This window comes from Wolffia australiana, chromosome 18, assembly GCF_029677425.1.
Source record: "Wolffia australiana isolate 7733 chromosome 18, ASM2967742v1".
NCBI classification, from domain to species: Eukaryota; Viridiplantae; Streptophyta; class Magnoliopsida; order Alismatales; family Araceae; genus Wolffia; species Wolffia australiana.
In genome coordinates, this window is record NC_135852.1 from 6,758,479 (window position 1) to 6,829,427 (window position 70,949).

Consider the following 70,949-nt stretch of genomic DNA (forward strand, 5'->3'; position numbering starts at 1 on the left):
CCAAGCCTTCCTCAAATCCACCTGATAAAGCAAAAATGGTGTGTATTAATGTCGTTGTTATTACTCTCACTTCAATCAAATAATTTTTAATTAGTAATCTCACTCAAAGACATATAGCAGAGAGTAAGGTCATCTCCTTAGGGATTGGATCTTAGAGATAGAATTAAATAGTGAGTTCGGAGGTAGGGATGAGAGATTCCGCGATGATAATACTAATAAGAAATTTTATTATTTATTGTATAAATTCCAAATAGTAAAATATGGATGGATTCTCTGAACATGTTAGGTGGAATATAAGAATAAATTTAGGGAGTAAAAATAAGAGAGAGATGATTAAAATCAAGGAAGCAATTGGAGAAGATAGCAAACACCACTAGGTTTTTGTTTAAATGACTTGTAGAAATCACTTATTTATGTTTTTACAAAGAGAATTTTGTCGTTTGATTTTATTTTCAGCTCAAAAATTGTATATTGAAATTAAATATAAATTGGAGAATTTAGGTAATTTTTATAAAAAATTTCGGAGTTTATTTATGGTTAAAAATTCAAAGTGAATGTTTGAAAAGTGTATGTACATGAAGTGTTTGATGAAATGCCTTACTGAAGGAGTGTAGTGATATAATGCTTATCATGCCGAACGAATATGATTTCTCAGTTTTAATATCTAGTAAATTGATAGAATGAGATGTATAACTGATAACATGCATGTTTAGTGCTTTAATATGGTCATATTTACATGTATATTTGCATTAAATCACTCATATTTGCATGTTATCAAGCTTAAAATGATTAAAACTATTTCTAGAATGATTTTCTGAATTTTTTACATTTTTTGGGATTTTTCTAACAAAAGATTCTAAAATAATATAATTTTTGAGACAGAATATGATTTTCTTGGAATTTTTTTACATTAAATTTGGAAAGATAAGATTTTTCTAAGTTAAAATATATAAATTTATACGTGTTTTTTGGGCTTTTATTTTATTTAAAATGAATTTTTTAAGTATTTTTGGTTTTTTGGTGCAGGGTGATGTGGCGCACTCACGTCCACTCACTTAAAACAAAAAAAAGAAGAAACAGGGTGACGTGGTGTGCTGACGCGCCGCCACGTCAGCCTCGAGAAATAACTGTTTTAATCTTTTTTTCTCTTTTTTTCTGTCTTTTGTCTTTTTCTTCTTCCTAGGTACACATGGCACGTAATACGAAAAGCATCCAAGGGAAAACGAAAAGCCTAGAATACAGAGCGGTTTGACTTCTCAACGGGCACAGAAAATGATGATTATGATGAGGAGAGAGAAAATTTCATGGACTAGGATTTCTTCAACTTGAAATGGCCATAACTTTTGATCTACAACTCTGATTGTGCTGAAATTTTCAGCACTGCTTCGTCTTCCCCTCCTCTTTCCATCCATTATGAAATTCATCTTGAACTTGCTTCCTACTTGTGTAGGCTGATTGAAAGATAGTGAGTATTGAGATCCATCAAGAGTATTCTTGGTGTCCTGGGTGTGTGGGAGAAGCATTGGAGAAGAGGGAGAGCTTACCGGCACTAGTAAATTGCCGTTATCCTGGCAGAAAATAAGGATCTGAGGTAAGTGTCTTCGGCTTACGTTGTCTCGTTCCCGACACCATAAGTTGACGTAATTAGGGTTTATCATCGTATGTTCACTTATATTTCACTCTTTTCTCTCTTCTCTCTATCCTTGCCATCGTAATACTCCACACCCTACCACTATTCTCGCTCATACCGTCGTTCATCACCATGTACATCACATTCACTTACTCTCTTCTTTATGTTAAATTAATATATAACTTACGTATTTTTTTAATCGATATCACTAGCTCATCTCCTCGAATCTGGTCTTCATCTATCCTCTCGCTCATCATCATTAGCATACAAAATTAATCCCTTAATCATTGTTCCCTGTGAAGACAATCCGTACTCATCACTACCTAAGTATTTTAAAGTACAGTTAAATATAATCTTTATTGAATAATCTCAATTACCAACGACAAATTAAAACCCCAAAATTTGAGATTATCAATAACCTCCTATATTTTATTAAGTATTGCTAATAATTTTAATTGGATTCAAAATGATTAAGAAAAATCAATTAAATATGTTTGGGCAGCAACACAGATCAAATGGTTGATGAAATCCACAAGAGAAGAAAGTGCATATTTTTTGTACAACTTTTTTAGTTGATGTTTTCATATTCCCTCATTTTCATTCAAGAAATTGTAAGGTATATGGATAAATGTTGCCGCGTACCAGATCTGGATGTCGAATGGTTGGTTTCCATTGGCTCTGGACCTCCAAGATCGGTTGCGTCTTCTTCCATGTTAGCCACTTAATTCTTCTCTTCTTCTAACACTCTCTTCAAATCACAGCCCTTATCACCACCAATGACTAAGAGAATCGAAAGAAAATAAAAAGAAGAAGAATGATCTTCCCGTCCCTCATTTTTATTTTCAATGTTCAGATTTGAATGCAGTGAGAAAGATTCTATTCCAGGTAGGAAGGTGGGAGTTTTATAGGTGAGAAGGGCTCCGAGAAGCTTCATCATCCATGTGGGACCATTCCCCACTTTTTTCCGGCAGCGATCGAGTTGAGATGTGCTTTCTCGTCGTCAAAAATTGGTCGCCGGCAACAAAAATGACGACCAGAGGTAGAAGAAGATGTCCTTGCCCCTATGGTCGACATCCTAGTCAGCCAAGTCCACGTCAGCTCCGATCTCTACTTGGTCTTCCTTCATTGGTCCATGTTGGTGCGCGTCGTTGATCTGTCACCTATAAGAAAGAGAAAATTATTGTAATGCGTAGATTGAATCTGGATCATTTCATCTTACGAAAGAAGATCAATAGTTTGGATAAAAAGATTGCTTTTTAAGAAAGCCCATGATGCCAGAGGCTTGGTCCTAGGCCGTGTGAAGCCCAAAATTCCATTCTCTCTATGATTTATGCTTGCGACCGCCCACGGGCTTAGCTAACATTTTATATATTTTCTAGCCCGACCTGTATTCCTCTGAATGTTCCAGTTATTATAATCCCATATTGAAAGATTTAAAATTTCTCAAAAGTATATAAATGTCACAACAATATAATAATTGAAATATAAGAAAGAGAGAACTTACCTTGCGAGCGCGCACAGGGAAAGACCTTTGGGAACTTGGGGTACTGGTGTGTGAGATTGTGGCTGAGGTTTTCACTTGCAGCTGTGGTCCTTAGTGGACCGTATTAATCAGGCTGCAGCTGCACCCATAGCTCTTGGTGTGCCTCCTCGGGCCACAGTCTTTTTATTTTATTTTTTTATTTTTATTGTAACAAAATTTTACTTATTATGTTATATTAATGCTAAATTAATTAGAAATATGAAATTTACATAATGTATGAATAAATGCATGAAATGGATTTTATTTATCCTATATCATGAAATCTGAATGCTAATTCCATCATATAAGCAACATATGACCTTCTAATTAATAAATTGCAAGCATGAATTTGGATACGTCAAATAACCCCTTACCTAAATATTGCTAGTCCCTTAGTAATGGCACACATAGATATGACACAAAATCCTAAAATGTTTTATGAAGTTTTTTTTTAGCACTTAGGAAATTCACCATGATTGAATCTATGATTTATGTGAAATGTAGTCTAGTGTCTTGGAAATTCAACTGTCAAGGTATTCCCCTAAGTATTTACTTCAGTTCACTTCATGATCCTAAACAGACATCTCAGTAATCCACTTACTTATATGTAAACATATTTTATAGGTAAATAGTAATTTCACTTGAACTCAAGCACAAGTCAATACCCACCTCCCACTACTAAGGATTGTGCATGGTGTAGAAAAGGTGTCAATCCTCTAGGTTATAGGAGGTTATTCAATAAATATATAAACATGTACTAAGTAATTTTTAGCTATTGATGAGTATGGATCATCTCCATAGGGAACGATGACTCTGGACTTGATACTCTTACTATGGTGATTATCGAGATGAGAAGAGGTAATTCTTAATACGAAGTCAAGTGACGAGGAAATACTAAGAGAGTTAGTGATATCGAGTTAAGGAGAGTAGACAGTGATAATTCAAGTTTGAAACGATCAATTGAAAGCAAGAATGAAATTATGATAATGTGAGGCTAATAAAAGCAAATTACGTAAGTAATTTTTGTATCATTGTAATTGTAATTTGCCTAAATCAAATAATTGTTTTAAAATATAGAATACTCTCTCAGATGTATAGTTAGAGCAAGGTCATCTCCACAGGGACTGGCCTTTAGATGTGTATTTAAGAATTGAATTTTAGTTAAGGAAGAGTGATAATAGGAATAAAGATAGTTAGTAAATGATAAGTAGTTAGTGAGGAATAATAAGAGGATGAAATAACTAGATATGAGAGAACATCAGATATTATTTATATATTTTTATAGATACTAGAAATAATAAAGCAATAAGAAATGGATTAATAGTTACTGGTGATGTTAATATAGGTAGTGAAGAAGGAGATAAGATTAATAAGATAGATAGACAGGTAAAATACTCTTAATATGAGCTAGGAGGTTAATTATTTGATTAGTAGTAAGCTATGTGGAAAATAGAAAGTGGATATAAGAATAATGATATTATGATTTTAGTTAGATAGGGAATAAGATGTTATAGTTATAAGATGTAAGTAGTTAGTTTATAGAGGTATTTAATTTATTAAGAGGAAGAAAGAATAATAAAAGGGAAAGAAGAAGTATTATCAATATAAGGGAAATAAGGACTTATGTCCTAAGAGAAACTCTTTTATATATCCTAAGAGTTTAAGCTCAAGTGAATTTGGTAAGAGAATAGGGGTTATCGAGTTTATAACATGATTAAACGACTAGGTAGATAGAGAGCGAGATTAAAAGAGGATAGAGGCACTAATAAGATTAATTAAGAATGATTGTATATGATTAATAAGGTGATTATAGTAGTAGGCTACGACTTATACAGAGTACAAGATTCAACATTGTCAAAAAGAAAAGTTCTGATTACGCCAATCACGGTGAAGTATTTGCTAATCATGGAGAAAATACTACTGGAGATTGATCGACAGAATTTTCAAAATCACAGAATGCCCTGACTCAAAGAGCATCAATGAGGAGCGCCGACTGCCATCCCCCGAACTTCGGTGTGCTTAGCTTGCCCTTCTCCTCTGTCCTTGTACGATTCTATAAGCTCTTCTCCTTCTTAACCTTATTCAACATCCATAAAGCTGGTAGAGGCATGCCACAGCACCTCTTCAAGCTCCTAGGCCATCTTCAAGGATCCTTGTCATCTCCCCTTTTCCTTCGATGAAGATGCAGTTAGAACCTTCAAATTTTCTCTTTAAGGGGTGGTGACAGGTTCTCTCGACCCTCCAAGGGATCAGACTTGATCCAACGGCTCTCTAGGGGCCATTGGATCGGCCTGTGGTCCCCTCGTCGGCAGCCTCCGCCAGCCAGCCAAGGGGAGGAGAAGGATGGGATTACCCCTCAGGCTTCTGATCCCCCTTTGAATGGGTTCAACGGCTGCGATTAAATTGCAACTATGGACCCATTCTTACGGTGTGCCCCTTCTTTTTCCATGTCATAACCTCGTCATCAGCCCATTCATCTTGCCCTTCAGCATCCACATGTATGATTTTCTTGTAGATGGGCCCCCCTTCCTAATCACTCACCACAGCCAATCGAAGAGCCTAAAAAAGAAATAATAAAAAAATGATTAGATATTACAAACAGATCTCACCGTCCAATCTTCCTTAAGAAGATCGGACGGTTGAGATCATGTCCATCTACTTTATATGACCCGAAATGACACAAGCTTTCGGCCAGGTCAGCTCGAAGCCCGGTCACAATTTCTTCTGTTATTTCTTAAGATTATGCCCCATTGGGGCGAGATCGCTTGGTTGCTTCATGGCCCAGTCTGATACAGATTTAAAACTTAGAAAGGCCAATCTACTCCCATATCAAAAAATTATAAGAAAAATCATGCTATAAAAATTGTGCACGATATTATAGATCGAAAATAAAAGACTTCCCTGTAGCATACATGCCAATCTCTCTATGGGGCATCTGTGAGCCTTCAGTTGGGCCTCTATGCGACCCCTTTGTGTGGGCCTCTCTGTGTGCTTGTGTGTGCTAGCAATTGGACTCCTTGTGCGGCAGTGCTCTGGCTAGCTTGAGTGTAGTGCGCTCGCTAGCTGGTGGCTGGCTTGAGTGCCTTCGACTCCTCCTTCAGCTGGCCACCTAAACAAAATTCTCGTCTTTTTTTATCTTATTTTCCTCTCTTTCTTCTTTATTGAATCCACTTAAAGTTTAATCACATAGTACTTTCAAAATATTTACTAAATGAGATAAAGAAGGCCTTCGAGCACTAGATAGAATTGAAGTGAGAAAAAATGGTCATGTTGAAGACTTTTCAAGGATTAATGAGTGGAAAGGGAATTTTTTGTAAAATAAAGATAAAAATTAATAAAATGATGCAAAAAATGATTCAAAGATGTGTATATTTTTAATAATTAAAATTCCTTTAATAGAGGTGTGATGGCAGTAGGGTAAAGAACGAGTCGAATACGATGATTAGCAAGTGAATAGTACAACGATGGTAAGACATGATTTTGAAGATGTATGGACGTGGTGTGATGATGAGACATGATTGTGTGAATAGAATTATGCTACCGATAATGTCAAGAAAGAACAATGTAACGCAAAGATGATTACCATAGATCCTTATGTTCTGCTAGAATTACTGCAATTTTTTAGTGTAGGTAATATCCCCCTCTTCGTTGATGCTTCTTTCCACACACCAAAGGCACCAAGAACACACTAGATAGATTTCAAAAACTCACTATCTTTAAATCGACCCACATGAGTAGGAAGCAAGTTCATGGATAATTTTGACACTACTCTGCACTCTATTTATAGCTCAGATAATATGGATGGAAAGAGGAGGGAGAGACAACGCAACCCTAAAACTTTCAGCTCAATCAGACTTGTGGATCATAAGATATCGCATTTTGAATCAGGGGCAATCGTAGCCCTTCATTTTTCTCTCTCCTCATCATCGACATTGACGCTTCCACTTTTTTTGTTTGCAATGTCCAATCATCAAATATTCCTAATGATTTTGAGCACCTCATTTTCTATGTTCGTGCTCTTGAAAAATCACCGTGTACTTTCAGGAGAAAAATACCAAAAAGTGTTTTTTTATAATACCATTATTGTGTGAAAAGGCATCATGTCGCCCTGTGCCATGTCACAAGATTCTCCTCTTTTTTGGTTTATTATTTGAATGACGTGCTGACAATATTCATCATGTAAAAATAGAGAATAATCTATTTCATTATCCATCTCTGCATGTGTTTCCGCGTGCCGGGTCAACACATTTTTGTTTTTTAATCAATTGTGAGGGTACACTTGTGTGCCACGTATATTGTCGCAATGGTTGACTTTTTTTCATTTTTTTCTCCCTTTATTTTCATATCACACTTATTGCAATTTAAATCACTTCTGTTTTTTCATTGGTGCATCTCGTCTTAGAAAATCATATCTTTCTGAATATAAGCTCAAATAATTGGTAAAAAAATTTTGAATCATAAAATTAAGTTCTTTAACGATATGATGTCAGAAAAATCATTCAAAATTTGATTAAATCCAAAAAAAATTGAATAAAAGCTAAAAATAGATTTCCTCATTTTAAGCTTGATAACACAGATATTTGGTTATTTTAATTTTGATAGGTCTAAACCAATAATTTGCGAACTCAATGACCATTGTGGACGTTTTTTCGACATCCAAGGTAAGCAGGCTATAATCCTATGATCAAAACTCACATCACATAATTAAAAATACAACCTTCCATCCATACAATATCTTTGGCATCTCATTTCTATGGACAATTTATAGAACCTTGACTTGAACCAAACTATGGAGTTGATAAACCAGAAATCGGGCTAAATTTGTAATTTTTACAACAATATTTACAAAACTTTCAAAATTAGTATATGTTAATTAAGATCTTAATTCTCAGAGAACAGGTAATTAGAGAGTAAATTTTGGATCAAATATATTTTAGGATATTATAAGGCCATTTTAATTTTATTTTTTAGCTATTTTCTAGGAGAAAAACTCATAAAAATGACATAAAATAATTTTAAAATTTTTAAAGAAATAAAATGTATATTTATTTTAATTTATTGTAATCTAATAATTTAATATGATTCTTAAGAAATTTGGGTACTTTTAGATATTCTCTACAGTGAAAAATAATTGAAAACATAAAAAATAAGTTTTGGCTTGCATCTGTTTGAACCAATGAGTTCTAACGGGTTGATTTCGTTTGAACCGGTCAGTTCAGTTTTAACTGGTTGATTGAGTTTGAATCAGTGAGTTCTAACGGGTTGATTTTGTTTGGACCGGTCAGTTCAGTTTTAACTGGTTGATTGAGTTTGAATCAGTGAGTTCTAACGGGCTGATTTGGTTTGAATCGGTCAGTTCAGTTTTAACTGGTTTATTGGGTTTGAACTTGTCTCAAAAAGACGACTCATTTGAACCATTTGTTTGGTTCAAAGTTGTTGGGTCATTTCAAAATGTTCAAATTGAGTCAAGCAATTGGACTGGTGGTTATGCTGGTTATGATTAGTAGATTTGGTCAGTGACTAAGTTAGCCACTTCATGGAGCCTCTGTAGATTGCAATTGGTAGTGGCTAGAGGGGGTAAGTGGTGAGGATGCACGATACATTATAATGGCTATATTTTGGCTACAAGTTGAGGTTCTGGAAATCGTTGGAGGCATTGAAAACTTGATATATAGGCTATTTTCTAGAATTCTTAGATAGAGAAAATTCATATGTATAGTTTATGATGACACATACCCTGACATTCATTCCCAAATATTGAGTGACACTTTCTCCAACAATCTGGAACAAACTTTAACCCTGTCTCCCATGCCCTTGTATAAAAATAATGGAGCATATAAATTTGATGAACAGGCTGACAAAACAATTTGGGAACATAAATTCAAGATAGGACAAATAGAGGAGAAAATAGTTTAAATAGAGGTAATCTAAATATCCCAACCCTTGGATTTGATTTCCTGGGTTTCGAGGGCTAGGATATGTTTTTCTCTGATAATGATGTATGTCCTTGATGTTTCAAATAGAAAAACAGACTTTCAAAAACCAAATTTCTGGATTCGTTACACAAGTATTACCTTTATTTAATCTAGCTCTTAAACGGTTGAAGTGGGCTCCAAAAACGGACCTCTTGTGTATTGGGTTTCTTTTTATGATCTGGGTCATGGCCTAGGATTCATTTTCTGGTACAGGACATGTCTTGGGCTTCTCATTTTCTACCATTTGCATCCAATTCACCATTTTATTCGCCTAATCCTGTATATCAAATAAAACTAGTACAAGATTTGAGAAAAATCTACTTGAGTCTTTCAAGTGGGGGTTAATCTCAAAATTTGATAAAATACATAAAATAGAATTTAGGATATTAAATTGTAATTATCTTATCTTAAACTTTAATGGTTTATAATGCAAGTAAAAAACTATCAAATCAAATTTAAAGGTAAAAAAATTTATTGAATTAACGGCTTAACTTAGTGAAATATTAAACTAAATAGTAACTGGTATCTCTCTCCAAATGAAAAAAAAACTATCTCTCTCCAGTGTCTCCATACTGATGGTTACCAAATAAACCAAACTCATTATATGAGCAGGAGACGATACTTTTGTTCTGTCAAGATATCTTGATGTCGTTCTAATATCCTATAAATAGGAATGCTTGGGATTTCTGTACAGTAATAAGATATCACTATATTATGACATCATCATAATTCAATAACCATTTCATATATCCTTGAATTTATTATAATTATCTCGTGTTTAATAATGATTATAATTTGTATCGACGAATAATGAATGAGATATGACATCTGTGATTGGCTTGCAGGCCATAAATAACTCTATCAAGTTGGGGTGAAGATAACAGAGAACTTAACTTATCTCCCAAAGGACAGTATGCATGTGAAGACATTAAAAATAGTATATTATGAAAGAAGGCTAGGGATCTAGGAGAAGCTTTGATCACTTGAAAATATATTGGGATATGTTTGTACATTATATATTTTAGTGTAATCTATTTTGGTTAAATTTTGAACGACTATTTTTACTTCTTTCAAGAATTTTGGGCTACTAGGATCTATGTATTAGGTTTTTAGGTCACTAACTGGGTTAGCAAGTCATGGGAGGAGCATGACCGGAGAGAAAATCGGGGCAATGGGCCAATGGATAAAATTTTGGTTAGGTTTAGGGGTGATCTTATTGTGCAATATATGGTTGAAATTTTCAAACCACACATTGTGTCAACCCCCCAGCAAGCATAACGCATAGGCCTTTGGCGCAGCCTTGTGGTTAGGTGTTATTTTTTAAAAGAAATAAAATTATTAAAGTTTTCTCTGTTGATGATTTGATATTCTGACAATTGCAATATCAGTCATTTAATTTTCATTATTCTTTTTATTTTTTTTCTTGGCCTTTTCTTATTCTTTTATTTTTATTTTATTTTTATTTTATTTTTATTTTTTTATTCTTTTTCTTCTTTATTCCCCTTCTTTTTTCCTCCTTTCCTTATTTGTTATTATTTTTCTTTTCCTTTCTTTTCTTCTTCATTCCTCCTATTTTTTTTATCTTCCTTGCTTTATTGGTTTTCTTCTTTCTTATAATGTTTTTTGTATTTTCTTTTGTTTTCTTGTTCATTTTCTCCTCTTTTTCTTCTTCATTGGTTTCCCTGTTTTCTTCTTTAGTATTATTTTTCTTTGCCTTTCCTTCCTTCTCTTGTTCATTCCTTCTCTTATTTTTCTTCTTCCTTGCTCTCTTGGTTTTGTTCTTCATTAATATTTTTCTTACTCTTTTTTATTCTTATTCTTGTCTTTTTCCCCTCTCATTTTCTTCTTATTTCCTTCTTATAACCTTCTTGATTTTCTTATTCAGAGTTATGTTGCTACTGTTATTGGTTTTATTCTTTCTTGTTGTGTTTTTTAACCTTCTTGTTTCTTTTATTCATATTTTCCTCTTATTTTAATTCTTAGTCTCATTTTTTCTTCCTATTTTTCTTATTTTTCATTTTGGGTTTTATGATAAGGAAAATTAAGGTGTGTGCATTTTTGGTGTCGTAATTTTTATTTTCTTTAATAAACTAGTTTAATTTTTTTAACTTGCTCATAATACCAAATGATGCGTGGTTCATGTCCAGGACGATTGGTCCTCGGAGATAGGTCTAATTTATGAGTTAGAAAGAAGATGAACAAGATAATATAATAATAATAGGTAAAATAATTATTTATTTGTATAATAAACTAGAAGTACGATAGTGATAATGAAGCTAATATGGAGTAACAATGCTAAGACAATGAGTAGACAGAAAACAGAATAATTGGAATAATTATAAGATAACAAGTAGAGAGGAAATAGAATAATATGAATACTTGTAAGAGGAAAAAATCCATATAAATACAATATTTTTTTATAGTGATTGGGGGTGATATGTGTGAAGAGAGATTATTTATAGTGTTAAACTAAGGATAGATAGTACAAAACTTAGGTTAGATAGTATGAAACTTGTTTTTTTTATTTTTAATCATAGATGAGTTCAGATTATTAGAGAAAAAATAAGTCGTGGTGAGAGGAATTGTAGTACAATTTGAAGGAATAATGATGTCAACTGCTGGAAGATGAAGGGTAGATAATCTCAGAAAAGTATGAACATAAATAGATTTATAGTTTTTGATAGTTGGCTAAGGTACTTTAAAAATAAACGCAAAGACAAAATAATAATAATTATAATAACTGTTTTTTAGAGTAACATGATGTGTTCAATGAAATGACTCAATAAGATTTTCTTTAAATTATGAGTCAGATTAAAATTCAAATGACTTCACATCAATTCATAATTAGAATTTGATTCTATGATTTATCCATAAGAAGATCATGGTTCTGGGGATCTACGGCCTTGATTTTGATGAAGTTGAAGGGATTCTTGTGGCTGAAGATGTTGAACGGGAATCATAATGATATTTAAAAAATTATTGATCAAATCACCAATCAAAAAATTGGATCTTTATTTTATCAGTTAGTCCAATGAGACATGGTGAGTTGTGTGAGTATGCAGCCTCTAGATGTATCCACATTTACCCTGACATGTCAAATCTACTCCTTCACCTTCACAAGTCCCATTCGTGTTCCATCGTCACTGTTATGTCATCGCGATTGCATCAAAATTGGAGAGAAGCCAAGGGAAGAAGGGAGAAGAAGGGTTGAGCCTTAAAAAAGTATGGCCTGGGTAAATATTGTTCTAGGCCTTCACCTATTTAGACTAAGTGGAACTTTTTCCTAAAAGCCCATAAACTTTAATTATATCTTCTGACGTCAAAAAGAAAGTTGCATGTGACCTCGAGATCCATGTATACGTCTAGTTAATGACTCTAGTGGCCTAATCACCTTTGTTTGCCTTATAAATTAATTAACTATATCATGATATAGATTAATTAATCATGGGTCATTTTAACCACATTCATAGGTTGATCTTCAGCTTGTTGGGTGCCAAGCTACACCTCATCCTCTATATGCTACAATGTAATGATAGGTTGAGTCTTCAGCTTGTGGGGTGCCCAGCTTTATCTAAGTTCATTGAATAAAATATTAGTGTTCATTATTATTTAAGTGTGATGTTTAAAATGAAGTCCATGAATACGTGCAATGGTATAGTGAATTATGATGAGATCATAATACAGTGATCACTAGTTTTTAAATATGTATTCCAAATATTCTTATTCGATGGATAATCGAGATGGGCATCAAATTATTCGGATAGAAAAGCACTAATTGATCCTACTTATATGATAAGTATTGCTGATCTTATGGTTATTAGTGTGGTGACATAGAACAAATAGTGCGTGCTGTTTGGAGAAAGAGTTCACTGAATTGATTTGTATGAATCCCTGAATGGTATAATACTTAAACGTCAATCAGGTTGTTTCATGTCACAATTGTATAAGTGACCTAGTGACCTGAGACACCAAGGACATCTGGTGAATGGACAATTACATTTTTACTACGATTTACGAGCCTCTAATCATGGGATTCAAACAAGTCATAGCTCGAATGTAATGAGAAGCTCGCAAAGGTGATTGAGTGGTCAAAACGGGAACATCTGCCCTCAGTATAAGAGGAGATTGACTCAAGGAAAACGATGTAGCAAATCCCTGGCCAGGGTAGTGAGGGTATTGGAGAAGGAGTTCTCTAATGATTCTCATTACGCATCAATACTTATCGAATGATGGATTAGGGTTTGACAATAAACCATACCCTAAGTCATTTGAGATTCTCGCGTGGATGATAGATTATACATATTCAGTAACCAATGGCGGTAAAGGTTCCATGAGAGAGTTCAATCACTACTCGGTATCTTCTAGAGTACGAGGTGTAGCTTAGCAACCCATAGACTGGAAAATTAACCTATCGATTGGGTTAAATTGATCATTAGTTAATTAATTTATATGGTGATATAATTAATTAATAAGGTTGGTCAATAATTGTTACTAGCCACTCAAGTTATTAACTAGAATGATACATGGGCCTTGAGGGTCACACGCATAAGATCATAAGGGCATTGGTGGATATATTTTACTTTGTGGAGTTTTTGAGAAAAACTTAAGTAAAGTATAAATATGGAAGTGGCACTCATTTCAAGCACCCAGGCCAGCCAGATTTGAGATCCCCCACTTTCTCCACTCTACTCTCTTCTCCACTCAACCAAGGAGAGTGTCTTCGTAGTGAGAAGATCTTCAATATTTTTAAGGAGAGTTGAAGAAGAAGAAGTGGAAATCCAAGCACCAAGGGATCGTGTGGATACTTCTAGAGGCGGGGCACGTGAATGGTTTCAAAACGATCTAAACGAGATCAGGTCAAGGGTGGAAAAAGTTCCCCAAAAGGTACATTTTATGTATTGATTCATATATCAATTGAGAATCGATAACACGCTTCCGCATCATGGAAACCATGTTTTCCATGGTTGAACCAAGGTATAGAACCCACCAATACCATCCTTCGGAACTCATAGGCCATAGTTATAGTACATTTTTTTTCCAAAAGACATCTTCTGTGTCTCAGGTCTAAGGACCACTTACACAACCATGATTGGAATATAATGTGGTATAGTACCATTCAGGGATTCATACCAATCAATTTAGTGAACTTTTTTTTCTTAAGAACATCCCCTATCTATTATTATTGTCTTCATACTAACGTTCACAAGATCGGCCATAATCATCATATCATTGGGAGTAGATTGTGATATTTTATCCATATATTCTAATATCCTTCTCATGTATCATTCAAATATGAATATTATAATACATTCTTAAGGACTACTGATTTTCGTATTATGATCTCATTATAATTCACCAATTCAGATCATGTACTCATGGACTTCATCACAATCATCACACATGTATTGTAATGAATAGATTGTATGTATGAACAATAAACAATATGCGGAATGTCTCATTTGTCAACCACATATATTTCCATCACATAGTACCAAAATCATTGTGATTTGATGGTTTTAAGAGAAAGGGTCACCAATTGTCTATCCCTAATTTATGTATGATCCTTTGAGCCATGCCCTCTTTGTTGTCATATATCATGGTGCTCTGAAGCTCATATAGTGTCTTCATAAGCTTTTCTTGTTATCGCAAAGCTATCATTACTCTGGAATGCTTGCCCAAGCTTTTTAAATGGTATATCATCGTCTCTTTTTTCTTTTTATTTGGAATGCTTGCTCGATCTGCCACTACTATTTTGTAATTAAATTCCAGACATGGAACTTTTTTCTGATCAGCGTACCATAGTCGAAGTCAAAAACTGTCTTCCAAATGATTCCTTTGAACGTGTGAACTCCCCATCCTCTTCATCCAACATCAGCAAATCACAGTCTATGAATACAAAAAGGAAATGGTGAAGTTAGGGCTTATAATCTCACCATTATATCTTGTTTTAGAAGTTTGGGAACTTGAGATTATAACGTAAACTTAAGGTAAGTCCACGATGATGCGGGCTTCACATTGGATCTAATATTTGAATTCATCTTATTCACAACATTACACATATTTAAGTGTATTCATGTATATTAAAGCTCTATAAAATAATTGATTAATTCGTATTTAGATATCCAATGTAGGTAGATAAGTCCATGTTGCTTATCATGGTCGACTATCTAAATGATGTCTGATCAACACAGTATTTCATCAATGATATAAGACCTATCTATCAACGTGTCATAAAATGTTTGTCCTAACTCAATGATTTTGCTGCTGATTGGATGGTCAAACATCACATGTCTTTATACATGAAGGTAAATTATCTTCATATGCATAATTCCTGATATGAATAAGCATGTATGACCTGAGGTGAACCCACTAAATAAGGGTTGACATAGCGTAATTGACATTGAACATTAATCAAAACACAAACTTGTTCATTTTACTAGAATAGATTAGTTTTAATCTTCAAGGTTAACTAACATAGACATCTAAAACATTTAATCCACAAAATTCAAGATGGACGGCCAAGTCATTGCATTCCAATAGAGAGTAAGCATTTATAAATGAGGAATTTATGAAGAAGAGATAGATGAAGAGATTTACAAGATGTAGAATCAATATTGGATGGAAGAATGGAAAGAAAATATATCATCAAGATATCTCTATGAGGATATATAAGTACATGGGAGATGGCAGTCTATAGTAACCGGATAGGTTTGAGAAGGTTAATATATGTTTCGGTGATTTGGGTGCAGGATAGAAGATGAAAGTGGGTGATCGAATAGGTAGAAGATGGGGTTAGGTAATCTATTTTTTAGTGTTTCAAATAGGGAAAATTATGAGATTTAATTGGAAAATGTTGGCCTTTTGCCCCCCCCCCCCCCCCATAAAAAAGATTCACCTAGGAAGAGAGTAAGACGTCTAAACAGGATCATCTCAATGGTAAGATGGTGCGGTGTAGTTCCACAATGATCACTCACACTCCACCTAGTAGACCATAATCCTTCACTCTTTTGATTTTCCTCATCGTAAACACTCTACCAAATATCCGAGCCATTTTGAAACTAACTCCACATTTTACCAAATCATAGTTTTGCGACTGAGATTGAGATTGAGATAGAGATCGAGATTGAGATTGAGATTGAGATCGAGATTGAGATTGAGATTGAGATTGAGATTGAGATTGAGATTGAGATTGAGATTGAGATTGAGATTGAGATTGAGATTGAGATTGAGATGATAAAACATAATTCATCGTACAGGAAATTTTATATGATGATAAAACAATAAGTACTGTATGATTATGATTTTGATGATAAAGAAGATGATATGGTAACATGATAGGGTTTATTAGGCCCTAAAAATGCATATTTCAAATAATAAGGTAAAGGTTTCAAATTACTATTTGAGAATGAAAAAAAAATGTGATGATCAACACATGATTCAAGTATACAACTCTTTGTTTCAAGACAAAATAGTTCCTAAGAACATGGATCAAAATCATAATGATCTTACTACAGTTTCATTAATTTAGAAGTTGGAAGTTCAATATTTTCAGTTTCATTTCTAAACCAAACAGAGTATGTTCCCTTATATGAAGTGCCCTTAGTTTTGGTTAAGAAGGGTCTGGCACAATTTTTAGGTGCATGAATCAATTCAATAATAAATTTGACAAAATATTAAAAATTGTCAACTTTAACTCTCACACCTATAATTTTTACATAACCTATTGTTGGATCTTCATGAGAATAAAACCTTTATCAAGTAAGTTTATTTTTAATGATTTATCAACATTTTGAATTTAATGAGTAATTAATCCTTCTTGATGCAGGTTATTAGAGTAAATAAAAGAATAATAGTATTTGATTTTATAAATAATAATATTTTATCAATGTAAAATTGGCTTAAAAATATTAAATATATATGTAGGTTTGTTTGGGTTTTGAACCCAAGACCTCTCAATAGTTTGCTTTAAAAAGGAGGGCCTTTAACCATTTCTCCTACTTTATCTTATTGATATAAAAGAAACAATTATATATATAATACCTTTTTCGGCCCATTAGGGTAAAGTGACTATAAAAGCACCTTTTTTGGAAAACGTGCTCACTTTTTGGGCGCCCACTCTCTCTCCATAATTTTGTGCTCACCTTGAGATCTGAGATCTGTTCTTGCTGGAGGGTTTCAAGCTTCAAGAAATTGGGGCTTTGGTCGTGGTTTGATGCAACATTCATTCTTGGGAATCTGCATTCATAAAAACTGGTGAGATCGTTTCATACTAAGTGCTCTTGATTTTTTTATTTAATCCTGATAATCTTCGTGAGAATATAATAATACTTCCAACTTGTGATCTATATCTTGGATTGAAATTCTGATATTAGTAATTCACATTAGACATCACTCATTTTATAATTCTTGATTCTTCAATCTTTAGTTCAAAATTGAATATTCAAATAGATTTTCCTATTCTGAAATCTGAAATTAGGCAATTCTAATTTGACTCTTGATTCTTTAATCTGAAATTCAGAAGTGGGTATTTGAATTTTTGGTGGATCACTAATCTGAAATTTGAATTGATTTTTTCTATTTTTAACCCAGAAACCTTATACTTGAAAGTAGAAATTGATTTCCTAATTTGATTCAACAATTCCTGATTCAATATCTTGACGACTGAGTTGATTATACAGATTTAATGATCGGTTATCTTTTCTGAAATACATCCTTGTTAAATCGACTTTGTAATAATCGATTGGTTATTAATCATTCATTTTATCCATATCGAATTTGCTTGCCTGCATCAAGTCAGTGCATTCATACAATTTGATCATAACACATAATTTGATTTGGTATTACCTATTAGTTGAATTTAATTATTTCATACTCAATTCAATTAATCTGGTTGTGACAGTACTCTTCAACTGATTTTATTTGTACTTGTTAATCCAGTTTAATCATGAATTTGATTAAAAATTTTATCATATTTGTTTGGTCATTGATTTGAAAATAATTCATCTCATCTGGTGTACCTAATTTTGATTTGATCACATCTGATTAATTGATTAATACATCAACCATAACCTTGATTGGCATCAACCAACATTATTTTTCTCTCATAAAGTAAATTGAAATCAATTACATCTATTATTCTAAATTGATCTCATTTAATTCTAAAGATTGATTTCAATTGATAATAGTTGATGTTATCACTGATTTAATCATAGCTGATCATATCCAATATATCTAGTTGGTTTGATCACTTTGTGATCAAAATTTGATCAATCAGTAAAATCGACTTGACTTTGACTTTCTCAATTATATTTGATTATTCATAACTGATCGAATACGATTAACACAATTGAATTAAATTGAGATTGTTATTTGATTTTGTTTGATCACACTGAGCTTAGAAGCTTTGACTTGTATTGTTGAATTGAATTTGAATTTCCTTCAGATTTCATTCTACTATTCTGATTTGATTGAAATTGATTATTCAGATTCAATATTTGATCCATATTACATTAGATAATATCAAACTGAACTTGATTTTAAGTGACTAATCATTTTGGTACTCTCAAGATGATAGTATAGTGTCTTTTGATAAATCTAGTTAGGAAATATATTTGAACTGAAATTGGTGAACATTGGAAGTTAGTGTGTTGACCAGGGGTCAACTAGGGAAGCTAGGTCTTTGTTCTATTGCAGGTAGGTGGTCACCGAGGCTGAGAAGATTAGCTTGGGTCAGAACAAGGAGGGTTGACGTTAGGAGCTCCGTGGTGGTGTGTAGTAGGCGTCTCTAGTTTTTCCTATTCTTGACTTAAGTGTAATTGTAAGGCGAGAGTGACGCTCACCCTGCATATAGTGAATTGCGGTTTTTTATAGGACTTTCACTGGGCCGTTGTGCCTGTGACTGTCCTGACATCTAGACGATCTCCCGCGGCTGCATTAAGGGTACTTGTGCCCCCAAGCAGGGTAAAAGATTGTGTTAAGGTGAGAAGAGTGGTTGAGAGACAATATTAAACAAGGAATCTTAAAAAGAAAATTAGATAACATAAATACAAAATTAGACTAATTCACCCCCCTCTTAGTCTTCACCTATCCTATTGACTCATCAGGTAGTTGTAATTCAAACAAAATAGCTCTACATCTCCTACCTTACCTTCATCATTTAGAGCCTTCAGCATTATATTGGCCATAGCTCTGAAGTCTAGAGCGATAAGTCCCATGTTTTCACAATTAATTTTATCAGCCCCATTGCCTCTCTTATTTTAGGAATCTCATTCAATAAAATTTAATGGATATTATCAAAAGGCTGGATTATTTCTTTCGCTAGATGGTGTGCATAGTTCCATTATAAAATTTGAAAGGAAGAACTGTTTTGAATGACATCAAATATGGGAATGATGATAATCACAATGCACTGATTATTTATATTAATATCATGAATTGTATATGTTTATCTGAAATAAAATTATCATGCATGTATTAACAAGCGTAAAATGATTAAATATATTTTTACAATGATATTCTGACATTATAATAATGAAGAAAATAACTTATAAGTCTAAATATATATTTTTAGAACTTTTTAACATTGAATCCTAAATAAAGTAACTTTCTATGTCAAAGTATTTTTCAATTTTTTTTTGGGGTGATTTTTCTAGGGTGAGTTAATGTGAATTAAATATGTCATTTGTGTTTATACTTATGCAATAATGTTTGTACTTTTTATTCAACAGAAAGTATATTAGCACAAGGGGTAGGCTCACAGGGAGGAGGATGTATAAGTCTGAAATTTAATTTTTTGTAATGAGAGGGAGGTCTACATAATAAATTATATAATATATAATAAATTATATAATATATAATAAATTATAATATATAATGAATTTTAAATTACATAATAAATTTGCATGAGAAGATCATCCTCAGCTGATCTTAATCTTCACCTGAAGATTCTGATAAACCTGAGATACAAATATCTAACCTCCAATTACTTGGGAAGAAAGATAATGGACACATTTAGCACCTTATTGAGAGACAATGTGTCAATTGCCTTGAGAGATATGAGGCCCACTTACATAGAATTGAGAGGTCACTCTTATCCATAGCATCAGACTTAAGAAAAGTAAATTAACTTGTTGATCTTCATAAGTTTTTTTTCTAATCTGGGAGGCAATTATATCTCTTTCATACGCTGGTGTCTAAATTGTAATCAAAGGCATCATTTCTTAAAATTTACTCCTATTTAGACTCTTCTCCCCTCACTTTATATCCCGTCTCGGATTTATGCTCCCAGCTTGTTGTTAGTAGCCTAGGGCATCATATTTCATCGATCCATTATTTTTGTACAACAATCTGGGAGAGAGATTTCAAGTTTAATAACTACTTTTAGCAAAAAAAACACCTCTTGGCCCGTGGGGAAGTGACTACGACGTTTGTGTGATATCTAGCAAACATTTCCATTTCTCATTATTCTCTAGGTAAAAGTCTCTACAAAAATCATTCCAATCCATCAAAGCACGCCAAAAATTTTACCATGTAGCAAAAGTTACATCATTTTTTCCACTATTTGTTGTTGCCCCCATTTTGTCCCTGGCGGCACGATGTTGCCTGAAAATTGTGTGATGGACAGTGCAATCTCCCATAAATTTCACCCTTAGAACACTAGCCAAAGGTATTTGAAATTTCTTGAATTTCTTTTTTGCTCTAAAAAACCATAACATTTTAGAAAACCCTATTAAAAATAGGACAAATATATGTCCTTTATTGTAGTGATTTTATTCCCTAGAAAATAGTTAATATTTCACAAATATTAATCACTTAAAAAGTATTTTAAAATACATTTTAACCAAAATTCACTCTCTCATTACTTTCTCCTTGTGGTTTCGACCCTTACCCTATACTAAGAAAATGTTAATAAATATTGTTGCATAAATCACAGCTTAAAAATGACATCATTAAATTTAATTTTGGTCTTGGTATATGGGGTCTTCGAACCACTTACATGAATGTGACTTGCATCAACCTTATTAAAGCTTAGGTATAATACCACTCTAGGATTCGAATAATTAAATTAGTGAGTGTTTTCTCCAAAGAGAACTCACCACCTATCCTAAATGTCTCTACACTAATAACCATAGTTATTAGTAGGATTTGACGTACCATATAACTAGGATTTGATGGTGGAACTCTATCTAGTTATTTAAATGTTCATCTAAAATATCATTTGAATAGGAATATTTAGACTATATAATAAAATATCAGTAATCGCTACATTTTAATCATCATAATTCATTTGTACATTGCATATATTCTAGGAATTCATCATAACTATTTCACAATAGTAATAATAATAATAATAAATATATTTTTATTTCAATGAACTTAAATTAGACATCAACGGGTGATTGTCTTGAAGATCACATAATATCCATCACTTTATGAACCCCAATCCACCATTAACACTCTTCTCTCACTTTGAGTATAATGGTAACACTCTTGCAATCTCATTTTTCTGACTTGTGTTATCAGAGGTAAGGCTTTTGTGAGCTTGAGTGAAGCTATGAAGACTCTTATGGCATATTGATGTGCCAAAGGATGCGCAGCCGCTGGTAGTGATTGATAACTAAAGGTTAAAACTTAAAATCTTTAAATGTGACCCCCACATCATCAGCCCAAAATCACCTATTTTCAAAACCTGTATTAGTAAGCTGCGTGGCATGGCTCCCACTTTTGAGCTTCATTTTTATATCAATAGAATTTATCAGTTTCCCTGAATCTATCCCAACCAAAGTGAATGATGATAGATATAACAGAAAGCAAGGCCCATAGAATCAGTCATCTGGAAAAAATAATTTGGCCTGAAATGCACACAACCTACTACATCAGCCCAAAAATAACATATACCGTCCACCAACCTGTTAAACCCTTGACATTAACTCATATCAAACCCAAGAGCTAAAAATAGATAAAGACGGGGCCCACTACAAACTCACACGGTAGTAGACCATCAAATAAGCTAAAAATGATGCAGGGATATGCAAAGAATAAGAATAATTATACCAATTTCACTGACTTGAGAAAAACATAAGAGTTAGGCAGGTCGTATTGTAGTTTATCCATGACCACCTGTCCACATCCATATCCATTGTAGAGAAAGTAGATATCCTAATGAATACATAAAGTAGACATCCTAATGAATAGGGAATTTATGACATGAATTAGTTGGAAGGAACAAACAGAGATCGATTTGATGCCTTATGAATATAAGTTAGAAAGCATTGATTAAGATAAAAATGATGACAATTGTGACGAGAAACATCAGGTGACGACGAAATAAAATGCATAAATTCAATTAAAAGGACAAACCCCTATATTATTTCATATACACTTGGAGTGTATCCATTAAATAGATGGATAATTTAATTCATAATTTATTAAGAATTTTAAATATTTTCAGATAAAATCTATGTTCTTAAAGATATTGATGAGATTCCTACGTTGACCAAACTTTTGATGGATTAAAGTACGCCTAAAATGGCACAAAAGACAGAAATTTTCACATCCATCTAGATACATTTGATCATTTGTTTTACCCTTAAAATGGAAGATCTAGGAACCCTTGTCATCTCTCATAACATAGGTAGACATTTATTCACATATAATGAACTTAATCATTTATTTTCTTTACCTACATAAAATATCAACTTTATCCCAGATGAATTTAGTTTTTACCTAATTAATTACTTTGATAGTTGGAACTGAAATGTTTTTCATATTTTATATGATTTCTTTTACATGCAATTTTTTATACATTGGAATTCAAGCTTGATTGCATCATATTTTGTTCCATAACCTTTATATTCCCTTCTGATTTCATGTCTTTTGAAATTGATGCATCTCATGGCTTGCGATGCTCCCATTATATTTGGGGGAGTATTTTCTAAACAATAACAAAATAAGTATGGAGAGCTAGCAGGATAGGATTCAATACATAGCTATGAATTCATAAAATAAAAATCTGGGGAGATTTAGGATACAAAAAACTAGATATATGTTGTTGGTGGAATGAGAATTATGGAAGATAGAATATCAAAAAAATGATGATGAATAAGATTTTGATGATAAATAAAACATGAAGGAAGAATACGAAAAGGTGATGGAAGGAAGATAATGAAAATTTTGAGAGTGAGGATTTTGGAAAAACTAATTCAGATGCTAATGATGGAAATATATTTACTCTACAAGCCAATCACATGTTCCAAATCCCATGCAATATTTATTGATGCAATCTAGTTATTATAATCCACATATGATGCTTATTATGAGTTGAAGAATAGATGTAATGACTAAATAACTTATGATGATCATAGTGCATACATCACTAGTATTTAAACATATATTCTTAATATTTCTATTCAAAGGATAATGTAGTTCGACATCAAAATATCCAAATATATTTGTACTGTATAGTTTCACTCATATGATGAGAATGATCGATGCCACATCCATTAGTGTGGATACACTAAGGACATATAATGTATGCTCATAACGGAAAAGATTTCATTAAATTTAATTGTATGAATCCCTCAGTGGTATTATAATAAAATGTTAATCAGGTTGATTCACATCATTGTTGGGTAAGCAGTCCTTAGACCCAAGACACCAAATATGTCTTGTGGAGGATCTATTGTACTTTCACAATGACCTATGAGTTCATATTCAAGGAATTATGAATGTCTTTGTTCAGGCATAATAAGAACTTTGCGAAGATGATTTATTGGTTAATATGGAATTGTTTGTTCTCAGTTGAAGAGGAGAAAACATAAGGCAGATGATGAAATGAGGTCTATGGGCAAGGAGTGAATTTTCAAAGAAAAGTTATATGATGGTTTCCTAATGCATCAGTATTAGCTCAGGTAACCGATTATGGTTTGATAGTGGACCATATCTTATGTTATCCTAAGAACGTCAAACAGATGGTAACCAAAAATAGTAAGGTTCCATGATAGAGTCATTATACATCTTTGTATCTTCTAGGTCACAAGGTGTAGCTTAGCATGCCACAAATAGAAAACTTGACCAACTGATTAGTTTAAATTAATATGTGACTGATCAATCTATATGGTGATATAGATAGTTAATTAGATTTGCTAATAAAGGTTATTTGGCCACTAGATTTATCAACTGAAGGGATATATGGGCCTAGAGAGTCATACACAAATGGTCTTTTCAACCTCGGAAGATATACTTAAAAGTTTAGGTGTTTTATGAAAATTTCACATTAACCATAAATAGGAGAAGGCCCTAAACAAAAATTCAATGAATCCAAAATTCTTATGTTCCCAGCCTTCTTCTCCGCTCCCTTACACACCCAGTTGTGATTGTAATATCATAATGATGGTGATGGATAAATAATAAGGATCATCAAGATGGAGGAGGAGATTCAACGTGTTGGGGATTGCTTATATACATGCGGAGGCTGGACCCATAAATAGCTCTTGATGGATCGCAAATCATAGATCGGATATATGTAAATGTGATTTGATCATCATCGTTTTAGTTTCCATTATAAGTCTTATGTTGCGATAATCATTTTAGTGTCTTATTATACAAGACCCTAGAACCCGTCACCCAACCTTTCCCTACGCATTTTAAGTATCTATATTTAAGGGGAAATAGTAAAATTTTATTATTATAACTTAGCGTTTGAATAATAAGAAACATGAATAAACTATGTATCTATTTAAGTGATAGAAATCTTAAAAACACTATTTTACGGGACTCTTTTTACATTTAATGGGATTAATTTTTTTGGCTAAGCATATTGCAATGTGGCCATTGTAATTGGTTGTTATTTTCAGAGTTACATTATTTTAACATGTTTGTTGCGTTAGCATGGTTATTGTACACTTGTCCTAAAACACACTTGGTCTCGATACTACCATGCCAAATGAAAAAATAAATGGGAAAGGGGACTCCAATTGTGTACGAGTCATTTGTAGTGTGGCAGTTCATACTTTGGAACTTCAGTAAGCATATACACATGATGTGGGAGGAACACTCGTTAAGTGTTAGAGCTCATGTCGACATGCTTATAATCTGAAACTCAGATACTCAATAGGCTTATGCCAAGCATTGTTTGCATGCCAAGCATCGTCATTTCATGTACATGCAATGTTCCAAATGTCATCAAACATACTAGATTGTGGCATAGATGTATTCTCGGCATGTCTAGTGTCTCTATGCAATGGGGACTACATGCTTCCCACGGAAGATCCTATGAAGATGTGATTATGGGATTAATCCTAAACTCAATACTCATCTCATTTACTTAGGATTGGGAATAATAAAAATCAAATTAGATAATTTCAAATTTTCATCTAAAAATCCTTTTATTCAATCATGTTGAGTATCCAAACCTAGTATCAACACTAATATATCACCATCCTTGACTTACCTTACCGTGAAAACTGTTATTATGGTTATATTATATAATTGAGACAAGGCCAAGCTTTATTCTGATAGTTTGGCCTAATTCAAGATGCCCTTGACTTAAGCATGTGAATTGAACAAGTTATTATAATCAGAGTGATCAAATCCTTCTTATCACATCAAAAGTATCATATTATATTTTGGATTTTAGAACACCATATAATAAAGGAATTGGTTCACCAAATTTTTATGAATTATTCATATGTCTAAGGAAAAGGCTTATTGAATCAAACGTGGGAAATACTTTAAACCCATGTGAAGAATAATTCAATCACCATAGCCGATAATGATAATTATATATATTTGTTGAGAAACATTCAGAGCTAAGCGAATCATTGTCTATGAACAATGTTTCATGCATTATAATTCCTGAACCACAGTCTAGGAATTCGATAGCCACACGACAATGCAACCATTATAAGCTTTGCACACCTACAATCACCTATAGTAGAGTCCCTCATTACTATAAAAAAAACATCAAAACTTTACCTTACTTAGGAGTATCAAATCTATTTCTTAAGTAAAAAAAATATATAGAGGCTGGATGACTTATTTTCCTCAGTCCATGAAATGTTCTGGGCAGACAATTATTTGGTGTATCCAGGGCCGACTAGGATGAAAGTTCAATGCTGAATGACTAATGGATTAGAAAAAAACCCAATCCAACACCAATGATCCTTCATGGCCTTGGAAAGAAAAATGACAACAAACACCATGTGTGGCTTTCATTCCATCCCAATCATAACCATATCATAAATGTTTGGATAGAGATTCATGCAGTCATTTGCTACTTCATTGTCTCCCCCCTCGTAACCATAACATAATTCATATCCAATATAAGGTACGAAGAAACTTACAAAACATCAGGTGATTAACTCTACATTTGTAACCATCCTCCATCCATTTGGTCACCCATTCTGTCCAGCCCAATAGATGCAAACTGAATGAAACTGCAGCCTCTATGACAAATAAACCAATTATTGTTCTGTCATCCATCACCATACCTTACTAATGATTAAGGCTTCAAGGAAGATGTTGGTCCATCATCTTTTCACTCCTCACTATCATTAATCATTTGTCCTGACCTCATGATGGGGAACAAAACACAAGCCTCTTTTTCATTCCACTCCATTCCATTCAGTCATCGGGTGCTAGGGATTTACTCTAGGTTACAAACAATCCATACTGTCCTCTTTCCCCTCCAACCTCTCATGCCAAAATGAACATAACAGATGACTAGACAAATTGCTTTCCAGACAGTAAAATTCTTTCCAGACCGTAAAATTCGTCCCATCCAGCCCCTTGCTCCAAATGGGACAGAACATATGATTGGACGAACTACTATCCAGACTGTAAAATTCCGCTATTCGTCCCATCCAGCCCCTCGTGTCGAAAGGGACATAACAGATGACTGGACGAACTGCTTTCCAGACCGTACAATTCTGTCATCCATCTCATCCAGCCCCTCGTGTTGAAAGAAACAGAACAGATGATTGGACGAACTGCTTTCAAGTCCTCACATCTCTGTCACTCATCCCATCCAGCACCTCGCATCGAAAGAAACAGAACAAATGACTGGACGAACTGCTTTCTAGACCTCACAATTCAATCATCCATCCCATCCAGCTCCTCGTCCCAAAAGGAACATAACAGATGACTAGATTAACTGCTTTTCAGTCTGTACAATTCAATCATCCATCCCATCCAGCTCCTCCTCCCAAAAGGAACAGAACAGATGTATGACAGAATTGTGGGGAATTGCTCCTCTTCCCAAAAGGAACAAAACAGATGACTGGACGAACTACTTTCCAGATCGTACGATTCCATCATCCGTCCCATCCAGCTCCTCATCCCAAAAGGAACAGAACAGATGATTGCACGAACTGCTTTCCAGACCTCACAATTCAATCATCCATCCCATCCAGCTCTTCGCCCCAAAAGGAACAGAACAGAAGAGTAGACTAACTTCTTTTCAGACTGTACAATTCCGTCATCCATCCCATCCCATCCCGTGTCTGAAGCAACAGAACAAATTAGGCTTCGACATTTTGGAACGGGGACCAGTCGGACCGGACCGAACCGGTACTGAACAAGACCGGACCGGAACTAGACCGAACTTCAGGTAAGGTTTAGGTCCATGCCAAAAATAGGACCTGACCGGACTGGAACTAGACCGAACTTCAGGTAAGGTTTAGGTCCGTGCCAAAAACCGGACCTGACCGGACCCTGTCCCACGCACTACCCATCCCCCTTCCCGTCGGCCTTCCCATCACCCGCCCCAAGCGTCATCGCCGCTGCTCCACGTGCACAACGCCTCTGCCTCCCTTGTGCTCCTCCACCACCCCCCGTACCGAACCGGACCGGAACCAAACTTCAGGTACGATTTAGGTCCATGCCAGAAAACTGGAACTGACGGGGACCGTCAAACCCTAGAACAGATGACTGGACAAACTGCTTACCGAACCGTAAATCCCATCATCTGTCATCCGTCCCCCGTCCCAACCCTGAAACACTCCAATAAAATGGGCCAGACAAGCGCATCAAGTAAACTCTTCCCGGAATGGGCTTTTGGGCCCAAACCGAGCCAATTCGGCCCATTACACAGACAAGAGAGAGGGGGGGGGGCGGTATATATAAAGCGCATCATCCAGCCCCTCATCCCAAAAGGAACACACCAGATGACTGGATGAAGTGCTTACCGAACAGTAAATCCCGTCATCCGTCATCCGTCCTGACCCTCACAGCACTTCATTGAAATGGGCCAGACAAGCCCAGCAAGTAAACTCTTCCCGGAGTGGGTTTTTGGGCCCAAAGCGAGCCAATTCGGCCATTACACAGACAAGAGGGGGGGGGGGGGGGGGTATATATAAAGCCCAAAGAGATGCCCTAAATCTCTATAACTCGCTTTTCAGACCGTAGAATTCCATCATCCAGCCCCTCATCCCAAAAGGAACACGCCAGATGACTGTACCAACTGCTGACCAAACCGTGAAACCCCGTCATCCGTCATCCGTCCTGACCCTCACAACACTTCATTGAAATGGGCCAGACAAGCCCAGCAAGTAAACTCTTCCCGGAGTGGGCTTTTGGGCCAAAAAAACCGAGCCAAATCGACCCACTACACAGGCAAGAGAGGGGGGGGGGCGGGTATATAAGGGCGCAAAGCGATGCCCTAAATCTCTATAACCCGCTCTCGCTCGCCCTCGCCATCGTCTTCTTCCTCTCGCCGCCGCCGCCATGGGTCGCGTGATTCGAGCTCAGAGGAAGGGTGCGGGATCGGTCTTCAAGTCCCACACGCACCACCGCAAAGGCCCTGCGCGATTCCGCAGTCTCGATTTCGGCGAGCGCAATGGCTATCTCAAGGGCGTCATCACCGACATCATCCACGACCCCGGCCGTGGCGCCCCTCTTGCCCGCGTCGCCTTCCGCCATCCCTTCCGCTACAAGCAGCAGAAGGAGCTGTTCATCGCCGCTGAGGGGATGTACACCGGGCAGTTCGTTTTCTGCGGGAAGAAGGCTAGCTTGATGGTCGGTAATGTTCTTCCTCTCCGTTCTATTCCCGAGGGAGCTGTGATCTGCAACGTGGAACACCACGTTGGTGACCGCGGCGTCTTCGCTCGTAGCTCCGGCGATTACGCCATCGTCATCAGCCATAACCCGGATAATGGCACCTCTAGGTGAATCTTTATGTTCTTTCGTTGATTTTTTTTTTCAGTGTAGAATTTCCTTGGATTTGCAGTTGGGTAGGCACTATTTTCTGTCTGATGATTATTACTTTTCATCCTGGAGGATGTCCTCTGCTCAGTGATTGATGAGTCTTACCAGGTTTTTTATCATATTTGTTTAAATAACGCCCCTTTTTGTCGCTCCTCTTGCCGACCACAGTAATGTTTCTCGCCGGGGTTGTGTTTAGAAAAATGGTTCATTCCGGTGGTCAGATCTTACTTTAATATCCTAATTCTTCGAGATTTCCAGTGATGACTCTTCTTGTAGAATGGTAGCCTGACTGATTGATGAGATTTTGAAGCTCTTGATTATTGAATCATGAAATATTGAATGTGGACCTACTGTAATCATAGTTACACGTCTCTTGACACGATTTCCATTTTTAACAGTTAATTGATTATCCTCTCACCAATGTCTGCCTATATTGCCATCCTTGCTATATCTTATACCTCAACTAACCCTTGATTCATCCCCAGAGAAGATAATTACCCAGTGACCGAATTCTATTCACATACTCCTATCCTTTGCTTTTCATGGTGGTTTCTATCTCTTGGATTGCATAACATACTAATTTAATTGAATTAAATTATTGTGCTCTCTATGTTTCTCATTCATCGTTGGATGATAACATCCTAGTCCACCAGAACTCCATCCAGAGACATATAATTTGACTGATTCCAAACGTGGGTCAATGATCAAATTATGAATTTTGGTGTTCCAGGATCTGTCTGCCTATATTCGCATTCTTGCTATATCTTACATTCTCAACTAACCCTTGATTCATCCCCAGAGAAGATAATAACCCAGTGACCGAATTCTATTCGCATACTCCTATCCTTTGCTTTTCATGGTGGCTTCCATCTCTTGGATTGCATAACATACTAATATAATTGGACTAAATCATAGTGCTCTCTATAAATCTCTTTCATAACTAGTTAACAAATGTTTAATTTGACTTAATCCAAACCTGGGTCACTGATCAAATCATGAATTTTGGATGTTCCAGGATCAAGCTGCCTTCAGGGGCAAAGAAGGTGGTGCCGAGTGGGTGCAGAGCCATGGTTGGACAGGTGGCGGGAGGCGGCCGGACGGAGAAGCCGATGCTGAAGGCCGGTAACGCCTTCCACAAGTACAGAGTTAAGAGGAACTGCTGGCCGAAGGTGCGTGGTGTGGCGATGAACCCTGTCGAGCATCCCCATGGAGGAGGTAACCACCAGCACATCGGGCACGCCAGCACGGTCCGCCGCGACGCGCCGCCCGGGCAGAAGGTCGGTCTCATTGCTGCCCGCCGCACGGGTCGTCTTCGTGGCCAGGCCGCCGCCACCGCCGCCAAGTCCGACAAGTCCTCTTGAAGAGGTTTTTCCTATTTATCTTTTTTTTTGGCCTTGTGTTGGGTTTGATCAACGTACTTGTCTCTCTAGCGGCTTCAGTTTTCTGTGTTCTGCTGACTCGGGATCAACCTTTTACCACTATTCATTTTCTTTTTTCATCTAGTTGAACCACTTTATAATTATATCTTTCTTCATTCCAATCTGAGCACTGATACTGGAAGAGATTCATTCTTCGGTAACTATTCTTCAACAATCTGAATCCCAAGGGGAAATCCGATCAATTTCTCTGAAGAGGGTTCCTGCTAGTAAGGCTATTTATCTCATTTTGTGAAAACCCTCTATAATTTCTTCCTCAAATTCAGATTAGGGATGGCATGTTAAAACAACTGTGATGTGTAACTGTGATAAAGGGTCTGGGACTTGTAAAAAAGGAGAATAAGGAAAAAAATGATAAAATTCTATAATATTTAGAGTAAACGGAGAGGTATGGAGAGAGAGAGAGAGAGAGAGAGAGAGAGAGAGAGAGAGAGGGGGTATCCAAGAGAGTGGAGAGAGGATGTCCGAGAGAGAGAGTCTGAGAGAAAGGAAGTTTGAGAGAGAGATGTAGTTAGAGAGAGAGAGAACTGAAAATGTCAAAAGTAAACAATCAAAATATTTAATTGTGGATATATCCTTTCATCCCCTGTGACAGAGACACTGTCTGGTGACGAGATGAGGACGGGACAACAGCTCTAGTGATGGGCATCGAAATTGTGACGGAGTTTTTAAAAATCCTGGGACGTGTGACGGGACCGGAGTGGCGGCGAACTCCATATTACATTCTCATCCATCACCACTCATCGTCCGTCCCGTCAGGTCTGAGCCGGATGTGCCTTTCCCTAATTCAGATTGATGAAACAAGAAAGTGATTACTGAAGACTGTGATTAACAACTATTAACACTAAAATAATTTGATTTTCAGCTTTGCCAAAACCCATTGAATCTTTCACTAGAATTGACATCAGGCCCAACTTGATGTCTACTAACTCAAATACGTAGGCCTCGAATAATTTGTCTGCGGAGTATTCTAGAAATGAAGGGCAAGAGGAGAAAATTATAAAAATAAGATACCAAGTCCAAGATGAGGGGGGTTAGCTGCTAGTCAATGTAGATGTCGTCCTCGCCAATGGAAGCGTGCCACCTGGCAAAGGCGTCGGAAAGAGCTTCCTTCATCCAAGAGTGGCGGCACTGTTGGGCAGCTTCGGCGACGGTCAACCATTTGCGTTGACGGGTGCTCTGTTCAGGCCAGGAATCGAGCTCTTCTTTGACCAGCAGGGGGAACATGGCGGCTCTGCAAGACCCGTCTGGGCAGAACTCATCCTTGTGGCTCCTGCTCTTGAAATAATAATGCCCCAGAAGTTCCTGCCAATATTAAATTAAACTAAGTTGGAATTAGGGGTTTACTAGGTGGAACCGTATTCTGAGCAGATCCGATTGCCATCGATTGGTCACGGTCTGACCGAAGTTTGGCCCAATTGGCAATATAAAAATTAAAAAAAAAAATAAGAAAAATAACAAAGTGGCCTTCCCGCCATAGTTCCAGATCGTCCCGGACGTGGACAATGGACGATTTTTCATCCAAGGATAAAAAAGCCGTCCCGTCCAATCATACTGGGATGGTTTCTCGTCCCGTACAGTCCTCCCGGTATGAATTTTCGTCCCGAAATTCGTCCCGGACAAAAAAACCCATTTTATATTTTTAATATATTAATAAAGATTTTTTCAATTTTTTAGGGAATTACAGCGGAGATAGATTGCAAAGGGACATATTTACAATTATTTCTGAGCAGCGTCCGTTTGCACGCACCTAAAAATACAGGGACTTTGATGCAAATTGTCATAGCGAGGCCATGTGGCAACATCTCAACCGTCGGATGTGAATCTGGCGGTTTTCCGTCCAGATTCATCCATCCATCGTCCGAGACCTCCAAACGGATGGTTTTTTCGTCTCATGGGACTAAAACCGTCCCATACGGTGGTCCCTGGGACAAAATTTTCGTCCCAAAATTCGTCCATATCATGGGACTGGACGATTTTTTCGGTCCCGGACGAAAAAATCGTCCCGTCCGCGTCCCTGCACTATACTTCCCGCCCCCAACCCCCGGGCCTCAGCCTCCATTGCCGTACTGAGACCAGACCGATACCAGACTGGATACAGCAAAGACTTCGACCGTCCATCCCCTCATCTTGATCGTGCCTGTGGGCTGATCTGATCCTCGACTGCCGATAAGATCAAACTACTCGATCTGATCATTTCATTGGCAGGTAACAGCGAGAGACATTCAACATGGAAGTCTGTCACATGAACATGAGTCGGTGGGACCCACCAATCAGACAGTTTGGATTGACTCTTGTATTATCACGATCAGTCAACCTGGCTTGATCAAAACTGTCAAACGACCAGATGGTCTCGACCAAGGCCCTGATCCTTTGCGGATGAGGCCATTGATCTGCTGATCAGATCCAAATGCTCAAATCAATGCCTCAATCCCAAATGGTGGCCTTGGGATCAAACGGATTGAGATCTGATTAAAGATTTGATAGATCTAATGTCTTCAATTAATGATCGTATCAGCCAAGTTGATCTTGGTTCGAGCGATCCACTAGGTAGACCAATATAATCAATAGGGCCATTTTATAATCAAAATACTGGTCAATCCTTGATCGGTAGAAGTCCTGATCAATCAAAAAATAAATTGGTCAAATAAGTTTCATCCAGATCGGATCATTCTGTGGATCTGATCAATCAAGATCCGATTCGAATATAACATTTGATTAGATTGGCTGAGATCTGAATATAAGATTTGGTCTGTAGACTTCTCCTGATCCCTCGCAGATACTATCAAGAGGGCCGTTTCAACTATCGGAACGTACTGATTGAAATAGGATCGATCAAGTTCTTGAACGATCTGAAGAATAGAATTTTCGATCAGGTCTGATCGAAATTGATCTGTAGATCCGATAAATCAAGGTTTTAACCGTAAATGTTACTTTGATTTATCAGCGTCGATCAAATTTATCTGACCCAGCACTTATCAGATCCTATCAAGAAAACTCTGATCAATCAGATATAATTCAAGTCGGTTTAATGATCAGGATCGCACAGATCCCTAGTTGGGATGCCGAGGTCCCACCTTCGAATTAATTTAATATATCTGGCTTAAAATTTATAAGTCAGTCGAGAATAGATTTCAAGTTAAGTCAAAATACACCCGTTTAGATTACTAGTCAAGCTGATATGCCCAGCCCTCACTTTCAGGTAAAGTTAAGATGAACTGATGTCGAGTCCTAAATTTCTAGTTCAGTTGAAGTGCCAGGGGTTCTAAATTTCTGATTAAGTCATCTTAAATGTCGGATTGGCCTAATCCCTCATCAGTACGGAAGATTTAATTTTCATTCACCTTGATCTCTCCACGAACTCCGGCTTCTTCCAGAGCTTCCCTCCCCGCAGCCTCTTCCACAGTCTCGTCATTCTCCCATCCACCCTGTTAAAAATGGCATTATTATGGTCGTACATTGAAAATTAATATACAAATAACAGTGATTCAAAGTAAATGACTGGGCCAAAGTCTAATGCTCGAAAAGAAAAAAGGAAATTGTACTGGGTAAGAGAAAATTTGTGATATTACCTTCGGAAAAAGAAGGCCGGGCCCGCTTGGCGTGTCAATCATAAGGACTTCAACAATCTTTTTACGCTTTCCACCAGAAGCATCATTTGAATAACGATATTTATACGGGATACATCTGTTGGAGTAGATAAAGATATGTTCAAAAGCATTTTCAAGAGAAAATTTGTACCCTTGATCAATTAGGGTATTAACCGATGAAAATCCACAGACAACAGTCTCATTGCAGAATCAAATAAACGGCTAAAAATATTCGATCCACATAAAAATAAAGAAGATCAAATAAAATGCGCAGTGTACATAAAGAGAACGTCAGACAGAACCAAAAATATATATTTTCCCGATAGTTAGGATAAAGAATGAGTGAGATCCGATGACTTGAGAAATACATAAAAAGCTGATGACTTAACAATACAGACCAAAAGGTGGGCTTACAGAAACTCGGGTGAAAAGAGAAGACTACTACTAAGATATTTTACTAAGATCCAGAGGACAGAAGGCAACGGCTGTAATTCTTAACAAAGAAATGACGAACTACCCGTCAGTTTCGGTTTCTGTAATCCAGCAATTACACCGTAAAGAGACCCATGGTATTGTAGTCATGATAGGATGAAGGAACAAGATTTTACACATAATAATTTACTTTTTTGATACTAAGTTCCCAGACGATTAAAGGAAGAAACCTTTTAAAGAGATTTTGGTTCCGACTTGACAGGGGGTTAATTGTCGGATCTGGATCATTACACGTTTTCTAAATTATCAAAATAGCCACAAAAACTGTAAAAGAAGCATAATACGTGTTCCATAACAAGATCATTGAACAAGAAGGTCATATTAAAACTTTGACGCATTGGCAATATCGAATGTTAATCCCTTTCTATTGTCAAATTTTCACGGCATGCCTGATGCAGAAGCAGATAAAATGTTTGGATAGGTAAAAGAGCCGAAATAGGATGAATTAGATAAAAAAAAACTCCACAGCATGCGCGGCAAAAAACACACTTTCATCAGACGAACTACCGCGGAAAAAAAATAAAAATTGTAAACAGAAAAACCCGCCCCTGGCCATCCCGTCACAAGAAAAAACAATACTCCCAACACAATAAAAAATAAAACAACACACAAAGCCCCAAACAGAGTCCGTCAATATATAAATCAACACAGGGCCCGAACCGAAACACAAATCCAGAACGAAAAACAAAAAGGCATAAACATGCCAACCGCAGTAATTGAAACATTTGGGGCGAAGAGAAGACCCGGCGATAAGGCGATGCCCTTGCTCGTAGCGCTGCTGATGCCGACCCGTTCGCGCCACAAGATCACTCATACTCGAACGTTCTAATTCAACAGCGGACAAATGCCTACTTACAGTCGCGCTTCGGCGATGGCGGCAATGGCAGAGGCAACGATCTCACATCCATGATCCCGTCGACGAACTGCTCTCTCGTCGTCCCTCTTCCATCAGAGATTGGGAATAGGAAGAAACGTCGGGATCTCGCGTTCTTCGTCGATTCAGTTAAAAATACCCGCACCCGGAAAATTTAAAATTTACCCAGTTAACTTCGTTTATTGTGCGGCGAGGCTTGATCTGGTTATGTGGGCCAGGCTATGTGGGCCGGCTCTGTTGACTGTCTATCATTAGACAAGGAACTGGGAAAGCTACGTGTGAGTTTAGGGCCCTTCTGGGGTGGATCGGCACGTCCTTCTCTGTTCGAGATGCTTACGCAAAGCTCGGATCCTGACACGAGTGGAGACAAAAGATACCCGCGAAGACGAGTGGCTGATTCGGGTCGTGTAACGAAGAGGTAGTTTCCGGAGGAGACGAAGACGACTGAATTCGTGTGTTCTTTGACCGAGTCGCGTGGGCTCACAAGACAAACACAGGCGGATGTCTCCTCTTTTTTGGGAGAGAGGGGCATGGTCGACCCTTTGCAGTGCTTCGGGCAATATGGCTACAGAGGTACGAGATCGCCGGGGGTGGGCCCTTTCGGCCTAGCATGTACTTAACCATCATGTATATATATCACATCGGGAGGGTCATTGATTTTGGGTAATGTTCCTTAATTTTCTTAAAAAAAACTGTCACCAAATTTTTAAACCAACAGAAAGGCTGGGAGAAAGGGGCGCAAACACGATAACAATAAATTAAATGTGCCAAGGATATATATACTTGATGATCATGTATATATATCACATCGGGAGGGTCATCGTTTTTGGGTCATGTTCCTTAATTTTCTTAAAAAAACTGTCCCCAGAATTTTAAACCAACAGAAAGGCCGGAATGAAGGGGCGCAAACACGATAACAATAAATTAAATGTATCAAGGGTATTTAAGGAAACGAGGGCTTATTTCATGACACCCTATTTTCAGGACCTGGCCCAGAGGGCGTTAGAGAGAGAAATGGTCAATAAATAGATAGAGATATAAAATCAGATTAATTGAAAGACAAATGGAGAGAGAAGAATGCTCAGCTGATACCCAGACTCCCCCTGATTATCTCTGCCATCGTCTCTCTGGAGAAAACAAAAGAAAGAACACTAAAATAAATCAATTAAATCCAAATTACAAATTAAAGATTTAAAATCCAAATTACAGCAGATGGTTGCCTTTCGTAGTTTCGTGAGAAATCGGGAAAAAATGTTATAACTGTGGTGAGATTCATTTTGAAGAAGTTAACGAAGATGAGAGAAAGAAGAAACGAAGGATTCGTTACCCGCAGAGGCTGAAGGCGACGAGTCATGTTTCCCATTGCTCATGGGTAGGGAGAGCCTCTTCCTCGCGTTGACTTCCCGTTGACCATCAGGGCTTGACTTGGGGGAATTGACGGCGTTGACCTTCGCCCTCGCCGATTCGGTAGCTAGCATGTAGCTGGGGACAGAGTTGCCGCCACCGGGTCTTGGCTCGGTGGTCTGCTCTGCACTACCCGATGAACCTCCTCGTCGACTTGCTCCTGAAACTGGAGGCCTCTGCTTCCTGGTCAACCCACTTCTCGTCATTTTGCTATTTTTAGAAGTCACCGAGTGGCTGGACGGAGTCCGGTCCAAACCGGGTTCACTTTCCTCCGGTTCAGTTCTCGAGACCGAGTCTTCCTTCACTGGGTTATTCTCATCAAGCTCGAGAGGGAGAGGATCTCTCTGGCTTTGTACCTCGAGGACAATCTCTTCGGCTTCGGATCGGTCTGGGGAGTCGAGAGTCGACGAGACAGAGATCTTGGTGCCGCACTCCGATCTCGTCACATGGGCAGCTCTAATTGGAGCCTCTTGAGAGGAGTTGGCTGATATTTGCGGATTACCCGTGATCAGTTCCTCGAACTTGGCCTGCGCGGCGACAGACGAGGGATTGCTGGTCTCCCTTTCGCTCATTGGCTCAATCAGGTTGATTTTCTCGTTTTGGGCGGGTTCTACTTCTGGATCACTTGTCTTCTTTTCCGAGTCATTGACGGTCTCTCGAACAACATCGGGCACGGCCAAAATCATCCATCGCTCCAGCCACTTCCATGCAGAGTCTGAATGATTGCAAGTAATGTGTATAGGTTTGGTTCTCGGCGTAGACTCCAGCAGCTTGCACAAAACAGGAAAGAGGAAAATAAGAAACTTGGATGTAATAGGAAAGAAGTCATGGCGGCATGGAGTGTGTGAATGTACCAGTCTTACGAACCCGTTACTTAACATCTTCTCCGATGAATAGGTTTTCTTCTCTTCGAAGCTGGAGCTTTCCTTGCAGTCCTGAAACAGTAAAACGTCAGGATGAATTTCCGAAAGTTCGTCTGAAATCAAACCCTTTGTACAATGTCGCAAAAAATCTGAAACTTAGAAACTCTATTAGTTAAGATTTGACTTCCGCCAGAGGTGGAACAAAATCCCATAAACATGTACTACGCTAATTGGTGGACAACTGAAATATCGACTAAAAATGGAGGCCTGATGGACCAAAAAAAAAATTTGACCTGATATATTGCCAGAGATGGAATAAAATTCCTTCCATAAATATCGACAAAAAACTTTTCCGAATAAATGGAGGCCTGATGAAGCATGGATACTAATAAGAATTAATTTATCAAAGAACAGCAACTTTCCAAGGGATTTCATACTAATAAGAATTGATGAATGGATGATGTTTTTGAAAGAGGATGATAATTAATGAATAACTTTAAAACTAATAAGAATTAGCGAACAAACAAAAAGAGGGGTACATTTTAAAATATTTTTGATGCAATTGAGCTCCTTCGAATTGTCAGTTCGTGCAATTTGTTTTCTAAAAAATAAAACAGCATCGATAATCCTTCTCCAGTTTGGATTGATCACTGATTTCGAGTGATCTTCCCTCTTTTTCTTAAAGAAACTAATCCTTACGCAGTTGGGAGACGCTTTCAATGACTGTTGAAGAAGCCGAGCCCGCACAAGAGCCTGCAACTTGACGATGGCCTCAACACACCGCAAAGTACCAGCGGCCTCTCGCCTAACCAAGTGCCCACGTATTGCGGCTTGAAGCTTAACCACACTCTTGAGCTTCCGTAATTTATTGTAAACCTAGGAAGAAATATAGCAGATTTCTGAATCAGACAAGCAAAGAAGAATATCTTCAAATTAAGGATTTTTCAGAATTTGAACAATACCAGATATCGTCTAACTGCTGCCTGAATCACACAGGCCGCAGATTCCCTTGCGCCGGCATCGATCTCAATTTCCTCTTCTGCTTCAATTGGCTCTGGTAATGGAGGGTCATCATCATCCGTCATCTTTGGGGGTGGAATCATGTCATAGTTTGATGAGTTCTTGGTTATGATGGAGGTGTTCATGTCATCATCTACAATCTCCTTGAGAGGTGAAGGAGCCGAGATGACAGTCGGGCTTAATACACGATCCTGGCCAGATCTCTTTCGGAAACTCCATCTCCATTTTTTGGATAATGATCTGGACGGAAGGGTCTTCAATTCATGCATTTATAGAAATAAAGAGAGTCTGTCAGTCAATTTTCTATGAAGGATTTATAAAAACGGAGAGCTGTTTGAGTAGTCCACGTGATGGTATCAAAACATCAGTTCGTGTTCGACCAAGCATGATCTTGGTCAAGATAATAAATCTGGGGATATTTTGCAGAAGAAAGAGCTCACTGCAACCCGTTGTACAAAAATCAAATGCAAGAAACTTCTAAGTCAAATTAGAACTCTAACCCTTCGAATTTCCACGAAGATTTTTTAAAAGAACAAAACAATTAAGCTGACAAACAGACTGAAGGTACACTATTTCACAGAAACAGGCTGATTTACGGAAGCTGAGGCCTAATTCGAAGACAAAGAAAATTTTCCACTGACATTCTCGTTACTGGGGATTGAAGTGCAATCTTCCGAAAATCTAAGCGCGCTTCAACGTGAGTCAAAGCTAGAGCTCAAAGATCCAAGTGAAACACAGCTTTCCTCGCGCCATTTCTCGCGAAATTCACACCAAATCATAAAAAAAGGACAAATACGAACAAAACAACGAAAACACGGTGCAATCACAACTAAAAAACCACAGCAAAAAACGCAAAAAAAGAGCGAAAACGATCCAACATTACCTCCGACTGCTCACCGCCGTCGTTCTCCGCAGGCATCCTTCCGCAAGGCACGATATCCAAGCAAGCCTTCGGCGTCTTCCCCATTCCCTACACTTCTTCTCCTTCTCCTTCTCCAAAAACCAAAAAAAAACAAGCTGGAATCGGTTCAAGAACTGATCTACAGCCAACAATCACCGCTCTTTGATCCGATCTTCGGCCGCATCTACCTTCCCTCCCTCGTGCTCCTCGCCTGCTTCATCCTCCGTCCATGGCTTAAACTAAAGTTACGGTGCGTGCAGCTTGCTTTGCCGCCAACCGAGATCTCGCTTTCGGATTCCACCGCTCATTAAATCCAGCGCATTACCCCACCCGCATCCGCCCCATGAGCCAACCCGGTGTTGACTCGATCGGGTCCTACCGGGCCCACCGGATCTCCTACTCAGGGACGGAGGACGGACGGAACGGGACGGCACTCTGTACGTCATCGGACTTAGACCACGGCATCTCCTCTGACAAATGGGGACCCCCAATTGCATGGGTTGGTCTAATATGAAAAATTCATTTTCCCATAATTAAAAGTTTCCTTGTCATTAGGGGCAGCCGTCGTCTGTCATGTCACACGTCAGGGTGACAGCAACGTGACGGATGATGTGACGGTGACGAAATTAGGGGCCCCTGACGGTGACGTATGATGGCTGCCTGATGGGTGGCATGACGGGATGGCAGTGACGGATTTTTAATAACTTTAAAAGTGGCCAAAAAGCTGAAAAATCATAATATTCAAGCTTTCTGACAGCCGAGATTTCCCCACGTGGCGTCGCTAACTCAATTTCTTGACATTTTGCAGAAAAATCCATGCATCAATTCACGTGTACAAAAGGATGCAGCCCAAAAATAATTGGAGATATGCCCCTCTGATTCTCTCTCCTCCATATAAACAGTATTCCTCTCTCAAACAGGGTTGTTTTCCTTGTCACGCAACGATGACATGGTCCAGTGAAGGGGACATGACGGGACGCCGTAAAGAGGGCTGTGTGACGCAAACGTGAAGAATTTTTCTGAAATCCATGGTCATGTGACGGGACAGTGGTGTGAGGAAACTTTCGTCACATATGGTAACCTATTACAATATATTAAAAATATAAATGTGTTTTTCGTCCCGGAACGAATTTCGGAACAAAAATTTGTCCCAGGAGGTCTGGAAGGGACGAAAAATCATCCCGAGATTATTGGACCGGACGGATTTCTTTGTCGGTGGAAGAAAAACCGTCCCGTCCTTCGTCCTCAAGCTTATGTTGGACGTAGGACGGGATGAAATTCCTCCCGTCCCGTCCTTCGTCCACGTCCGGGACAATCCGGATCTATACCTGCCGTTCCCTACTTGACGTGTTAAGAGAAACAAATGTGGGATAGTCTATGTAGTTCTGCACTGAAATACGCTCCGAGGCCAGCAAATTTCAAACCATCCCAAACCTCTTGCAGTTCTCGGGCCGAATCATGGCTAAACCATCAAAGATAGAGACGAGCAACATGAGAGACGAGAAACGAGAGGGGGAGACACCCGAAATCGTACAACCGCTTCGCCAGGGAACTGCACAGAGTATGGAGCAGATACTCCACAGGCTGCGAGAATTCAAACCACACCACACACCAACCCTTCCCACTTAAAAGACCATCCCTTCGCATCCAATCTCGTGCTGTCTGTCCCAAACAGTTGTCCGCCGTCCATGGTTGGACGAGCCAAACCGAGGGAGACAAAAAAGACTTGTATTCCAGGCCGGGCTGACCCCCAAAAAATAATGTCAAGATGGGCTCACCTCGTCTTAGCTACGCCGGGCACCCCTCTTTCCCTTGCCGCCACGCGGGGCAGATGGTTTCTTCTTCTGTTCTTGTTGCTTCGGCGGGCGGCCACGGCCGCGGCCTCGGCCCCTCCGACCGCCGCCGCGGCCCCTACTACTGCCGCCGTTGACTTCGTCCTGGTCAGACTCGTCTTCGGACTCGGAGGAACTACTCTTTGCCTTCTTTCTCTTCCTCGGCGGCGGCGCTTTCTCTTCCTCGTTCTTCGTTGGCTCTGCTTTCAACCAAAATTGAACAAGTCAGCGAGCCGCAGCGACGTTGACTAGATCGAGACAGCGAGAGAGGTAGAAATAGTTACCTCCAGATGTATCGCCCTCGTAAATCTCGAGCTGTAAAGGGAACGGAAATCAGCGAAGAACAAGTAATGCAAAAGCGAGATGGAATGAAGGAACGGAGTCGTACCTGATCAAGCTTGTTCCCTGCACTCGCCCGATCCACAACGATCAGGGAAAGACCCGTCCCGCATGCCACACTGCTTGTTCATTTCAAAAATAACCTAGGTTTATTCAATTCTTAATTCACTAGTATAACAGCAGAGTTTCCAGTAATTTTGGCTTCATTCGATTAATAATCCATTTATACATCTAGGTTAAATCAGATGCGTGTTCATCAACTTCGAAGCAACGTAAGGGTTAATGGCGGGGGCCAAATTTTGCTGTAGGTTGGAGTAAGGGAAAAACTAGAATAAGAAACACTCGTAAATTTCGCCCGACCGATTCAAAAATAATAAGGGCTCATTCAATATTCGGTTCATTTATCAATCTAAGTTGAACGATTTTGCAACCAGATTGGAGTCAATTATGCGACGCCAATTTTGTATATAATTTGAAATTATATACAAGAAAGATAATGAGGAAACTCATAAATTTTGCTCAGGCAATGAGAAACGTGGGTTTATCTGATGTTTACAACGTTTATACGTCTACGATTCAATAAGTTTACAAAGATGTTCATCGTCTAAGATTCACGTGTAATCAGGTGCAAAAAGAAGAAACAAAACTTCAGGGAAAATCAAACCTGGTAACTCGCATGCCCTCAAGAAGATCCACTTTTTTGGGATTCGCAGAGGATCTAAGAGAGTAATAACGCACCAAGAGTTAAATAAAGCAGACGTTTGACAAAGAAAAACAATTTTCGAATGAACATAACGCGAAGAACACACTTTTGATCATTGGGCCCATATCCGAGCTCGCCGTTCTGAGCAGATCCCCAACTAATGCATGAGTCGTCAGCACCAACCACATGATGCATGCTTCCCGAGTCCATGCAATTTATTTTCCATCCACTGCATTCAATTAATTAGAAGAAAAGTAAACTTCGGCCGTAATTTTATCAATAAGTGATCACATAATAGAAAATAAACCATGTACCTCAAGTCCATGAGGGGCTTCGGATACATCCAGTCATCACCAGTGTTCTTTATCTTACCCCACATGTAGAGTTGGCCTCCACCTGAAAGAAGAAAACCGGGATATAATAAGCGAAATTTTTTATGTTATTGATGATTTCGCATAATTCATCAAAAATAGCTTATAAATGCCAATTATTTCAATTTGCGCACCTGCAGTACAGGCAGAGTTCACCGAGCCGGCAGAAACAATGGCATCTGGCGGCAGAATGTTTCGCTTCTGAAAAACTTCTACAAGACGAGGTACCCACTCATCTTTCTGCTCTCTGTGTCCCAGCCTGATTCACAACGAAATATTGACATGTGAAATTGATTTCTACAATCAGGAAAACTTCAGGAAAGCTGCCATGCGCACCTTCCATAGCCACCAAAACCCCACCTAAACACGTAAAGAGTTATTAGCATGCGAAAAAATAAAACACATAAATTACTCAAAAAGAATGACCAAAAAGGAAAATACTAGGGTGGAGGTACCTTACCCTATTATCTCATAATTCCTTTTTTTTAAATAATTCCTATCTTTATTTCATGGTTACAGCAGACTATGTAAAACAAATACATCTTAATAAACCACTATCACCGATACCCATCAGTAATCGAATCCCCCCACATATCATTCTCTCTACATCGACAAAAGGGAGAAATTTTATTTTGAAAAACATCCCGATATTTATTGAAGATAAATTTCAGTCAAAGCATTTTTGAGTAATCGACTAATATTTTAACCGTTCAAAAGATTTCATTCGGCTTTGAAGACATCTGATATTTTCTTGAACACTCTCTCCTCACAAGATAGCAGAATAGCGCCAGGCCTAAGAGCAAAGATTGCATTTAATCCCTCTCATCATAAGCTAAAGAAAAAATTTTTTTGAAATAAATCATAAACTAAAGAATACTTGACAGCATCGATTCAAAAGAAAAGCATGCAAACATTAATATTTTAAAAAAGATAAAGACTTCCAATTTCATTTACACCACAAGAGCTATTTCCTTCTGAGAGTACGAAATTATATATTTTAGAGTTAGTACAACAAAAACGCTTAGAGCACAGAAGTACATACGTGTAAACATGTCCATCAGAATCAACAGCGACTGCATATGGAAAAATAATAATGTCAACACAAGAATATGAAATGCGAAGTAAACCAAAATCAAGGGGCTCAAGTATTATTAAAATGTAGACCTGTGTGGTTTGTCCCACATGCAACTTTGAGGACCGTTTTCTCAGAAAATGCCGCAATAGCCTTTGGGCGAGACTGTGCTTCATAGACAAGTTTAACGGAACCTTCCTTTGAATTGTACTGAGAGTTTTTTTGAAAACAATAAAAATTAGAAAGAGTTTGGTTAGCTTACAAGGAAAAAATTCTAACCTCGTTATCAGTCCCATGACCAAGTTGACCATATTGCGGGAGACCTGCAGAACTGAGAACATGAAAAATTAAAACATAGCAAAGATCCATTGAGATTCATGAAAACATTCATTCTGCAGAACTTGGAATGCACCAAGCGAATTTAAATATAATATCAAAAATGAGAAAAAAACCGCTCACAGAATCGAGGACCCGGCAACTGAGGAGAGCCAAACAGTGAAATCACCCCCGCAGACTGCATTCGTAACTTGGGAAACCAGACAAGGGACTGGGGATAACTCTATCTCTGAAAATCCAAAGTTCTTTAAATTAGGAGAGACAATAAATCCTTGAAGGAGACTTTACCACAAAACAAATGATTTTTCCTGAGAAATAAAATGACTAGATACATAGTGATTCGGGCCAAATCAGAATTCCAGAACAAATCAGAATTATGCGTCAAAAACTCGGCATTTCATCAAAATGGATAAATAATTACAATGAATGAAAATAAAATAAAATAACAAAAGCAGTGTCGAGAAGAAAACCAACATATATTGAGAAAACAAAATCGAAAGTAAGATAATAAAACGCCGTTTCAAGGGTAAAATGAAAGACAGAAATGACCAGGCAACGATATCCATCTCTATTCGAAGGCGATGGAGATTCCTAGACGCATATTGAGAGAAAGTAACAATTTTTGCAATCGAGAAGTAGAAACAACAGACAAAAGACAATTAAAATTTCCCCAAGAGTTGTTCCAAGTAAGATTATGCCCTCGAAATTAAAACTTAGAAAGTTTGTCGACAGATAAATCGATATATACTTGAAATGTTTTATTCCTCACCGTTTCGGGTGGAACCTGTTCCCAGCTGCCCATGCTTGTTCCACCCAAACGAAAATGACTTCCCGTCCTCAGTAACCACGACTGTATGGTGCTTCCCAGCGGCCGCTTTAACAATAACGTGCCTACAGCCATGAAATCACATCGGATGAAATGAAAGTAGAAATTAAAGGAAAATAACGAAAACATCTTTGAATGAAAAGATAGCTACAGACTTAAACCCCTCAAGGAATCATCAGACACCCAGGGTCCAAATCATCTATACAAAATATTAATGGGGGCATTCGGAGTAGTAAATCTTGAGAGAGAACGAACAGAAGAATCACAATAAGCCTTTAAAGTTGCTCGCTCTCAAACTAAAATATAGATTATTATATATACGACCGAAGATGTAAATCAATAACTGAAGCATGTTCTAATGGGCTGAGTAACAATCAAACTTCTGAAAAACTTCTGAAAAACTTGTTCTACAGCAGTAAGTCATAATAAAATTAACTTAAAACGAAAATACAAACTTGGAGAGCCCTTGAACAAGAGTCGGCAAGGTGCGTAGAGAAGAATCCCCATGGCCAAGCTGCCCCTTCTGCAATCCTCCGAAAAAAACACAAAAATCCAGCGTCAACCACAAGCATCGTCTCGAGCAGCCATTAAGCGCGAACACACCTCATTTCTCCCCCAAGTGTAACATCTCCCATCCACGTCCAATGCCACACAATGACACGAAGCTACATTCATCCCAAAAACAAAACCGATCATCAAATGCACGCTAAAAAAGCCTAAAAAAACGAGCTAGAACAGAGTTCGAGGAATTTCACCGCATCCAGAAGCCACAAAACGAATGTTCACGCCAACAAGAGATCGTAATCGAGTGGGAGACACCAGGTTCTCGGTATTCGGCGATACACGACGCCCTAAAGTATCCCAACTCGTGCCACCGCAGTAGAGCAGCTCGCCGGTGACGATCTCGGTTGAGGTTCGCTCTTCCGGCTTGCTCTCCGCTTCCTCCCCCGCCATGGTGGGACCTTGGGTGGTCCTCGAGCTCTGCTCCTGCTCCTGCTCCAGTGACCGCTTAGGGTTCCGACGAAGCAGGAAGCAGTTTGTAACAGTAACCTTCTATCGAAGAGTTCAAATTATACTACTGGTCGTACTTCAGTCGCTCCTCGTCTCTCACTGACGTCATCTTTTCATTGTCGTTTTCCTTGCTATTTTTGGGAATCGGGTAAGACGCGGTCAACATCTGTGGGCCCACCGGTATTAGACAGGTTGGATATTTACCATCGATTAAATAATAATTATTATTCGTATTTTTTTATTCAATTAGTGTTCTTGAAATAAGTGAACCTATTTGAAATCGAGGTTTCTTGAGTTAAGGAAAAACATCATTCCGTGATTTCGAAATATCATCCCGTCCGCGAGGTTGGACGGGACGGTTTTCATCCACTAGGATGAGCCGTCCCGTCCGCGTCCCGTCCGATCCTCAACTCATGCGGTAAGTATGTTCTTTATAACCATGCGCATTGGTACTTGGTACCAACTTTTTCATTTACAGTAGAAGCCTTCCTAAAATTATCATCATATAATAATATGAAGTTATGTATTAATAATGAATTCAAAGTGACTTGTCCGCATACAGCACAATAATATTAAAGAGTCGAACTTTTTGAACCTACAATTATGTTCAAAAAATGAAATCAGCGCTTTGTTCTATGCATTAAAATAAGGAATGGAAGATGAAGAGGGAGAACATCAAGCATGATTTAGAGGTAAAGTATTGAGTATCAAACATATATTTAACATGATAAAGCCTAATCTGAAATTAGAATTAATCATCCAAGAAGGTCAACTGGGAAAGGCCTCAACGATTAAGCGCGTTCGCCGCGGATCCGGCGAGCGAGTTGAATGTCCTTGGGCATGATCGTCACGCGTTTGGCGTGAATTGCGCAGAGGTTCGTGTCCTCGAAGAGTCCCACAAGATACGCTTCCGCGGCTTCTTGCAGCGCAAGCACCGCGTGGCTCTGGAACCTCAAATCGGTCTTGAAGTCCTGCGCGATTTCCCTCACCAATCTTTGAAACGGAAGCTTCCTGATCAGAAGTTCTGTGCTCTTCTGATACTTGCGAATTTCTCTGCAACGGAACGAGAAAAATCGCGTTAAGTTTGAATCAAAACTCTCCTTCTCGATCAAAATGTGGATCCATTACACTTACCTCAGAGCGACCGTGCCAGGACGATAACGGTGAGGTTTCTTCACGCCGCCTGTAGTCGGTGCAGATTTCCTTGCGGCCTGATGAAATTAATGAGAGGATTAAATCGAAAGACATAAATTTCATAAAGAAGATCATCAAATCCCGCACCTTCGTTGCCAACTGCTTCCTCGGAGCCTTGCCTCCGGTAGATTTGCGAGCCGTCTGCTTCGTACGCGCCATTGAAAGACCTTGATTCTTCGAATTGGGGAAGAATAGAGTCGTACCCTTTAAACTTGTAAAACGTAATTACACAGGAAAGGAAAAGCATACGAGTTTATATATGATCGCAAGGGTCGAAGGATCATCCACGTTCAGGCAACTGGTCTTTGGATTTGATCCACGGCTGTGATTAATTTGAAGAAACACACGATCCTCGTAGTAACGTGTGATTGGTTGAAAACTAAGCTTGATGAGCTGGCACTTTCTAGGCTGTCGATCGGCTCCGTCATCCTACGGCTGATTATGTGTGGATTTATGCCCTATTTTTCTCAATAATAATTAGTTCAGGTCATGGGGGGGCTGCCGTCCACAACGTACCAACGGCTCTTTCAGGGAAGTAATCTTATCTATTTCATTAAATAGTTTTGTGTCTTAATTGAGGGTGTGCACGCAATTTATGGGAGGGGTGAAAGTTAAAAAAAAAATCTGAAAACTGACATTTCGGCAGTCCTATAAAGTCCAACCAGCGAAAGTGGAGTTCGGTAGACAGAAGAGGTTGGCGTTGCAGAGCAGCAGAGGTATGTTGATCGAAATTTAATCGCTCCGACTGATTTCATGAAATTTTCATTCAATCTTTTGCAAATTTTTATCTCAATTGTTCTTTTGCAGTCAATCTAGCCTATATTTATCATGCACGATGACGATTTATTTCTGAAAGATAATTCAGATGATGTAGAATTTGGATTTTCTCAGATGATGTTGATTGTTGTGGTCGTGCTGAGGTTTCTATGGATTGCCGGTATCTTACCTTTTGTCGTGGCTTCTCTTCCCATTTCCCGACTCCGCGGCTTCCATGAAATGTTACACAAAATCTCTAAGAGAGGAAAAACGACTTCTTCGAAATCAGGGGTCAGAACGCCTCGAATTGAACACATAATCAACATTTGCTCGCCTAAATTTGGATTATGAATTCCTCCTCAACAACTTTTATCCTCATTTTTTTCTGCAGAGATTCACCGTTCCCCACACATACTTTGGCCATTTCTACGTTCTTGGAGTATTGTGGACGACTTGTTTACTGGGATCGATGTGGTACTATGCTTGCAGAACGACAAAGGCGGGTGAAAATCCCATGGCTAATGCCCATCTCTGGAATACTGTTTTTGTGCTGCTTCTGATGGAAACACAGGTCATTAGACGTCTTTACGAATCATATATGGTATTTAAATCTGATTCTTCTGCGAGATTGCACTTCCTGATCTACGTCTTGGGCCTAGTGTGAGTTCCTCGTTCTAATTAGCGCTTATAATTGACACTTTGAGATCTTGAAATAAGTATAACTTCTCTATGTTTAGCTACTACGTAGCTGAACCAATATCCCTCTGCGGCCCCTTTGCTTTGGATGCACTAATCTACTGTCAATCTGCCCTTAAAGGCTCTCAAAGTATGCCAACAATTGAGGTTGATGTATGGGACTATTTCAAGCCTTTAGCTAAACTTGGATGGCTTCAGTCGGTTGGTGCAGTGATTTTCTTCTGGGGATGGATCCATCAGTTCCGTTGTCACAAAATTCTGGTGAGTCTCTTTTAGACGTGGTCGTTCTGTTCGTTTTGTGATTGCTCGTTCTGTTCTAGTATTGTGCAAATTTGTGTGAATGTGCGAATTTTGTTCCTTTTAGAAAAAAAGGAAATAACAGAACAAAATACAATGCCCTGTGCGATTCTTATGTGCGAATTTTTTCTTAGTTTGAAACAAACAGAATAGAGCAACCATGTATTGTCTCTTTCTAGTTTAAGATCTTGAAAATTGTAGAATGCTTGATGTTTAGGAGGAAGAGGAAGGACTAGATAGACAGAGATAGGAGAAAGCAAAAACTTAACTTAAAACAAATACAAGAGTCATATGTATACATTGGCTCTAACGGCTAGTTAGCCTTGTAAAGGCTATTTGTAACGGCTCGTTTGACCAGCCGTTACTTTCCCGATTTGACTTTTAAGCAAATCGGGTAAAACCATTGGGGGCCCATGTGCATCCTTTATGGGCCTGGGCCATATTCATCAACAAAAATAATAAGTTAAATGGAAATGTGATTGTTTTACGTCGAAGATCGTTTGTTTGAAAATAAATTCTTGGTTGATACTTTTCAGCATTTAATTTGATCAGTTGGCTGTTCTAGCCCGGACTTCTGGTTTTATGGAATAAAGTGAACTTTTTTTTCTTAATCCAAATCACACAGGGATCACTCCGTAAAGAGACAAGAGCAAATGAATATTTTATTCCTCGTGGAGACTGGTTTGAAGTTTCCTCCTGTCCTCATTACCTGGCCGAAATTGTCAGTATTTACTAAATCTCCTTGGGGGAAAAAACCCATTTTCTTTGGATTTCTAGGCTATTTCTTATTGCAATTTACAGGTGATGTATATTGGAATTTTACTGGTTAGTGGAGGCTCAGACCTGACGGTGTGGCTCGTCTGGGCCGTCGTGGTATGTATAAACAAAATTATGGTAAAAACTTAGCTTAAACGAAGCACTGAAAATTGACTTGTGCAGGTGGTTAATCTTGTATTTTCTGCTGCTGAGACTCATCGATGGTACCTCCAGAAGTTTGAGGATTACCCACGCTCTAGAAAAGTAATCATCCCTCTAATTTATTAGCTGCCAAATTCCCTCTTAGCATGCAACTATGAAGAGGTTGGTAAATGAAGTGGAGACCACCAGAGAGTACCTTTGTTGCATCGTCCTAGACTAATTCCAGCGAGTTTGTATCTACGGTTTATACCAAAATAAAATTGTGGCCTTATATGTATCAAAATAGAATTCTGAAATGTTGAAAATTTCCAGCGAGTTTTTCTTCTAAAATTGTTTGTTTTTTTAAAAAAACAAACAACATTCTCACATTTGCACAAAACTAGAAAAAAATTAGTACAAAGTGAACAAAATAACTGCATAGGGGTCTGTGCAATATTCTGTTCGAAGTCCTTTTTGTTCTGTTCAGAAAACTGAACAGAATGAACACTTTTCACAAATTAGCGCAAAAAAAATAACGACCACATCTTCCATTAACACCATTGGTTAAGCCAACAGGACCGGCTACAACAAACTTTGTACTACCTGTAAGAATTCACTTTCCATATTTGAGAGATAAAGATGTGCACAAAAAGTTTATATACTTTAAAAAGAGAGGGAACATCCCAATGTCAAGCGTAATAAATGTAATGGTAAAACTGTAATAAACATGAGATGTATAGCCCACTAAACCGTCTATGGGGCTGGTAACAAGGTGAAATGAAATTTAATCTTTAATTTACAATTTTTGATTTGTTGATTTAATTTTAATAATTAAATCCAATTCAATAAAATCAAAAGAGTGAAACTTATTTCCCTATTTAAACTAAGTTATTAAAAATTGTAAAATAATTTGAGGATTTAATAGGTTTTCTTTTAATAAATGCTAATTAATTCTAATGAAATACCTTAGTCAATGCTTTGCCAGTTTTGGGTGATAGCTAATGGCAATGGTGTGAATAGAATGAAGTGGATAAATGGAATACTGACACTGATTGTGACAGAGATGATGGCAGATAGGGGCCAACAAGTAGTGGAACAAGCACATAATTTTGACTCACCATCCCTGGTGGCACTGAAAATAAGGACACAAAAACAGGTCATCAAGGGGTGGAGTTGGCAGCAACATGTAGGACAGTGAAAATTGGGGCCATCTTCTTTAATGATAACCTGGGAAAAAGGATGAAGATGTGCAGATTATACTAACCTCGTCGTAATATGCCAACTAGCTGAGTGGTACTTTCTTTTCACAATTCTTGATCAGAATGTCACTCCTTGAATTATTCACTCTCCAGACTCGAGAACAAACATAAACGAGATTTTAAATGAGCAAGTTAATCTAATAATTATAATTATAAAATAACCACGGGTGCCATTTTTAAAACATGGGAATCTACTTTTAGATTTGACATATGAATAGATATAAGATAGAGAGAGAAATCTATCCTCAAATTTTCAGTCTGAAACTCCTTCTAGATTACTAGATATTGTGATTTGAAGTTGAACTATTCATAGTTATATGGTTTTCTCCCTTCTTTGATTAATGCAACAGATTTTAGCGCAGAACATTACTGTTGGGGGACTATAAAATTAAAAAACTCCTTAAAATATTTTAAATGATATATTTCTGCTCATAAAATTATTTTCTTTATGAATATCCCATAAAATACCAAAAAATGGAAAAAGAAGTATATAACTATAATTAACACCTAAAAATAAATAAATTCATAATTCCTCCTATTAAAACCCCGTGTTATACCAAATGTTAATCAGGTTTTATTCACATCACGACGGTACAAGTGGTCCTTAGACAAGGGACACCAAAGACATCTTGTGGTGAAATGGTTGTACTTTGACTATGACCTAAGAGTTCTTAATCATGAAATTCTAAATAGCCTTAGTTTGAGTGCATTAAGAAGTTCATTAAGAAAGACCATTGAGTAGTCAAGATGAGATTTTATCCCCTTGGTTTAAGCGGAGGAAGCTCAAGGAAGATGACGTGATGATGTCCTTGGCCAAGGTAGTGGAATATTAGAGAAAAGTTCTTCAATGATTTCATAATGTCCCAATATTAATTAGGATCGCAGATTAAGGTTTAAGAGTTTACCAAATCCTAAAGTCATCCTAGGAGAGTGAGGAAAATGAGAGATCAAATGTATATGGTAACCAATGATAGATAGGTTCCATGATGAGTCATTATAAGCTTTTGCATTTTCTAGATCATGTGTAGATTGGCATCCACAGACTAGGGACTCGACCTATCGATTAGGTGAAATCAATCCATATAATGGTATATTTAATTAAGTTGTTATGCCATTAAAGGTTATTGTGCCATTTGAGTCATTAACTAGACTAATACATGACCCTAGAGAGTCACACACAAATGGTCTTTTGGATGTCAAAAGATAAAGTTTGTGGTTTTATGAAAAAGACACAAATATTATAAATAGGGGGAAGGCCCTAAACAAAATTCACCTGTGCCAAAATTGTTCAGGGCCATTACTCTTATCCTCCCTTCTCCCTCCACTCTTCTCAATTCATGATACCATCAGGATGACGTAAGGATTATTTGCAAAGTGTGGACAAGGCTCATTAGGATGAAGGCAGAGATTTGACATGCCATGGATCCTGTAGATATGTCTAGATGTTAAATACTTGAGCATCTCAACAAGTCTCAAAATTGTGGATCTCATTTGCACCCAACTGATTTGATCAATGGTTTTTTGATTAATGTTTGATTATGTTGAAAGCTTTACATTTTAGGAATCCATTGTTTCATAGAATCCAAAAATATCACCTCCAAATCTCCCAGCCCTCACTTCACTCCCCAACCTCATTTACACTGTTAATTTTTATGTTACTCTAGGATATAAAAATCATGTAACTTGAATTTCAATTATTCTCATTACTATCATATTTATGATTTATATTCTCATCTAATCATTATATTTTCTCCATTGGCAATAAAATTTACTTAACTTCATTTTTGTACATTAATTTGTGTACATTACTTGGCTTTACATTTTAGGAATCCACTTCTATCTAATTCTACATTATTCTTACAATGTTTCATGACTTAAATGATTGCATTTAGATGCAAGAAGAGCAAAGGAAAAGTTAAGGAGAAATCAAGTAAAAATAAGAGGAACAGTAGATTCACTCTTGTAGTTAACTTGGTGTAATTTATTTTATTTTATTTTTATTTCAAAAGGCATAGGATAAAAGAGAAATAATCTATTGGATTAATGAGAACTTCATAAAAATGTCTTATAAATGATAATATATGATTTTTGATGCTTTATTATTTTCTGGAATTTGTTCCTATTTTCAGGAAATAAAAGGATGGAAATACCAAAAATGATGTGTATGTCCTTGAAGATGAAGGAAACTACTTGCAACCCGATGGGAGCTTGCCAGCAATCCAGCTGGCCAAACACAGACACTCACTTGGATACATGGAATAATATAAAGTATTTGATGTAGACGGTGGATTTGTAGTATCAGATAGACGGTGGATTTGTAGTACAAATGAACCATCATAAGCGTGTTAGATTTTCATAGCTGTTGATTTAGATAATTTAAGATCAAAGGCTCTAACATATTAATGAAAACATCCACTTGGGACAAACATGTGTCTTCATCGAAGGCGTTTGATAAAGAACCTGAGACAAAAAACTACTTGAAACATTTCAACCGGTGGGTCTCATTACGTGCACAATATAGGACACTCTTCTCCATTGACATGGCTCTCTCAGGCCATCCAATTTCATTAAAACCAAATGAATGGTCACATTTTCTTGACTTTTTAGCTCCTACTTTTGCCTCTCTCCTAAATTTGAGTTCCCACTCCTGAAAACTAAAATGATTGAGCTTATTGGACGTATACTCTATTGTTCAAGTCGAGTTATTTGAATTCTCAGGTCAGATTTTCATGCTTAGGTGCAAAATTATCTAAAAGACCATCAGAGAAGGTAAATTCACCTCTTGGACAACAAAAGACAGGTAAAGAAGGAAGCGACAAAATCAATATGCTTTCAATGAGATTTGGAGACAAATACTCAATTCAATCTGGTTAGTGTGTTTCCCTTGTAATACTTGATCGATAAAGCATTTTTATCAGTGAGTTAGTTTGAACCAAAAAATACCGATTCCCCCGTTTTCTCTATGACTTCTTGATTCAATTTCATCAGAATATTTTTAATTTTATTTATAATTAAATATTTTTATCTTAAAGCCAATAGGTTTGTCTTTGAGTCCTACTTATGTAAATATGTAATCCATAATTCTTTTTTAACTTTTGACACACCCAATCATTATTTGATGTTATATCTTCTTGGGAGTCCTTATTTCTTGACATTGACTTCTTCAATTCATATCCTGAATAACCCTAATTCTTTTCGCATCTGTAATCGCCATAGTTCTAGAATTGTATACATCATTATAAAACATCACTATGTTCTTCATCCCCAAAATCATTTCATCCACATCTATGCTACGTCATGTGCCTAATTGACTCTCCTCATTGCCATCATTTCCACCGCCACCATTAAACACTAATGATCTCCATGTTACTATTTCCACAAATGCATAAGTGGTCTTTTACCCCTGATTCCCCTACCGTATTTATTTCTTATGACACTTTATCTCCAAACTTATTTCATTTGCCTTTTATATATCCTAACAGTCATTGCCCTAGACTTTTTTTGTATCCTTGTACGTACATGGGTGGACGACCTACAATGTACATGAAGTATTGGGCCCCAATGGATTTTGATACTTTGGAGCTTATAACTAGTCCCTATAATGAAAATAAATGATGTCAAAATGGATTTTTATTCTCAAATACAATCCTCAAGGCCCAATCACTAGAACATTAATCTTGCATAGTTTCTCGAGGCATCACTTTGCCTTATGCCATTTATTATATGGAGGCTTTCTCTGATGTTATCCACTTGAAAATCAATACAGTTCTCCTCTCACTTCATCAGCTTAGTAAATATAATTACTTAACTAGGAACTGATCTGTATAAATACCTGAATGGTTTAATGCGTAAAATGTCCTTTATGTTGATTCATGTTATCATTTCTTGATGCATCAACATGAACTAGGATGACCGATTGGGTTGGAACTATTGATCATATCCTAAACTTGCTAAAAGGATAAAGAGAATGATTGATTATACATAGAGAATAAATGATTACTCTAAGTTCCACGAGAGAGTTGATATGCTCCTTTGTAGAGCACAAGGTGTAACTTGGCATCCCATGAGCTAGCAATTCAACTACCTTTTTAGATCACTCACACCATTTGGCAAACTACTAATCTTCCCTTAAAGTTGAACCTGAATATAAATATTTGATCTCAATCGATCACACTCTTAATTTGGCATATCTAAACTGTAAGATCATTTTTCTCACCTCCATGAAATTAACAGCTAGATTTTATTGCATTCTATTAGTCATTTTTATTTATGTACTTTGGTTGTCCATGTCATATCATCTCATTTTATTTGCTTTTCAATAATCTGGTGTCATGGGTCTATAAAAATAAGTTAATTATTTAATCATGATGTGGCTTCACAAATCTTGTGACATCACTTAAACCATCTCTCCTTTAGCCAGCCACATTCCACCAAGTGTAAAACTGTATGTCAAGCATTTGTCTGCATTAAACGCATTAAAAGGTCTCTCATTTTTATTGGCCTATGTTACCACATTCTTCAGTCTCATTTATTGTAAAAAGACAAAAATTTTAACTCAGTCATGCATGCAAATTTAATGCTAAAAATCCACAGTTTTTCTCCTTCTACCACTTGTTCCTTGTCACTTTATATTGCATGATGAGTCTCATTACTGGCTCATTATGATCACACATTTGGATGCCATACTGAGCTGTTCAACAATAAATGGAAGTAAACAAATTACGACACGAGACACAATGTAGAAAGATAAAGTTTAGTCAAATCTTACAAAATAGTAAATGTTATTAAAATATTTTTTTAAAAAAATTATAATTCTAAAAAAATATTTGACATGTCAAAATTAATTTCTCGATGAATCTGAAGTTACTATAAAATTTGTAAAGCTTGTAAAATTTAGAAAGCTGAAGTCATTTGACTCAATTTAAAAATATAATGCATTTTTATAAAATTTAGAAAGTTACACCAAATACTATTTAACTCAATTTAAACCATAATAACATGCACATATAGTCATTTGGATGCATACATTTATAACTAATCATACATTTTATTCATAATTTTTAAAAACAAGAATTGACTTGTTATTTCAATATTTTCGAGAAAATAATTTGAAAAGGCGTATAACTAAAAAATAGTTTGTATTTGGGTAAACTTATTAACATTCCAAGTCTATTTTGTAAGATAAACCGTGATAGAAATATATGTGGCTAGAAAGCCAATCACACATTCAGTTTCTCGTTCCATGTTCCATATAGTGTATCTGTGATGCTTATAATGAAGCCCATGAATATATGATATGACTTAGTGAATTATGATGAGATCGTAATACATACATCATTCGTTTGTAAGCATGTGTTCTAAATATTCCTACTTGAAGGATACACGAGAAGGACATTGAAGTATCTGTATACAATAGCACTATCTAGCCCCACTCATATAATGAGTATGTCCTTCATGTAGCCATCAGTGTGGAGACACTAAGGATAGATAGTGATTTGTATTTAAGTGTAAAGAGTTCACTGAATTGATCCGCAAGAGTCCTTAAATGGTATTATACCAAAGTGTAAATCAGGTTTATTCACATCACAATTGTTTAAGTGATCCATAGGCCCGAGAAACCAAAGACATCTTGTGGGTGGACAGTTGTATTTGACTATGACCTACAAGTCTCTAATCATGGGATTCTAAATCGTCTTAGTTCACGTGCATCAAGAACTTCATGAAGATGATTGAGTGGTTAAGATGGGATCATCCACCCTCGGTATAGGAGGCAATAGCTCACGGAAGACAATGTGACGAAGTCCTTGGCCAAGGTAGGGAAATATTGGAGAAGAGTTCTCTGATGATTTATGAACATATTAGTATTAACTCAGATGATAGATTAGGGTTTTACAGTTGACCATGCCCTAAATCATCCTATAAGCGTCAAGTGGATGAGGGACTAAACATACACAATATCCGATAATGCACATGTTCTAAGAGTGAGTCAATACACACTCCTCTGTATCTTCTAGAGCACGAGGTATAGCTTGGCACCCAACGTCTTGGAGACTCAACCTATATATGGGTCAAATTTATCTGACATTAATTAATATGTGTAATTTGGAAGGTCAATAAAGGTTATTGATCTAGTAGAACTGTTAACTAGACTGAGAGGTTGGCATTGAGGCTTACATGAAAATGGTCTTCTGCTCATCGGAAGATATACTTAAGTTTTGGGTGTTTCACGAAAAAATACCCACTTTGTATCAATGGAGAAATGCCCTGAATAAAAATCACCCAGGCCTTCCCTTCTCCCTACACCTTCTCTCCACTCCCGAGGCGATCGGAAAAGGGCAACGATGAGGACAGCGGGTATAAAAGAGTTCACTAGGTGAGTGAGATTCGACATGCCATGGACTGTGTGGATATGTCTAGAGGCTACACACATGAGCAACTTGACTTGTCTCATTCGAGAATCGAAGAAATTGCAGATGCGATCCGTGCATTGCTTCTTTTAATGATTTATGATTTTCTTATGAGTCTTCCACTGCATGGAATCACGTCTCATCCAGATCAAGGCCTCTATGACCCAGCAAAAAGCTCTTGGCATATCTTCAACAAAAATAGTATTGATTGAGAGAGACTACTCGAACCACAAATGAGTACATACACTTATTGGGAGATAAGGAAACATGTGTCAGATAAGCCCCACCATCATTTATAAGGTTTAAAACTTCAAATTTTATATCCTTTTGTGTATATAGATATAAAAGGTCAAAGGTAAATAAACTACATATTCTAATTACTTCTGCATATAGATTGATGTTGTATGAATAACTTCCACCTACTTTTCTTATAAATTGTACTTATATTTGTACTTGAAAGGAAGGAAATTGCGTCACCACTGTTCATAGTTTAATCTGTTCGTTGCTACATGCTTGTGATCAGGTGAAATATAACTACTTACCCCTATGCATGTACTATTTTTCAGAGAACCAAGTTGCATGTTTAGTTTCATAAAGTGAAACATCATATTTAGTTGGGGGAAGGCCTAAACAATTGAAACTTCAAGTAAACTATTATGTAATTAGCATAAACTTTGGAATCACTTGTGAAGTATTCATATCATCCATGGATGCTCAGTTCATTCCCATTTGAGATGTGTGAATAGACATTTTACATTATATTTATATTTTGATTATTATGGGCCCAGTATGATTAGGTGTATTGGGGGTATTTTAAACGATATATCATTTGTTTACACGTCAATTTTCATCCTTTTATGCATATGAGTGATTTAAATAATATATGCTATCATTTATTTACACATATCCTATAACATTTTTTCCTTATAAGACAGAATAGATGTATGAGATAAAATACATGAGTATCTACATCAACAATTTTAGGTGTTAATATTAGGGTTGGGCTGTAGGGCCAAATCATATTGGACGATATCCAATTAAAGTATTTGAAAGTTCAGATCATTTAATCTGGTGTACAAGATGTTTGATACATGATAATTGAATACAACAAATAAGCTAAAGAGCTTCAATCAGATCAGGAATGGCCAAGTGGAAAGAGAGATAAATCAAGGTTATTATGTTGTATTTTATGAGTGAAAAAATTAATTTAAAATCAAGCATAGGCATGGGTTGGATAATGTGATAACATATTACATTTCTCACTCGTATGTTGAATTCTAGCCCTATATCAAATGTTTTCATGATGAAAAGTTATATAAATTACTTAGCCTGGTTTACATACATTTGAAATTTGTTTTAAACAAGCTGACTAACAAAACTTTGGAACTAAAAAAATATTTTTTTGTTTCAGAGATATTCAGTTTTACTTTGATAGTTACACTGAATTGCTTCATAAAGGGGTAGACTATTTCATAATTTTTTAAAGTATTCATCTAGTTGTTTAAAACGTTAAGTTGCAAGAACATCAGGGATAAGATTGCATGTTATTGCATTTGATCATTGAGATAGATTTCTTTATTTGGAGAATTAACTTCACTTCCTATTTCAGAAGGTTGCAAATACTCTATTAAGACTGTTCGTAACCTGTCTAGGGAGGTAGAAACAAATCCTATTTGACCTATTGATCATTGAGTATTTATAATATTAATTCCCCAAAATATTTTCTCCAGATTTAGGTGTCCTAGGGAAATCATTATGGATGGTGCATATGGCTTTAAAAACTATCATTTTAGGTCCATGTTGAAGAATAATGGAGTGTGACACAGTAACACTAACCCCAATCACCCCCCAGCAAATGGAAAGCTAGAAGTATCTAAGCCACTCCACATAAGGTTTCAATCTTTGGTCATTCACCTTGAAGCAGATGCATGTCTTTGGATCAATAAGTGAGATTGCACCATTAGTAAAGACATTATTACATAACAAATGGCCCAGGCCATCACAATTTTAGCCTCCCTAAAAGAGATTTAATATATAATTATAAATTGAAATTATAAATTTTCTTTAGAATCATTTCCAATTCAAAATCTTGTCATGGAAGCTCTTCGTCTTGGCTTTGATAGATGAGATAATTTTCCTAAACCTTATCCCTCAGATCCTTAAGCTCATGAAAATTTTCATAAGAAAATTCATAAATTTTTATCATGGTGATTCATACCAGCTACATCAAATGACAGATTAATTGTATGTTAAATTTCTACGGTAAGGTGGGAAGCCTTAATGAAAACTGCATGTAAGGGACCTCCCTGTGGGTATCTTTCACGATCATGAATAGCATGCTTATTTTATAGTGATTTCATGTACTTATTGTGTGTATTATTGTTGAAATTATCATGGATCCTTGTTATTAATTCTTATAATGATATATTACACTTTTGGAATGAATTTCCATTTTTTATTTTTTATGTTATTTTAGCATAATTTTTGAAGTTGAATTCATAAATAAAATTATTTTACAAGTCACAAAAATAATTTTCAATATTTTTAATGAATTAATTGAATTTTTTCACTCCTTGAACTTTGTGCCATGCTGGCAATCCGCCATAAAATTCAAAGGAGATAGAAAATTGGATAGCTCAAATTGCTCCAAATTTAACAATAATATCTAATGATCGAGAAGGTGTTTCAGCCTGAAATTTTGAGGGTAGTTCCATATTTCCCTCTTCTAGCCATCCACCTTATGAGATCTACAAAGAAAACCCCCATCATTGTAAAATAATCACCATTTGATTTTTCTCCTAATTATAATTAGCGGAGTGATTCGCTCATTCAAAATCTCGTATGGGTATGTTCTTGTACTCCAAGAGTGAAGATTCAAAGAGTGACATTCATATCAAGTAAACTGAAGAGAAATCATCACTCGTCCTGTAGGGTGTGTGACAACAACGGTAGTTCCTCTTTTTCCAACTTGCATCAAAGTCTTTTTTTCTAGGTTATCATCGCCGATAGCCTACAGTTTCACTCTCAGGCAAAACATCTTCAACCCTTCCCTCATCTGTGTATACCTGATAACTTGCATTTTTAGACCTTATAGGGTCATATTTACTCGTTTATTTTCATTAAATTAGTTATATTTGTATGTTATCAAGCTTAAAATGATTAAATCTATTTTTAGAAAAATGTTCTGAATTCTCTAGATTTTATGAATTTTTAGAGAGTTTTCTGTCAATAGATTCTAAAAGAATATAACTTTTGACATAGAATATGATTTTTTGGAAATTTTCGGACACTAAATTTGAAAATATATGATTTTTCTAAGTCAAAAATTATATTTATATGTATTTTTGGGCTTTTATTTTATTTAATACGAATTTTAAAAGTATTTTTAGCCCATTTATTCGCATCGCCATGTGTAGTTGTTTGATTCGTCAAACGGTAACGAATCACAGTGCTCGATGATGATTGGTGCTAGCCACTCATTAGTTAAGTTAATGATTGGCGTCAGCATGATTCGCAAGGCGATGATTTCACTAATGACTAACACATTTTTTGTTGTTTTTGGCGCAGGGTGATGTGACACTCTCGTGGTCGCTCGTTTAAAACAAAATAAAAAAAATAAGAAGAAAGGTGATGTAGCGTGCTGACGGGGCACCACGTTAGCATCAAGAAAAAAGGTTCTTTCTCATTTTTATTACTTCGTCCCTTTCTATTTTTTGTCCTTTTCTCAAGTACATGTGGTGCAAAAGACGAGAAGTCAAGTGTGGAAGGTCACGAGGCGCAGAAAACTTGAAACGGCACGACAGTTTAATCGAAAATGAAAAACTAGGAAGCAAATGATGAGGAGAGAGAAAAAGCAAGGACTAGGATTGGCTCAACTTCAAACGGTCATAACTTTTGATCTACAATTCTGATTCAGCTAAAATTTTCAATATTGCTTCGTCTTTCCCTCCTCTTTCCATCCATAACCTCTGATCTATAAATAGAGGCCTGGATTATTATGAAATTCATCTTGAACTTGCTTCCTAATTGTGTGAGCAGATTGAAAGATCGTGAGTTTTGAGACCCATCAAGTGTGTTCTTGGTGTCCTCGGTGTGTGGGGAGAAGCATTAGAGAAGAGGGGGAACTTATCGACACTCTTAAATTTCCATGATCCTGGTGGAACGTAAGGATCTAATGTAAGTGTCTTCGCCTTACATTATTTCTTTTCCGACATCATAATTTGCTTAATTAGTGCTTTTCACCATATTTTCACTCATATTTTACTCATTTACATTCTCTTCTCTAGTCTCTCTATCCTCTCCATCACACTGTTCTACATTCAACCACTACCATCATTCACACACTTGACCATCATCGTACTCTTCATGTTCACTTATTCATTGTTAAATTAACATATAACTTACATCCTATTACTCGATATCACTAAGTCATATCCTCTACTCTCGTCTTCATCTATTCTCTCGTTGATCATCACTATCATACAAAATTAATTCCTTAATCCTCGTTTCCTTTGGAGACGACCCATACTCATCACTAATAAAGTATTCATAAGTATGGTTAAATATTTTTTTATTGAACAATATCAATAACCAACGATGAATTAAACTCCTAAAATTAATATTATCAATACTACCCGCCACGTCCATCGCACCAAAGACATTAAAATCATCAACACACACCCTCCCTCCACCGTTCCTTGGCGAGTACCTGCCATCATCTCGATGATGGATTTTATGTGGTCATCAAGCCAATCACACTATCATGTTTATTTATATTCATTGAATAAAATATTTACGTTCATTATTATTCCGTGTGATGTTTATAATGAAGTCTATGAATACGTGCAATGACTTGTTGAGTTATGATGAGATCATAATACAATGATCACTAGTCTTTAAACATGTATTCTAAATATTTCTATTTGATGGATAGTTGAAACGGACATCGAATTATCCGAATAGAATAGTGCTAGCTGATCATACTTTATGATAATTATAGTTGATCCGGTTGCTTTTAGTGTGGAGACACTAAGGACAGATAGTGGGTACTCTTTGGAGAAAGAGTTTAGTGAACTGGTCCATATGAATCCGTGAATTGTATTATACCTAAACGTCAATCAAATTGATTCAAGTCAATGTTGTATAAGTGATCCACTAACCTAAGACACCAAGGACATCTCGTGTGTGGGAGACTACGTTTTGACTATGACTTACGAGCCTCTAATCATGGGATTCAAATAAGGCATAGCTTAGACGTAGTAAGAAGCCACGTAGATGATTCAGTGGTCATGATGGGATCATCCGCCCTCGGTATAAGAGGAGATTGACTAAAGGAAGATGATGCAGAAAAAATCCCTGGCCAGGGTAGTGAGGATATTGGAGAAGGTATTCTCCAATGATCTTTGTTATGCATCAGTACTAATTCAATGACGGATTAGGGTTTGACAATAAACCATACCCTAAGTCATTCGAGAGTCTCGCATTGGTGATGGGTTATACATATACGGTAACCGATGATGATAAAGGTTCCATGAGAGAGTTCGAGACTACCCGGTATATTCTAGAGTATGAGGTACAGCTTGGCACCCGGGGGCTAGAAACTTAACCTATCGATTGGGTTAAATTGATCCTTATTTAATTAATCTATACATTGATATAGTTACTTAATAAGGTTGGTCAATAAATGTTATTGGGCCACTAAAGTAATTAAATAGAATGATAATTGGGCCTAGAGTGTAACACACACAAAGTCATCAGGGCATTGGTGGATATATTTTATTTTGTACTGTTTTTGAGAAAAATCTTAAGTGAAATATAAAGAGGGAAAAGGGTCTCATTTTAAGCACCCATGAAAGCCTTATTTGAGAGCCCATCCCTTTCTCTAATCCCTTCTCCACTCATCCCAGGAGAGTGTCTTCATGGTTAGAAAATCTTCTAGATTTTCATAGAGTTGAAAAATAAGTCGTGGAGATCCAAGCACCAAGTGATCGCGTGGATACTTCTAGAGGCCATATGCCTGAACAGCTTCAAAACAATCTTGGATCAACAAATTCAAAGGTGGAACTGTTCCCCAAAAGGTAAATTCAATGTTGAACTTTAATGATCTATTATGAGTTGATCGGCACACTTCCGCATCCATGGAAACGTGTTTTTCATGGACGAACCAAGGCACTGAACCCAATACCCCATTGCATATGTCATGGTATCTCTTTCATCCACTCCACTCCACTCACATCCATCTGCATCTACCGTCACTTAGCACTCCCAAATTGTTGGCTGAGGTATTTTAAAATCAATATTATTTAGTGTTTTTCTAGCATATAGTCATACTAAAATTCTCAAAATTATTCTATTAAATTTGAATAAATTATGTAAAAGTGGATTAATATTTTATGACATTCCTATAACTATTTTAAATTAATTTTCACAAGTTTTCTTTTGTTAATTAGATTTATTTCCTTAAATAAGTATATAAATTATAAAACATTAAATCAAAGGTAAAATTTATTTATTCAATACTTGTTCTCTTTGGATGTGACCCTGACTCGTTCTATGCTTGTAAGGAAATTATAAATATTATTGTATGAACCAGAAGCCTTAAAAGACATATTCAACCCTATTTCTGGTTCATCAATTTTACATTATATTCTATGTGCCCATAAAGCATCATAGAGTTGGAAATCCCAAGCCTTCCCATCAGGCCTCATTACTTTCTTCATGAATTCTTTATGTTTTGTTATATCAGGCCTCATTACTTCTACTTGGCCATTAGCTCGGGGGTGAATGGGACGTCCAAAGCTGCACAAAATTTTTTGGAGGATCCTGTTCCACTTCCTCAACAAAATCTTGAGCCCATATGATCCTCCTAAAGAACCTTGGATTACTATGAGGTTTTTTTACTTTTTTTCCAACTTATTTCTTATACATTTTATTCACGTTACTTAATGGGAGCTAGGATATTTGCCTATTTCCCTACATGTTTTTATTTTTCCCCTTTTGTTTCCTGGATACTCAAATGAATCTCTACTGCTACCCACACCCAAAATCAGCTTGCAGACCCTTCTCCCTGACTCAACTATGATCAATTCATGAATACAAGCTCATCTCCCTCTCATCCCTTGTATTTTAACCTCTCCACCGAACCATCCATTATTATGCCTCATATTACCTTAGCTTCCCACATTAAATGGAATTTATGTATCCTTCATAGGAACCCATGAACATTCCTTGTCTATTCACTTAAGATATGATAAGCTCCCAACTATTCTTCTTTTTCTGCCATTTTTTGGTCTTCTTGTTTTGGTACTCATATTTTCTGACTAACGGTTCATCATGCACTAAACGTACAAGTAGCATTGCCTCTAGTCTATAAAATAAATCCTTCATATCATGAGAAACCTCATTTTTTGTTGGCACAGTTGTGAATACAATTTCATCATGTTTTGTTGACTTTTTGAATTCCTCCGCATCAAGTAAAATTGGGAAGAAAATTATCAAAATCCGGAGCATCAGGATATCTTTGGAGAAAACATAAATTTTAAAAAATAATTAATGAGGGCTTGAAGTCTTTAGAGTATATTTTGGTTTTTAATGTGCTTTCTTCACACCATCATCTGCTTTCATCATATATTACCATCTTATTTCCCTCATCTCCTTCAGTTTTCCATGTGTTTTTTTATCATGTCCCTAAGGAGGTTTCTCCATGATTGGCATCTCACTCACTTTACATTCATCTCTGTTTATTGTTACCCATCCTATAGGGTCATGCTCATTTACTTTAGTTCACTATCTTGGGGGTAGAGACATAATAGGGAAAAGATATACTTTGTTCTACCTTCCATATTTTTTCCATTCCCTTCATTGTTTTTGTCTCATTCTTTATCTCTAATCATTTCTACCTATAGTCAACCACATCCATTCCACTTCAGCCGACCTACTTTTTCTTGGTTAACATTTGATATCATGTGCTAAATGCGATGATGAAATTGTATCCCTTGTATTTTCAGGTTGGAATTAGGTTACTAGAGGTAAAAAAGAACTAAGTATCCATAAACCATGGAAGATTGATCTTGATTATGAGAGTTGTGAGGCCACCAATCATTCAGAGTAGTAAGACAACCTAGAATCAGTGACAGATCCGGAAATAAGCAAGTCTTTCTATTTATTTTCATCAGCTCCTTCCAAACCAGAGAGGGCTCGTCCCCACATTATAAAAGACTAATGTCTTAATTTTCATGGACGGATACTTATACTAAGTATGTGATTGATATTTTGAACGCTTAATGTGATTATATAATTTTTTTCGAGGATCAAGGAATGACTTAAAGAGAACTTATGGAACATTGATGAGGGACTATAAATAATTTAACTACAGCGGTACAATAACATGCTAATTAGTGCATCAATATTATGAATTTCACATGTATATTCATTAAAATGATCATATATGCATGTTGTCGCAGGTTAAAATGATTATTTTTATTTTATAGTGATTTAATTAATTTTTAGATTTTCTAGTTTTTTTTCAAAAACATTGAATTCATATTAAAATGGCTTTGTAACTCAAAATATATTTGTATTGATTTTTATTTAAGACATTTACGTTTTTCTACAAGTTAGCTCGATTTAATTTCTCCCTAATGCGTGTCATGGGCATGCTTATTTTCTGCCAATGATTGGCTACACCAATCATTGGAAAATGCATCATTTTAGTATCATAATTTTTAAAACCGTAAGGGCCAATCAAGGGACTAACCATGTGATTTTTACATCCTCAAGGACACGTGGTTGTAGGAGAAAATGAGGGGGGTGAGATTGGTGGATTTGATTGGAGACATTAATGAGGGGATAAATAATCAAAAAATTGTGCCTTATCACAACCTATTATTCTAGCATTAGAGAATGCAAAACCTGAGATGAATTTGCAGCAGCTTGGAAGAGAAATATGAAATTCAGTGGTCCACATTAAGAAAACTTTGGATCATATATTAGATGATTGAGAACGCAAACTGAGCTGAAACATTTAGATCCACTTCATAAGTTTTTCTTCTTTCTATCCATGTCCTGTATGTCATTAGATCTGAATCCCCAAAAATCATCTTGGAACTTCAGCCCCGACATTAGTTGGCCAGCATGAAAGAAGGCAGCTACCAATCAATTATTGTGTTCAAACTTCACTAATAATGACTCATTCTTGATTTATTATTCTCACTTGATTGATGCAAAACTCCAGGCTTGAGCAGAATGTATAAGCCTAGAGAACTTCCAAGTTTCTTTATATTCCACCAAAAGTTCATAAAAAATTAGCAGCCTTCTTTTTTATTTTCTTGTTTGGACAGCTGGATCTCCGTTCATAACTCTTCTACACTTAGTCTCTTCACTGATCCTAAACATTTTGACATTAGAAATAAGGTCAAGAGCTTCAAGGTCATCTACTTCATCTACTTCACTCCAACCTTCATTCTTCTCTCTTTTACTAAAATTAAATTTTGGATTGAGAAACCTATCTCTCTATGGGCTGACCCCAAACTGACTTAGAAATTATAAATCAAACTTTATATTCATTGATTACAATGAAATCAGAAATGTTTTATATTAGACATTCTCAGGGATTTCCAAAGATGTGATTAGCTTTTACATTCACATAAAAATTATTAATGTGGAACATTAACTATTTACTGCACAATTTGCATTTGTCTACTTCACATATCTTGACTATTTATTGCGCTGCCATGTGTCGTACCTTTACTTTCTATGAGTGATAAATTTCATGAATAATGGTAAAAAAATTGACTACAAAAATAGAGTTGACTAGCATTCTTTGATCGTTGAATAGTTTGTAAACTACTAAGTGAGTTACAAATGCCAACTTGGATATCCATTATTATTGAGGTTATTGATGCACTGCATGTGTCATATCTCATCCCCCCAAAGTAGGAAAAGCTATGCCCAAAAATGAATTTTTTTATCCTTGGTACCCACATTATAAAATATCATTTCTTTCTATCCCATATAGTTTTACCTTCCATGCTCCTGATTAACATAGATGGATAGGAAAAAGGAGGATATCTCATCGCTTATATACAACATATATCTGAGTCATATATATTGGGAATACATATGACTGAGAAAGAGAATGATGAAGAGAGTGAGGAAGAGTGGCGAAGAGTGTGGCATAAATGGAATGAGTGTGACAGAGAGAGGATTAAAGACTAAGTTATCGCTGATAGTGAGTGGCAAAGAATGAGAATGAGACAAGCCGCCTGAAGACACGATGAAGAGGAGACTATCACGAGGGATGGGGATCACAGAGGAAGAGGAAGAGGAATAGTTTGGACATAGAGGGGACATGGGATGAGTACTTCAAATAACAATATACCTTCCGGCTACTCTCCGCAAGGAAGGACGCCCGATTTAAAGGGAGCATTTGGGACATGGTGGACGGGACGGGACGAAGTTTAGAGTTCGTCCCGTCCAATATCCCAATGTTTAGAGTTTCGTCTAAATCGTCCCATCCAGGGTTCGTCCCGTCCCATTTTTTTTCATCCATGTCCTCCCCTGTTTGAAACCATCTTGTCCAAGAAATTCTCGTCCCGTCCAACATCCCGGGACGAAACAAGGTGCGTGTCAGCATAAGACCACTCAGAAATTGACACGCGGTGCAGCACGTGGGTCGGGTGGGTCGACCTGTCAGGCACATTCCCACAGGACGAAATAACTGTCCCGTCCCTCATCCAAGGCCCCAGACGGGACAGTTATTTCATACATGGACGAAGCAATCGTCCCGTCCGGGGATGGGCGGATAGTTTTTCGTCCCGTCAATCGTTCGAAATCCTGGACGGAATGATTTTTTCGTCCACGGACAAAATTACCGTCCCGTCCGCATCCCTGCACTATATCTGGATCATATCAATATGCAGACAGCACTGAGAGAAGTATGAAGATGGTTGAGGAAGTGAAACAAAGCGAGGTTACGGTATTGAAAGAGAATCTTTCAAAATATTGTGATCAGAATCTTTAAAATGTTTCAAGAGGTCATCCAACAAATGCTGTTCTATAAACGAATTCACACAGGAATTTGGAGGAGACTGGCATGTTCATATTGAGACGACTATGCCTTGCAGGAATGCTCATGGGTTCATGGCAATTGACTAGGCAGGATTATTGGAAAATGATGGGTTTCTTAGTGAAGCATGATCAGTTGATCAGATGACAGCCTAAGCTAAGACCAGACTTCATCAAATATGGATTATCCAATAGAACATACCTGGACCAGTACTTCTTAAACCTGCATATTGCCAGCTCCATCCAAGGCTTGTAGTTTCCATTGTAGTGAATAACTGCAGCTGCATCTATTTCTCTTTCTTGAACGTCTGATTCGTGGCCCAGCCCCAACACGTGCCAGCTACTGTTCAGAACGTGCGTCAGGTTGTAAAATGCTATCAAACCAGGAGGCAGAGTTCCCAGCTTCCACAGTCGCCGGTCCCAGTTCTGCATAATTAAACATCAACCCAAGAAATCATAAAAAAAAGAGTATTTTCTTTAAATATTTCTCACCATTTCTTGCCACTTGTGATATATTTCAGTCACTCCGTGCTTCCTCCAAGCCTTCAAATCGAAGATATTCATGCCGAAAGCCCACCCGCAAGCCTTGGGGTCGAAGCTGCTGGCGATTTCCGGGTTAGAAAAATTGAGATATGTATTAAGTCGGTGATAAGTATCCTTGCAAGTCATCACTGCCCCGTTCGCTTTCCCTTGCAGATCAATCCCCCAAAGAGGAGTCAAATCCTTCTGCACCACGACGTCATCGTCCAGGAACACAATTTTCTCCAGCTTTGGGTATATCTGCGGTAGATAAAATCTGGCGTGGTTCAGCATGGAGAGGTACTTGAAGTTTCTGTACTTGAGATGGTCGTCCCCGGTGGAGACGGATGACGGATGGTCCGACCCAAAGTAGTACTCCTTCATTCTCTTCGTCTCGAGCTGACGAAGAACAGGAGACAGAGACGAGTTCAGCCACTTGAACTCGTCCATGTTCATGACCTGCACGGTTGTTCCGGCGGGACAGTTTACCAGGAACCACATCTTCATAGCGGAGAAGTTCAGCCCATCGGTGACCACGTGAAACACGTGCTTATCCGGTTCCGACACGTGGGCCGTTGTCGAGTTGACGACCACGGATGCCGCCAGGATGTTGTCGGAGAAAATGGCGTAGTGGTAAAGCCCGGGATCTTCCAGCTTTGAAGTTTGAAAATCGTCGTCGTTGTTGATGTCTTTATTCTTGTATTTGATGAAGTAATCGGATGTGAGAAGGAGAGATAGCCGGTGTGAGAAGGCGGAAATTGCTAGAGGAGCACGCTGGGTCAGGAAACTGCTCTGTTTTTTTGTCGCAATAACGTTCTCCTCCTCGAATTGAACCATAATTCTAAGTTTTTTCTCCACATCAGCGCAGTCATGAAGCTCGCTCTTGGCCACGTTCAGTAACTCGCCCATGGACTTTGCTGGCCCGAGATCCCTGTTTAATAATATCTTCGATGATTTGTTATCTCTTGTAAAAAGTAATCAACCCTATTTTTGATGATGGAAATGGAAATTAATGACCTGAGTTCGTCGTCTGAATGGGCTTCCCAGATGATTCTTCGGTTCTCTTGAATCCGTTGTATGAGGGAATTGTATAGCTTGGTTTCTTTCCTTGAACGGGCTATTAAGGCGTAGACTTTTGCCATGGCGATCTGATCCTGCATTACTTTCAGGGTACGGTCTACCCTCTGTTTCTTGAAGGGCTTTCTCCAGACTGTGTAAGTATCCCTGAATATGTTGAAGAAACCCAGCGAACGCGCAATTGCTCTCTTTTCTGACTCAATTTCGACATCCTTGTTTTGCTGGATCAGGTATGCTATCCTCTGCAGCTTCCTCAACCGCTTGTTGTTCTGGGAATTAAGAAAAATTAAGAACAAGAAAAATGCTCGGAAATGTGTATTAAGGAGAAAGAAAAACTGTTGCGTCACGGCAAGATTACCCTACGAATGATCTTCTCCGACTCGT

The 70,949-nt window shown here is 37.2% G+C and overlaps 7 protein-coding genes across 8 annotated transcripts in view; 2 read left to right on the forward strand and 5 right to left on the reverse strand.

Moving 5' to 3' along the window:
* Positions 1-28,796: 28,796 nt before the first annotated feature.
* LOC144715287 (large ribosomal subunit protein uL2) lies at positions 28,797-30,869 on the forward strand. Its single transcript, XM_078590217.1, has 2 exons — positions 28,797-29,289; positions 30,345-30,869. Exons 1-2 carry the CDS (start codon positions 28,850-28,852, stop codon positions 30,688-30,690), a joined length of 786 nt encoding a protein of 261 aa, XP_078446343.1. The 5' UTR covers positions 28,797-28,849; the 3' UTR covers positions 30,691-30,869.
* A 430-nt stretch (positions 30,870-31,299) lies between these two features.
* Positions 31,300-35,854, reverse strand: NUDT16 (nudix hydrolase homolog 16). 2 transcript variants are annotated; one of them, XM_078590219.1, is made up of 5 exons: positions 35,591-35,854; positions 34,338-34,452; positions 34,110-34,193; positions 31,780-32,070; positions 31,300-31,547 (listed from the first exon to the last, which is right to left on the reverse strand). In XM_078590219.1, exons 1-4 carry the CDS (start codon positions 35,659-35,661, stop codon positions 31,807-31,809), a joined length of 534 nt encoding a protein of 177 aa, XP_078446345.1. In that variant the 5' UTR covers positions 35,662-35,854; the 3' UTR covers positions 31,300-31,547; positions 31,780-31,806. The 2 variants fall into 2 exon arrangements, with proteins under 2 accessions (XP_078446345.1, XP_078446344.1); XM_078590218.1 differs by lacking the exon at positions 31,300-31,547 and having other exon boundaries at positions 31,604-32,070; positions 35,591-35,853.
* Positions 35,855-36,616: 762 nt separating this feature from the next.
* IQD32 (IQ-domain 32) lies at positions 36,617-40,195 on the reverse strand. Its single transcript, XM_078589848.1, has 6 exons — positions 39,892-40,195; positions 38,951-39,262; positions 38,688-38,864; positions 37,980-38,060; positions 37,049-37,895; positions 36,617-36,848 (listed from the first exon to the last, which is right to left on the reverse strand). Exons 1-6 carry the CDS (start codon positions 39,973-39,975, stop codon positions 36,829-36,831), a joined length of 1,521 nt encoding a protein of 506 aa, XP_078445974.1. The 5' UTR covers positions 39,976-40,195; the 3' UTR covers positions 36,617-36,828.
* Positions 40,196-41,527: 1,332 nt separating this feature from the next.
* Positions 41,528-46,440, reverse strand: LOC144715009 (Regulator of chromosome condensation (RCC1) family protein). The gene is made up of 16 exons (XM_078589849.1): positions 46,144-46,440; positions 45,992-46,053; positions 45,844-45,911; positions 45,332-45,453; positions 44,686-44,791; positions 44,506-44,557; positions 44,319-44,436; positions 44,197-44,227; positions 43,491-43,514; positions 43,289-43,413; positions 43,098-43,179; positions 42,890-43,012; positions 42,745-42,798; positions 42,130-42,199; positions 42,026-42,056; positions 41,528-41,941 (listed from the first exon to the last, which is right to left on the reverse strand). The coding sequence occupies exons 1-16, from the start codon at positions 46,340-46,342 to the stop codon at positions 41,694-41,696; spliced, it is 1,515 nt and encodes a 504-aa protein (XP_078445975.1). The 5' UTR covers positions 46,343-46,440; the 3' UTR covers positions 41,528-41,693.
* A 619-nt stretch (positions 46,441-47,059) lies between these two features.
* Positions 47,060-47,839, reverse strand: MGH3 (male-gamete-specific histone H3). Its single transcript, XM_078589852.1, has 3 exons — positions 47,681-47,839; positions 47,534-47,610; positions 47,060-47,452 (listed from the first exon to the last, which is right to left on the reverse strand). The coding sequence occupies exons 1-3, from the start codon at positions 47,750-47,752 to the stop codon at positions 47,191-47,193; spliced, it is 411 nt and encodes a 136-aa protein (XP_078445978.1). The 5' UTR covers positions 47,753-47,839; the 3' UTR covers positions 47,060-47,190.
* A 322-nt stretch (positions 47,840-48,161) lies between these two features.
* Positions 48,162-50,590, forward strand: LOC144715010 (3-oxo-5-alpha-steroid 4-dehydrogenase family protein). The gene is made up of 7 exons (XM_078589850.1): positions 48,162-48,309; positions 48,485-48,640; positions 48,741-49,009; positions 49,087-49,306; positions 49,968-50,063; positions 50,144-50,215; positions 50,282-50,590. Exons 2-7 carry the CDS (start codon positions 48,485-48,487, stop codon positions 50,384-50,386), a joined length of 918 nt encoding a protein of 305 aa, XP_078445976.1. The 5' UTR covers positions 48,162-48,309; the 3' UTR covers positions 50,387-50,590.
* A 17,432-nt stretch (positions 50,591-68,022) lies between these two features.
* LOC144715002 (putative galacturonosyltransferase 3) overlaps positions 68,023-70,949 on the reverse strand; it is a 5,710-nt gene continuing 2,783 nt past the window's right edge. Inside the window, exons 6-10 of the mRNA XM_078589843.1 lie at positions 70,924-70,949; positions 70,506-70,834; positions 69,462-70,419; positions 69,172-69,395; positions 68,023-68,792 (exon numbers count right to left, since the gene is read on the reverse strand). The exon at positions 70,924-70,949 is cut by the window's right edge and continues 61 nt beyond it. Of these exons, the coding sequence (XP_078445969.1) occupies positions 68,723-68,792; positions 69,172-69,395; positions 69,462-70,419; positions 70,506-70,834; positions 70,924-70,949 (1,607 nt within the window). The 3' untranslated portion in view covers positions 68,023-68,722. The remainder of the gene's footprint in view (positions 68,793-69,171; positions 69,396-69,461; positions 70,420-70,505; positions 70,835-70,923) is intronic.

Bases quoted from the DNA above. Each gene is read 5' to 3' on its own strand.
- MGH3 (XM_078589852.1), bottom strand. From the start codon at position 47,752: ATGGCGCGTACGAAGCAGACGGCTCGCAAATCTACCGGAGGCAAGGCT. The intron at 47,611-47,680 runs GTGCGGGATTTG...TAATTTCATCAG, and splicing joins GGAAGCAGTTGGCAACGAAG to GCCGCAAGGAAATCTGCACC. The intron at 47,453-47,533 runs GTAAGTGTAATG...GTTCCGTTGCAG, and splicing joins CCTGGCACGGTCGCTCTGAG to AGAAATTCGCAAGTATCAGA.
- NUDT16 (XM_078590219.1), bottom strand. From the start codon at position 35,661: ATGAGTGATCTTGTGGCGCGAACGGGTCGGCATCAGCAGCGCTACGAG. The intron at 34,194-34,337 runs GTAATATCACAA...CATTTTTAACAG, and splicing joins CCGGCCTTCTTTTTCCGAAG to GGTGGATGGGAGAATGACGA. The intron at 32,071-34,109 runs GTGAATGAAAAT...TAATATTGGCAG, and splicing joins GAGTTCGTGGAGAGATCAAG to GAACTTCTGGGGCATTATTA.
- LOC144715009 (XM_078589849.1), bottom strand. From the start codon at position 46,342: ATGGCGGGGGAGGAAGCGGAGAGCAAGCCGGAAGAGCGAACCTCAACC. The intron at 44,228-44,318 runs GTCTACATTTTA...TTCCATATGCAG, and splicing joins ATGTGGGACAAACCACACAG to TCGCTGTTGATTCTGATGGA. The intron at 41,942-42,025 runs GTAACTATTTCT...GGTTGAAAGCAG, and splicing joins CGAGGGCGATACATCTGGAG to AGCCAACGAAGAACGAGGAA.
- IQD32 (XM_078589848.1), bottom strand. From the start codon at position 39,975: ATGGGGAAGACGCCGAAGGCTTGCTTGGATATCGTGCCTTGCGGAAGG. The intron at 37,896-37,979 runs GTACATTCACAC...GTTTTGTGCAAG, and splicing joins GTAACGGGTTCGTAAGACTG to CTGCTGGAGTCTACGCCGAG. The intron at 36,849-37,048 runs GTAACGAATCCT...TGTTTTCTCCAG, and splicing joins GTCGCCTTCAGCCTCTGCGG to AGAGACGATGGCAGAGATAA.
- LOC144715287 (XM_078590217.1), top strand. From the start codon at position 28,850: ATGGGTCGCGTGATTCGAGCTCAGAGGAAGGGTGCGGGATCGGTCTTC. The intron at 29,290-30,344 runs GTGAATCTTTAT...TGGATGTTCCAG, and splicing joins CCGGATAATGGCACCTCTAG to GATCAAGCTGCCTTCAGGGG.
- LOC144715010 (XM_078589850.1), top strand. From the start codon at position 48,485: ATGATGTTGATTGTTGTGGTCGTGCTGAGGTTTCTATGGATTGCCGGT. The intron at 48,641-48,740 runs GTCAGAACGCCT...TTTTTTCTGCAG, and splicing joins CGACTTCTTCGAAATCAGGG to AGATTCACCGTTCCCCACAC. The intron at 50,216-50,281 runs GTATGTATAAAC...TGACTTGTGCAG, and splicing joins GGCTCGTCTGGGCCGTCGTG to GTGGTTAATCTTGTATTTTC.